Source organism: Dipteris shenzhenensis, chromosome 20, assembly GCF_047967505.1.
Source record: "Dipteris shenzhenensis isolate YYH24624 ecotype China chromosome 20, Dip_SZ_1.0, whole genome shotgun sequence".
Lineage (NCBI taxonomy): Eukaryota > Viridiplantae > Streptophyta > Polypodiopsida > Gleicheniales > Dipteridaceae > Dipteris > Dipteris shenzhenensis.
In genome coordinates, this window is record NC_141615.1 from 20,105,838 (window position 1) to 20,177,926 (window position 72,089).

The following is a 72,089-nucleotide window of genomic DNA, read 5'->3' on the forward strand; positions in this document are numbered from 1 at the left end:
GCCCTAAGTAGAGTAATTGTGTATAAGCATGGCCTTTTCATGAATCTATAAATGAGCTTTTAGCGAGTGAAAGCTCTAGTATACAGCTTGTCTTTGCATAAGAAAGAAAGAACGTGGCTACTTTTGACATGTTTATTAAAGATAGTGGGAGTACCATACAAGAAGATGAAAGAAAAAAGGTCGCTACTTTCGACATGTTTATTGCAGATAGTGGGAGTACTATACAAGAAGACATGGGATGTAGGACAAGAGATTAACTAACTATCCAAAAAGATTTGAATATACACGATCCCACCTAACTATCGTGGGGATGTGGTAGCCAACTGATTGAATTTTTAATTGACACAAAAAACTGTTAGCTGCCTTTATGCTGCCTAGCAATGCCCATGGACATGCTATTTAGGAAACGTTAACCTGCTTACACCCATTTATATTTGTGTGTGTATGCTCAGTAACATAAGCACAAACATCCACACATAGAGACATGCACTTGCACATGAGTAGAGATTCAACATACATGTGCATATGTGTAGACACCCTCTCACATGTGCACATGTAGATGCATGTGCATGCACACGCATACACAAAAAATTGCACTTATGGGTCGTAAAAGAAGATGCAACACAACTCTATGCCCTCCAAGACTGCCCAATACATTATTGTTCTATGTGGAGCTTGATCCTTTTTGTAGAGGTTGATTTTAGTCGTGCTTTGGACCCAAGAGTATTTATACCCACTTTATGAAGGGGGGATGTAGGGGAAGCAACACCCTTCCTACTACTATTACCAAGGGCGGGGGGGGCAAGGGGAGTCAACAATATGGGTTGTGTTGGTGCATGAGTTGCATGGACAAAATTGTAAAATAAGGGTGTAGTCCGTGGCTTACAAAGCAAGAGAGTGCATATGTAATGTGCATTCTCTGGACAAGTTGTAATGATTATAACACATGATGACACACACATAATTTACCCATGAATGATTTAAACGTAATAGAACATGATTTTAGAGCAATTAGTGTAATTAAACATGATTCACCACTTTATTACATGAGTTCAATTTATGCAAAACATGTATGCATGCATGACATATAAGACATGCATGATAGAGAATGCATGCATGCAACATGATAAAGAATACATTTTATATTGAATGCATGCATGCAACATGGTATAGAATGCATTTTATAGAGAATGTTTTCATGGAACGCCATCATACAAATTAATTTTGTATGCATGCAAATGAAAAAATGACAAAAAACCCTCCCTTCAAGAGAGTCCAAGCACCAACACCTAAGGACTATCTAGGCCCCTACCTTGTGTGCAAACCCATCAAGGATGGCTCCTATATAGGCACGCAACTCTCTAGCATTGATAATAGGGCCATTATCGATAGTAATAAGTCCATTACCATTGGTAATATTACCATTACCAACAATACAGACCCTTTACTATTGATAATTTCATTAATACCAATGATCCAATTTCGTGTTGATTTTTCCATCAATACTTATTGCCTTTACTAGAGCTGTAGTGATACTTGTATCAGCAGCAGTAAACTTGCATTAAATTTATCAATGGTAGTTGATCATCTACTTGTGGAATTGTTCTAGCGGTATATTTTTAGTTTCTAGTTTTTAAACACCAAGAACTTTTTCATATGATTGCATCCTTGATTGCATGAAAATGATGTTCATGTACGTAAACCACTCAAAAACTACATGTGTTTACGTGAATATGCAATCCTTGTTTCTTATTTTCATCCTTACAAGTTTATCCCCAAGGGTATTTCAAGGGTATGCTTAATTACTTTAAGATTATGCTAAAGTAATAGTGTTATCTCATATTCCTCGATGAAATTAGAGGCTTTATATTAGTCCTTTAGATCCTCATCTCATCATTTATCCCTTATTTTTTATTAGTTAATGAGTTCTAAAAATGTATCATAGCCTCCAAAATACAAGTTTGGCTATAGAGGATGACAACTTGCAAGTATTGCTTTTTTTCCCTTGATTAAAAGTGATGGGAGTAAGCACAATCAAGTTGGAGCCTTGATACCTCTTGATACATGGGTTAGACTTGGAGGACTAGAGAGTCTTGTGTCCTTTGTATAGTAGGGGCCCCCTTGGTGGTGTGGCAATGTGGCTCATTCAAGGTTGAATCCCACATGGAAACATGTATAAATGCTACATGATAGTGAACCTATAATTGCATTTAGTTGATGGTATGGTGTATCCAAGTGATCTCGGGTGGGGTCACTCACAAATATGTAAGCGTAGCACGAGGCTCAACAAAAGGAAATTTTAAAATCCATCTTTTGCACAATTTTTACATACATAAGGGTATCATTAAAGGGGTTATTCGTAGAGTGAATAGAAAAAGCATGTGTTTTATCAATGGAAAATTTATAGATAAAAGACTTTTAAATTAGGGCTTGATGCACATGGTATAGATAATAGAGGATTTACATATAGTGAACCCCCTATGTAAGTCATTTAATGCATTGGCCTATCTATTTTTCTATCACACCTTTAAACAATGTAAATTTCTTAAAGGCATGAAATATGCAAAGGCCTTGAGTGAATCTCTTGTCAATGTCCCATCTTTTCACACTCATAGCAACTCCTTTGAGAGATCCTTGAGAGAGATCTCTTTCTTGTACCCACTTTCGTTATTATGATCATACTTTAATATTGTTGTTGCATGAAAGAAATAAATGGAGCTAGTCCCCCACACATAGGTAGAATAATTTATGCACAAACAATGAATGGATTACTATAACTAGAAATGCCGATAGAAGAAGTGCACAACTAAAAACACAACAACTAGCTACAAGACACATTATGAACCCATACATAGCACAAGTGAGAGTATTCAAGCTCAATTGGAATCATTGTAAGAAAAGGATAGTGCAAAATATCTCAAGGCATCATTTGGATATATTTTCAAATGTTGGCATTCATAGATCTGTCAGTTTCGGTAGACTCAGGAGGTCATAAAACTTATGTGTTGCTCATCATTTACACTCCGGTGGTGTTTACAAATAGGTGTGTTTGCAAAAACTTTTTTTGGTCCGTGTGTTGGACCCAATGATTGGGACCATGGTTCCCCAAACCGTCTATTCTATTACGTTTTCGAGGCCCAAAAACCCCTATTTGTCAACTCTTGCATAATTTCATGGAGATTTGGAGAATTTTTTTCTCTCTGAGGCCCGAATCGTCTGTTTCTCTGTCAAAAATCCATTCAAAAGTTCAAACCTTCTATTTTTTAATTACAGGTCAAGTGCAAGGGTTGACTCCTTGTTTCCCATTCATTAGCATTGCGCATTCCCTAAATTGTTCTTTGGAATTCCATGAATATACAATCTACCTCAACTAGGAAAGTGTGGGCTTATGCTATAGCTCATAAGAGCAATATATTCCAGCTATTTTAGAAATGGCTGTCTTTGGTTGAAAATCAGCCAGGTAGAATGCTTAAATGCTTACGGACTAATAATGGTGGAGAGTATCTCTCTCGTGACTTTCAACATTTCTGTGATACACGTGGGATCAAGAGGGAGCTTATGTCCCCTCGTACTCCAAAGCAAAGTACAGTTGTAGAAAAGATGAATCACCCCATTTATGCTTTCCAATGCAAGTGTTTTTTGTGGTTTTTACTTCTTGCCACTCCATGCCTCTTCAGGAATGCCACCATCCAAACTATTACTAGGTGATCTATTGATCACATTGGGAATGGTTCTCCACTTATGGCAGTGGAAAGATAGGTTGTGTGCATCTTAGAAATAACTATGCATGTGACATAGTGGGAGCAGGTGACGCGAGCAGGTGACATAAAGTTTTCTTTGGTAAATGGGTCTGCATTTGTTTTGAAAAATGTGACATGTGCCTAAGCTGATAAGAGTTGGGTTAGCTAGATGATGCTAGTTTTCAGACCACCTTTGGTTTTCAGAGTTGGGAAATTCAGAAGGGCTCCATGGTCTTGGCAAGAGGTGCCAAGTGTGGGACATTGTACCCCTTACATGTATCAGGGGTGTCGGATCAGGTTATTACAATAACCGAGTAGCCAAGTACTTCTTTGAGGCATTGCTGGTTGGGGTACATGAGCCAAAATGGAATGAAACTCTTATGCTATTTGGGTTATGTATCGCAGTTGAGTTTTTCAGACCACCTGAGAGATTTGTTCCAAGGGCAGACTATGTGATGCTTACTAATTGCAGGGAGCCTTCTTGCTATAGAGAGGCTATGATGCGTGAGGATCAGTGCAAGTGGGAGTATGCTATGCAATCAGAGATGAATTCACTGATGAAGAATAAGAATTTGGACCTGGTTTCTTTGCCACATGGAAAGAAAGTATTGCCATGTAAATGGGTCTACAAGATGAAGGTCACACGTGATGATGTGCCTAAGTACAAGGACCATTTGTTTGCTAAAGGATTCAAGCAAGAGAAGGGTGTGGACTTTGATGAGATCTTCTCTGTGATTGTGAAGATGACCACACTTAGATGCGTACTTGGACGTGTGGCAGTAGAGGATATGGAGCTTATGCAAATGGATGTCAAGACAACTTTCTTGCATGGGGATATACATGAGGAAATTCACACAGTACAGCCAGAAGGCTTTGAAGAAAGGGAAAAGACAATTTGGTTTGCCAGTTGAAAAAGAGTCTCTATGGCCTTAAGCAAAGGTCTACAGAATGGTATCACTTCCATTCCGCTTCCATTGTTAATGGAAGCGGAATTGTTGAGATCTCTCACATGCCATTGTCGTATGGTTCCCTTCCCACACATAAAACATCTATTACATAGATAATGCAAATTTAGCCTCTACTCCAATTCTTTCTCAAACATATCATTGACCTCTCTCAACATCAGAGACCAAGAGACTCTCTTTGCTAGGGTAACCACCATGTCCTCCCCACTCCCTATGCAAATGGAAATAATAAATGCTCCCTTTTTTGGGAGATAACCCTAATACTAAAATGCACTCTTAAGTGCAACCATATTACTCCTTAAGCCCCCGACTCTATCATAGGTCATGAGTTTGCAAAGAGGGATCCTAGGACACTCATTTAAGCTAAGGATTCTACACTTTGAAATGATGTCTCCCCCACTAACAAAATCCAAGCCAATATCCTCAACTTTCAAATCAATCTCATCTCCTACTGACTCATTGGCATGTTCATCTGTAGTATCCTTTGTGTTCCTAAGCATATCCACTCTCAAATCTCCCTCAGCCTCCCCAGTATTAGTTTGGATAGTCTGCTTCCTTTTTCTCTCTCTCCTCTTGGGAGTTGATACTACTTTCTCTTTACCCTTCCCCCTTGTCTTAGTTGGACTTGTACTCTCTGCAGTATCCACCTGCACAATAGTAAAAACAAACAAGAAGAAGAAATGAAAAAATCTTCACAATGCCATTAGAATAAGAAACTAGAGATGCTCTAAAGTCACTTCCTTTGCATATTTTTTTGCAAAAAAATGAATAAACAAGGCATATAAGAGGCCATGATGTCACAGCCTCATACTCCTCATTTGCCTAATTTTTTGGCACATTGTGAGAATTTAAGCATGCCCTGTATGCACAAAGGATGGCCTATTAGGCCAAGAATATGGCCAAAAATATTTTCAACTAAGGCTATTTGGAGACCGCAATGTCGGGACCTCCTTGGACCCTTCATTTTCTTTTTGTTATGGCTTTCAAATGCTGAATTTTGTTAGGTAATTCCACCTCTTCTAGGCAACCAAAAAACAGCCCAAGGAAGACTTCCAGAGATTAATGATTTGAATGGGCAATCATGGAAAGAAATGTCGCAAAGGTGCACAGTTGTTGGGCTAATTTGGAGGCTGAAGACAACTTTTTCAGGTCAAGCAAATGGCCACCTATCCTTTCATGATACATAAGTATAGCCTTTGAATGGGCAAAGATAATGAGCAAACAAGTCTCCAAGAAGGCCGTGATATCACGACCTCCTTGGAGACCTGTTTGCCCCTTTTGTTTCCCATTTAAAGGCTCTCCTTTTGTCTACACAAAAGACCTTCTTTTCTCATTTTTTTCTATCTAACATGACATTGTCTCAACCAATGACTTGATTTGCTCATGTTTTGGTATCCAAACATCACACTTACGCACCATTTAAGCGTTGGACCCAGCCCTCAAATGGGTAAAAAATGTTGCCAAATAGGTCTCCAAGGAGCCCACGATATCGCAACCTCTTGGGAGACCTATTTGTCAATTTTTGGGTGTTTGTTTGAGAGCACTTTCCATAAAAAAGAAGACCAAAACATTTTGATTCTTATCCCCTAGAAGGGCCAAAAAATAAGGCAAATAGGTCTCCAAGGAGGCCGCGATATCGCGGCCTCCTTGGAGACCCCTCTTTTTGAGGTTTTTATAGACTTCATTTTGTGTAGCTAATGATTCCCTCAGAAGGGGGAAAAAAAAAAGAAGACATGTTTTTACTTAGAGACTTGTTTGCGTAAGCTCTCCCTATCCACCTCAAGTGCCTAGAAATAAAAGCTACTTGCCCTTGGAGACTTGTTTGCCTAAGCATTCTCTTCCATCTCAAGCACATAAAAATAAAGCAAAGTAGGGTCCATGAAGGCCGCGATATTGTGGTCACCTCGAAGGCTATCTTGCTTACCTTTTATGGTGCTTATAAATGGAAATTTTGATCAATTAAACCAAATTCATAGCAAGATTTTGATCAATTAAACCAAATTGATAGCTTGCTATAGGCAAAAAAAAAGAGCAAATAGGCCTGCCAGAAGCATGCGACATCGCAGTCTTCTTAAAGAGGTATTTGCTGAGCTTTTTAGGTGTTCGATCATACATTGAGCATTCTATTAATTTAATTTACCTTTCGCATGTGTGAGGTTTACATCAAAGATACTCTTGACATGTATATTTTGATAATAATAATATGAAAGAGCATTGAAATGGATTAAATAAACCCTCTCTCTCTCTCTCTCTAGACTCAATGATTGAGCCTTTAAAATTCAAGGGAATGATAAGGGAAGACATGCATATAAGTTTTGTATATGTCAATAGCAACCCAATCCTCTCCTTCATGCATCTCTTCATATGTTATTTACTCACAACTACACAAGATAAGCAAGGAATTCGAGATTCATTCCTACAAAATTGCTCTTTGTTGCCTTGAATCGGATCCCATGCCAAGCTTAATATGCTAGTTTCAATGTTGTGGTGAGAGAAGGTGTGTGGTAACAATCACCAACGTGAAGTGCCCTCTATAGTAGATTTAGAGTATTCAGAAGGAGACTTTGAAACACAAGTTGTTGATTTAGCACAATGTTAAATTGTTGATATACAAGTAAAAAGAATCCTTTGGAATTGGGAGAAAATAATTATGAAGGCTCTTCTTCATAATATTACATTTCAAGCCTTTCCTAAGGGAGAAAATTTGGATATTGTGTCTTGGACATTAATATTATAACTCAAACTTAGTGGGTAATTGTGAGTTTGTGGAGTCTGAGAGTTAGAGAGAGTGTGAGAGGGAACGAGACTTACTAAGACTTAATGAGTGATTGTGGGAGTGAGCAAGAGAGTGTGAGACTTTACTGAGAGTTAGAGATAGAGAGACTTACTGAGAGTTAGAGATTGAGTGACTTGTAGATAGCAAAGGTTATATGGCTACAAAGAGATATACAGAGATACTCTACTGAGAGTTGTAAAGTGAGAGATAGCAAGTGCTATAATCATAAGGACAAGGAGATAGCGAGTGGTGGAATAAGGGTGGCTAGTCGCTAGGACGGTGCTTAATTTTTGTAATCAATTCCATTGCACAAATGGATCTCATGCTCAAATTATGTGTAGTAAACTTTCTTCTTGCTAAAACTTTTCCATAGTGCCTTTACTACCCACATTGCTTATGTTGGAACAGAATTGAGAATGCTTGAAAACATAAATGTGCTCCTGCTACATGCATCTTGATTATAAATAAAACCAAACATGAATCTGTCATTACATCCCTATCATGCCACTGTACAATGTTTTGATGAGAAGAGCTCCTCCATCTTCTTTGGATTTCTTGTCTCCCTCTACATTTCTTATTCGAATTTCCATTTTCCTCACAATTTCAACTTTGCTTTGCTCTTCTATTTCTGCATTCTCTCCCTTGATTGTTCAACTCAAAATACAACTCGTGCTAATGGTTTCCTTCTTTGTAATCAAACATGGGGTCCAGGAGTTGGAGATCAGATACGACTTTCTTGTTTGTGAGGTTTCACTGTTGCACGTTAGAGACTTCTTCGGTCTGCAAGGTGGCAACATTGTTCTCCAAGAGGAAATGTAACTAGAGGACATTGGGATCATTCATCAACCAATGGCACTCGAGGGTGAAGATTTTGGGTTCAAGCTGAAGCCAAAGTCTGGTACAGTGTTCTTCATAGTCACCCTTCAAGAACCTGTCATCACCACTCCTAAATCAAAGAACACGATGAGTGTGCTCAGCTTGCTCGAGAGCCTCCCACCCCATAGTGCTTTGCATGTCGCTTTCTTGAGTGCTAAAAGTATAGAAAAGGTGTTGGAGTTGCCAACAAAGTACAATGGTTATGTTGTATTTGAGCTTCCGCCTTCTCCTCATGGATCAGCAATGGTTGGCATGGATTAAAAGTTTGATGGCCATGTTTGGACACTTTACTCCACAAGGTCACAAGACTCTTTCAATGTAATAGTCCGAATAAGTAGATGTGCATGATATTTGAGATGAAATTTGGATTGTCCTTACATGGAGCAAACTAAACTTTGTAATGAGACACATTGGAAGGGAAATTTGGAAAAGGCATGTCCAATAGGTCCAATTGATAGAGAATATGGTACCTTGGGTTTTTTTCATGGTGGTGAGATACCAGTATGTGTTGCACAATGTAATGCTTACATTTACTACTGCATTCCACATGACCAAGAAGACACTACAAGGTGTGCAGTGCACATGGCTGTTCATGAGCATCTAGTGGATGAAGGTTGCACTTGGGGGGGGGGGGGGGCCCTTGAATGATATGATAGTAGAACGTGCAAAAAAGAACCTCTCAGCATCGTGCAAAAGTATTGAGATTAGTGTTGCCAGACATTGTCATGGAAATGTTGATTGGTGGAAAAGAGGACATCAAAAAGGAGCTGGATGAGACTAGTTTTCAAGATGTTCTTTTGTGTACTACACTATTGTCACAAAGAAGACGGATTTAGAGAGTTGTTCAAGCAAGTAGACATGGAATTGAAGGTGTGGACAATGGGCTTGATGCAATACTGGATTTGAAAAGGCGTTGCAGATAACCCTTCCTACAAAATATTCTTTTCTTGGGCAACTATCAAAATGATTAACAACCTCATGTCTTTAAGAAGTCCACTATTGTTCTAAGATTAGGACTCAACTTGGTGAACAGAATGAGACCAAGTGGGAGCTTGGGTGAGCAATGGTTGCATTTTGATCATGTCCACCAAGTTAGAGGATGATCCACCATGGGTGCCCACGTCTACGACCCATTCATCAGAGACCTGACAATTGCTACACGTGAATTCAAGATTGAGGATAATGGTGCACAGATTAAGTTGTGGAAACTACTTAATGAACATTTAATAAAGAATGTGTTCCCTCTACCAGAATTTAGAGGTTTCATGGCCGATGGTGCGTGTGCAAATTGGCTTGTAGTGTATACAATGGAGGACCCTCCACTGTAATGAAAGGTAATGAGAGAACATGTAGTTTCCATTGGGAGATCACCATGACAGAGCACACAAGGAGATGCATTAGGATGCCATCTCAAGAAGAGCACAAGAAGTTGTGCCGAAATTGGAGGAGAGCAGCATCTCATGCTAGTGAGGAGATTAGCAAGGAGGCTCTAAGGAAGTGCACCATTGCATGTGAAAGATGGTAAGTTGCCTGACCTTGAGAGTTGGTTGGCATGGTGGAACATACAGGTTTCCCAGTGGAGGGGGTCATTTCTTGAACAACATAAGAACAGTGGATTTGTCCTTGTAGTGAATTTGTTAGAGACCAAGTACTCCAATATGCGAGCTGCTCATGGGTATGCTAAATATATAAGCTTGTATGAGGCCAGTACTACATACTTGGCACTACAGGACCTAGTTTGGATAAATTGAGGAAGAGGATGATGATAAGTGATTCTAGCAATGTATCTACAAAAAAGGCACTCTAGTATGCAAGTTGCTCATGGGTATGCTAAATATATAAGCTTGTATGAGGCCAAGACCTAGTTTGGATAAATTAAGGAGGATGATGATAGGTGATTCTATCAATGTATCTACAAAAGAACTTGTTGATATGGCTCACAATATCATAGGAGAAGCTGGCCTGCAAACACCTAAGATGTAAAGTCTATCTATGAAGCAAACCCAGATTAGAAGGAGAAGAGGCTCTACCACTCCTGTTGCAACAATGACGGAGCATGATAGTCATAGGCCATAGTATATTATGTTACCAGCAAGCGACCTGTTGGTGAGAGGAGAGCAAGGTCATATAATACGCAAGAACATGACAATCTATGCAAAGAGACTGCTGTGCATGATGCTAATTGGTATGTCAAGAGAACAGACTTGCATAGTATGGTCACATGCTTCAAATTTATTGTTGAAACAAAGACTAGGTGTGGAGTACTAATAAATGTAATGGGTTGAAGTACGACTGAGGATGTCTCTGCATCTTGCTTCAAGGGTAGAAGACAGCATCCTAATGGTATCAAAGAGCATTTTGTGTGGTTTTGCAATACCTCTATAATCCCTACCTAGTGTGTTGATTAGTCTATCTTGGGCATACCTAGTCATTTACTTAGAAGGTTGCAATTGAGACTTCCATTAAAACACATGAAAGGAAGCAATTGCAACAAGCAAGTTTTTTGCTTGAGGAGGATGTCAGTCTGCATGTGCAAAAAGCACCCGTGCCAAGGAGTGTTATAGCAATGAGTCATGTTCGCACGAGCCTAAGGAATAACAAAATAGTAAAGTGTTTCAAGAGAGGATTCATAAGGCTCAGTGTTTGAATACTGAAGTTCTACAAGAGAATATAATTATTCCAAATAAATTACATCTATTTCATGTGTGTACAGAGAGTTCTATCACAAGCCTTACATACACAACGACAATATCAGAGTTTTCACTATGCTCTTGCAAGGACTTCATGCAACAAGTTGCAAAGAAAGAGATATACATTCCGTGCAATCTACTTTGTCTTCATGGGATTTTTGAAATTGAGTGACAAATTGCATGCGTTCATGCACCAGACTGCACTTACAAAGATTGAAGTATCTCAAGCCTTGGCTTCTCATCGAAACCCACCAAGTATTAGCAATGAACTTAGTTAAATTTTGAGACCACAGAGGAGAGATTTTGACTGGTAGAAGATATTTGGAATATGTACACGTGTATTAGCAAATTTTTAGAGACTATTTCAAATAAGCAATACTATAGTTATGATATATCCATTATATGTAATTTTTAAAAGATGTTACCAGTCCTAAAAAAATGTGAGAGAGCTCTTTTTATTTGCTTGTATATGTGCATTCCCTTTGATCGACGTCTTGTTCAAGTATGGTTCTTTTTGTTTGAGAGCAAAGATTTATATACATGTAATTGGTAGAGCAAGAAACTATTGCTGTCAATGCTTTGTATCTCTAGTGTTGAAAATTCATAGACAATTTTCCGAGATGGTCAAGTATTCCAACCAAATAATTGTTATAATGAAGCAAGATAGACATAAAAAATCACAGCTAGTTTGCACCAAACCACTACCAACTAATAGTGTGAATGAGGTCTTTCCTGGATAGCATGTAAACACAACTATGATTTTCACCTAAGAGTAAAGGGTTTGACATTAGGAAAAAACGAAGCTTATTTTGGAGCCCTGTAAGAAATTCATGATTTTCTAAATTTCTCTGCTCAAAATTAATAATTTCTAGAGTGAGAAGCACAAATTTATACGGTTAAGCATTTAATTGGAGATGTAAATCGCAAAATAGATAAACTGACATTTCCCTAACCCCCAAACCCAAACTCGTAAAAACTAACCACTAACCCCTAAACCCTAACTCCCAAACCCTAAACCCCAAACCCTAAACCCTATCACCATTGATTTAAGTAATATCATTCATTAAGTAATAGTTTTCATTAGGATTGATAAGTGGGAGTGAAAGTGGAAGTGGAAGTGGGAATGTGGGAATGGGAGTAGGAGGTGGGAGTGGGAGAAAGGGAGGGTGGAAGTGAGAGTGGGAGTGGGAGAGGGGGAGGTGGGCGTGGGAGTGGGAGAGGGAGTGGGAGTGGGAGTGGAAGTGGGAGTGGGGGAGGTGGGGCTGGTGGTGGGGGTGGGAGGCTGGGAGTGGGAGAGGGAGTGGGAGTGGGTAGGGGAGACCAATGGAAGAGTAGGTCTCGATTCCTCTCCTATCCAAACCAGAGATGCTTGGCAGCCTTCATTCATGAGACAATCAGGCACCGCAAGATGCTTCTTCGATCACAGAGACGAGCAAACTTCTTCCTTGGTAAATCCATCTCAGAGCTCTATCACGGAGTTCTTCCTGTCAGATCACACGGACCTCTACACAAAACCCTAGCTCCAATCTCAACAATTCCCCTCTGCATAATTTTCAATCCCATGAGGTAGTGGCCTTTAGCATGCATACATTCTTGTTGGGATGAGCAATGATACAGAACTTCCCAGCAAGATAATTAACACACAACGATTATGCCATCCTAATAATTCCAAGAAGACGATAAAATCCTGATAAATTGGGCTCTCTGCTCCAGCTGTTTGATAATATGATACAATTGAGCTACAACTAAGATCCCAGACTATGGACTGTTGCAGGAACAAAACACTCATCATAACTTTTTGCAGCAGTTGAATAGAAGCCTATGTCAGCTCTGAAACTGCTGGGGCTACTCATCGACTGGGTTGAGGTGCCATAATGGAATATCAAGGGAATATGTTGAATTCTCCAGGAACCTTTAAAATGAGTTGAAGCCGTATCAATGTTTCAGCATCTTCTTGGATCTTTCTAGATTGTGATGCTCAAGACTTCAAATGAGATTGAAAATAAGAAAATAAAACTCAGTAAGACCTGCCATCCAAAAGAGAGAGAGCCTTTGTCTAGGGAGATGGTTGTTTCCATTCACCCACTTTACTTTTGGTCAGCTTATGTTCTCTACGTGATCATTTCTTACATGCTAAATGGTGTTGATATACACAGTGGACTGCATCAGGACCATCCCTTGTTGTTGGGCATGTAAGTCTTTTGCATGGAAAGTGAACTTCCAACTTGGCACCAATACAGAAACTAATATAAAAAAATCACATGGTAATAGACATGCCACACAATAAAAGGAGGGACAAAGGCAGACACCTGTTTGTTATGGAAGTGGACATCTGTCTTAGATACACCATTTGCTTCTCTGCACACAGCATACTGAAGACTATCCTTCTGATATAAATCAAATCTTCTGATAGCTACCACAATATCACAGTGCCAGTAATCGGCAGGCCTGGTGAGCTCATCCCTAAAAGACTGAGGCCTCCTGATAGCCTGTGAAAATTTCCTAATCCAGCCGACTGAAATGTACTTGTTGACAATGCTGAGAACTGTTCTGTGCCTGAAGCTGCATTTGGTAAAACTGTTGATTTATAGACGCTGATTGGCTTCCATGGTATGGCATCTGCATCTGTCCATTAGCAGCATTGAGCTGCCCAGTTACCAGCTTCCACCTTTGGACTTCCTCTCTCAATGCGTCATTGAGGGCTAACAAACAAATGATTTCTCCACGTCAATGTAAAACCATCACCAAAATCAAACATAACTCTTTCTCTCTCGTGTCACACACACACACGCTTCTTTTTTAAGTGAAATCTATTTGTCTTTATACTACAAAGAGCAATCCCCAGAAACGGAACATGCAAGCACAACATCAAAAGATAGCATTATACGACAAGTATGCAGGGTAATCCAGAAGACAAGCACGCAGACAATCAAAGAATGATTGTCACAGAGATGTCCGGAAGAAATGCTTCTTGGCTAGAGACGGATCATCAAATACTCTATGGTTTCTATCTTTCCAATCCAGAGAGCCCAATAGCGAACCCAAGCGAAAAAAAACCCTGCCTAATAGGGTGAATCCCAAATAGCCAAAAAAGCTTGACAAAACAAGCACTCGGAAACAAAACCCATAGAGAAAATGTAAAGAAAATGTAAAAAGTCATGAGTCTCAGGGCAAAGGCAATGCCAAAAGAGGTAAGCCATGGACCCTCTCAGATCCAGACATCTATGATAAATAGCAGGAGCAATATGTCGACGTGCCAAAATCTGTCCAAATGGAACAACTACAAGCATAACCTGCCATATGAAACTTGCTGTGGCGAAGAGGGAGTTTGCAATTCCAAAGTTGTTGCAATCTCTTTAGCTACCACTTTGCATTGGGAGTCATAGACCGAATATGATTTGCATTATCTGAGATCCAAGGGGGAGGCAGCAAGACCTTATACAACTTGGCGTGATATCAGCCCACAGTAACGGACGATAGCCCAGTGAAAGGCCAATATACCTAGATGAATCCAGGAACATTCCCAAACTCATCCTCTAAAAACACAACATACTGCAGTTTCAATCTCATGATCATCACTCACAAGGTTGAAAACCATAAACTCCATCATGCATAGCAGGGACTAGCTACTATGACATCCCCACTGACGTCATCAGCGCCCAACAGTGGGGTGTAGACCTTAGTATAAAAATATGCTCTCACCCATACAAATCCACACACCCACACATACTTGAGCATCCATTTAAACAAATTCTTCGTACTGAGTTTTTGTCGGCACTCCGGAGGTGAAGGGCAGACTCAGCCATGACAAAGGCTAGCACTAAAGGAGAAGGCTAATCAAAAGGTAGTCCAAGATCTCTTCATTCAAGCTACAATTGCTTGTGAAGTCTAAACCTTTTCATTTTAGTCTCTCCCAACGAGCATCTAAATCTAAATCTAGCTGATAGGGCAACGCACCATTTAAGATAGAAAGAATTATCACAATACCAGTAGGCCGAAACTGGTAGAAAGCCTTGGAGCATCTGAGAAGTGTATACCAAAGAGATTAATAGTGCAGTCCCAATCCACATTTTCTGACTGCTGTCGGGAAAGATAGTAGAGTACCAATATCATCAAGCACATCTCCCACAATGTGGAACCATTTGGACCAAATAAAATATGAGCGTCTGGGCTCCTACAAAGCCAGCGGATGAGCAAGCGCCTTAGACCAATGTGGACTCTCAGCACGCAATGAGTTCCATCAAGAGAGTCCCGACCATGCCATTTGAGATGCAAGAGGATTTCTTTCCACTCCACAAACATAAAGGTCGCAAAAGGATAGCTCTTCACTCTACAATCAATATATCCAAGAAGAAAATCACAGCGGGAAGGCATCCCATGACTGATCGCATTGAGGGTAGACGGAGCTTTTCCCGGGGCAGCCCACTCTCGGGTTGCGGGGCCCGTTTGGAGTCCCAGATGATCCCGAATGGTTGTGGGCCGAACGAAACCGTAGGTTAGTTGCTCTGTTTTACGCCACGGTTCTATCGTGTGGTCAGTGGCCTATTTCGGGACCAACCCCCAATCGACCGTTTTGGGCGGACCGGGTCGGTCACCACATTGGGTCTAACCGACTACAACTAGTGGCTATATAAGAGCAAGCCTGTGAAGCCCATTTCATCACTGGCTACAGCAACCCTGATTCCTTATAGCATCTAGCATCCATCCTCTACTGTTTCCAGCTCGCCGTTGAAGCTTCTTTCATAGGAGCGCACGGTTGGGAGGCAGCGCCATCTATTGTATCAGTTCTACAGTAATCAAATTTTTTATTCTCCATACTATCTGTTTTCTCTCTTGCGTATGAGATCCTGTTATCTGTTGAGCACAGACGTTGTATTGTTTTCTTACAATAAGATCCCCAAAAGAGAAAGGAGAATAACCCGGAATGCCTCCATCAAATCTCCAATCCATGAGAGAATGGTCAGTAAATAAATGGGGGACATGCTGAAATGGAAGTAGCATGCTAGTGAGAGTACACCAACTAGGCCAATGATGCATGCCCAAGCAAAATTGCCTCTTGGCCTGAGGAAAAGAAAAAGTAGCATCCGATCGTCCACCATCCACCGTGGAGATACCCAATCGATGTAGAAAATAAGCCTTTCTAGGCTGAAGATGAAATAACGGCGGATCAAAGACACAGCTCCAATGAATACTTTGTGAACGGAGTGTATTTCTGGGATCCGGAGGACGGCTTAACCAATGCAGATGTGCCAAAAGAAGCTGCCAATCATGGAGCAGACAAGTATAAAATGGAAAACCGGAAATAGAAGCATGTAGATGTCCAAAAATAACATTAGATAGATCAAGCGTGCGTGCATGCACACACACACACTCTTTTTTTGTGAAGCTTTATTACCAAGTGAAACCTCTGAAGAGGTTCAAACCCACAAAAGTTATAAGAATTAAAAAAGCAACCAAAGGATAGGAGCAAACATCCCCAGAAGTCAAAGATAAAATAAGTACAAGTAGCTAAGTGTTAGATATGACCCAACAGAGGGTACACGCAGCGGAAATAATGCCCAGGAGCTCACACAGTGTGCGGTGTGGGTGTGGAATCACAAACTTCTTTACTTATGTGCATTCAATAGGTGTGCAGACTCATCAATAGACAATGAACCAAACTAGATAGAGAAACCACCAAATAATATATTTCCGTCCACAACTATGGACACAATACAAGAGAGACAGATCCAGAGTCCCACCAATGGTGTGGTCCTCTGATCTTATCACAAAGTCCTCCTATCTGCTGGCTATCTCTAGACTAGAGTCCGCGTGCTCCACCTCGAGCGTGAGTAGACTTTCCGTCTAGAATGATCTTCTCCACCTTGCTGTCTGGAAACCAGTCTAGGTGGGCAGCCTCCTGTTAGCTAAGTCTGCAGCACAAGGTACTTCTTTCTCCTCCTGACTGTAGGCCCAAAGATAGCCCTGCTGCTGCTCCTTCTGCTGGTGGAATTGCTGCTGCAAGTGATGATAAAATGAGGCCTGAATGGCCTCTTTATACAGGCCCCAGGGGGGGCTGATAAAAACCGACCAGCCTGGTACAGATTGGCCGACCAGTCTGTGGCTGGTCCAGCCCTATAAGGCACACAACCCAGGGCTTTCTGGCCCAAACTTCCAGGGCCCTTTGGCCCTCCTTTCAAGGCATATATCCAGCCTATAAAAGGCCTGTTTCCTGCCCACTAAAAGCCACTTTTCCTGCTGCAGATCTGGGCCTGCACTCCCTGCACTGTCTGTGCCTCTGCCAGGCCCTCTTCCCAGCCACGTGTCCTGCGCCGTACGGGTTCCTTGTGCTGGCTACTGCTTCGCCTTTTGCTACTGCAGATCCATCCTAGCTCCAGGTACCCACCATCTTCTATGATTCTTGCCCACATGGCATCCAATCAGATGCCCATGTGAGACACTCAAACCCTAGGTTCACCCCCCCCATGCTCTCCTCATTTGGGGGCTTACAGATGGGGAGGTGACCTTTCCAACACTAAGATGCCGGAGGGTGCTGCTCCATCATTGCTTTTCCCATCCAACGTTGTTTCGCCTCCTTTGTAACGATCCTGTACATAGGTCTATTGTCTCCAATCCACACACACACACTATCAACAAGAAAAGAAACCGACACACGCTGTCAGGCGCAGGCCATGGCGACGCTAAAGAGCCACGAGAGAGTGGGATGGAGAGGAAGAGAACAATAGCATGGGAGAGGGAAAGGAAAGAAGAGGGATGGAGATGAAGAAGGTGGCAAGAAGGAAGGGGGAGGATGAGAAGCATGTACATGACAAAGTGGGAAAGAGAATGAGGAGATAGAGACATCAAGGGAAGAGGGTCATGCTTTATTAAAAGGAAGGATGGAAAATCAAAATGCTAGAATGGTGGCTATACAAGAATGAGCATGTCGCATCAAGCAATAGTCCCTCCTTTTTATAACCTAAGGAAGAGGGATCCTCTCATAAATGCCTCCTCCCACATGCATGGTGTGGGTGGAGGCCTCTCCCATGTGGGCTTGGCAGTGCGCATCCACAATAGTATGTGACAATTTCCTCCACTCAAAAATAGTCTAAGAGGCTCCATGGCTCCATCTCAATATTATAATGCGTAGGAGAATAAGTGGAGGATTGGCACAAAGATGCTTGCCACCTCATCCTACTTTTCCCTTATAGAAATATTTTTTGTTGGACTATGCATCACCACCCCACATGGAACTAGCCCACATGGATGAGAAAGTCCAAGATCCCCTGACACCTCCACCAATTTAATACTATCTATCCCATTGACCTTGGCTATATCTCACTTAATGCTTGCATGGGACCGCCTAGGTGGAGGGGTGGTACATGGGATTTCTTGCCATCTCACCATATAATATTATTTATGACATGGACTATGTACAACACACCTATGGGTCCTCTTACATGGAAAGGTGGCACATGGACTTGCCCTGCCACCTCAACCTTGGGCCCTTGCGCACACATTCACACTCACATTTATTTAAACTATTCACATTACGACGTTTTTTTGCCTATAACAACACACACACACACACACACACTAGACAGAGAGCAAAGGGAGGAAAATGCATGGAAAGAAAGCCCATCGAAGCAGCAGTAGACGAGAAAGAAGCAGGGCTGAGCCCTTAAACAGGGGTCGCGCATGTTGGTATCCTCTCACATACAAGAAGGGCTTATGATAGCCAAGGATCCTCTCACACTTAGAGAAAAGCACCTTGCGCTAGGAAATAGTTTCGGGATCGAGATAGGCATCATCATTATTTCTTAGCCGACTTTATCGATGTAAGGTTTATGCCAAATTCCATTTGGAATTTTGATACACTTGTGCATTAATCAAAAGGAACCACTCATATCTTTAAGTCTTTTACTTTTATTTGATTGTATTGCCCTATTAAAGTACACACAACATACTCACATAGCCTGTGTGATATGTCAAGAAAGGCCCGATGGTCAAACCAACGAGTGTCCCCTTCAGAAGGTGCCAAGTTGGATTTTAGTATTTGAAATTTTAATCTTGAAAATATTCTCAAAGCTTGAAAGTCTTGTGATACTATAGATGGGACAACTAATGACCAAGGGATTATGATGAGAGGAGCCAACACAATCACACTCTCATAAACCTGAATAAAAGACAGCTTAGCGAGCTTAGAATACGAGAAGGACAGAATGTTAAACATCATTTGAATCAGCTTATAAACCTACTAGATCAACTGTCAATGCATGATGAGAAGATGCCACATCATTAAGTATTTCATATTCTTCTCAACAGTCTTCTAGACTCCTGGGATGATCCTATCACCACGGTCTCTTTGAAAGAAAATCCTCGCATTAACTCAGCTTCATGGTTACCTAGCTTCTTGCTGCAGCATCAAAAGAACCAGCTCTTCGAAAGTCACTGGTGCCACCCTCTGGCCTACAATTATCGTCACAAAACTACTATAGCTTCAGGGGAGCATTCCCAACAACAATCTTGCCATCCTTATCCTTTAACCAACTGTCGCTAGGTGATCCTGCACCCCTTCATCTTGGTGATGTGTTCCTGTACCGATTCCCCTTCATCCATCCTCATGCCGTACAACTTTGTCTTGAGGTCTAAGATTCTTACCTCTTTGTTATCCCTCAATGTTGTCCAAGCCTCAAAAGAAGAGTTCGCCATCTGAATATGAGGAAGCACCATATCTGTTGTCATACCCACAATGACTGGAAGGCTTTCGCATCCCGGATCTGCAATACTCTGACTAATACAGGGTCCGCTAGCATTGTTACTGCCTCGAAGTTGCTGTGGTTGGGATACTCACGATGGCCTGAGGCAACAGCTCTCTCCCTGTTGTGGGGGTTAAAGGCCACTGTGCCTTAACCCCGGTTATGTACAATACTCAAACACATATATATATGGATAACATAGAAGATTAAGGTGTTCAGCATCCACCAAAACTTGTGTGGCACTCTTCTAGCTCTCCCTCTCTCTCACCCTCTTCCGTTGAGAGCGCTCTCTACTGGTATCAGAGCTCGGGTGTTCTAGCTGAGCCTGGGTGTGGACTTGGAGCCTAAAGTCTGCAGCTACAACTCTGTGGGAGGAAGGAGAAGCTCCATCAGATGACTTTACTTGCATCTTGGTGTGCAGAGACCTTGTAGAAACCTTTGGAAAGTTCTCTGAGAGGTTTTTTGCAAGCTTGTAGGTGGTTGGAGAAAAAAGACGTTTTTTGATAATTCCCCCTGTTCCTTTCAACGATTGAGAGTTCGGAATGACTTGCAAAGGCAACCATTGCTTGCTTTTGGTATCCATTGCACTTTGGGAGTTCGAAAACCTCTTCATTCTTGAATTTCGGGTCCTTTCATTGGATTTTTAACTCATTGTTCCTGCTTAAACGTTTTTCTGCCAGTGTGTTGGAACTCAAGTTTGAAGCAACCGTTCGGAAATCAATCAGTTCCGGTGGACTCAAGAGATCCTAAAACCTTTGTGCTACTCATCATTTGTACTCCGGTGGTTTTTACAAACAGATCTGTTTGCAAAAACGTTTTTTGGTTCGTGTGTTAGACCCGGTGAATGGGACCACGATTTCCAAAACCGTATGTTCCATTGCATTCCAGAGGCCCAAAAACCCCTACCTGCTAGCTCTTGCACGATTCCGTAGAGATTTAGAGAAGTCCCATCTCTCTGAGACGTTGAATCGTCTGTTTCTCTGTCAAAAATCTTCAAAGGTTCAAACCTTTGATTTTTTATTACAGGTCAATTGCAAGGATTGACTCCTCGTTTCCCATTCATCGGTTGGGATTTTGGAGTTCCAACAGAAGAGAGATAGTTGCAAATTGTCTTGCTGCGTCTGATTATGCAGTGACGCCCATGTTTTGAGGCATCTCGCGTTCTATTTTCACTAGCGGTCATTGCCGTGGAGCCGTGGTTTTTTTTATATACCTTATACCAATGTCACAAGAAACGTTTCTAGAAACACGTTTCAAAAAATGTTTCGAGATTTTGACAAATGTTTCGTCTAGAAACGTGTAAAATTAGTGTATTTTATATAAATAATAAAAATAGTTTTTCTTTAATTTAAAAAATTTTCAAAAAAACTTTCACGTTCCGCACATTTCTTAGAAACATTTCTTCACGTTTCTACTGCTCGAAACGCGTTTTTTTGTTACACTACCTTATATAGATCACTCTACTTGCAATCTGAGTCGTGTGCGCTCATTTGGGGTTTACATTGGGTTGCAGTGGATGCTTTATTGACCATTTGGATGTGTTGCGGTCTTTATTAGATGCACTGATAAGCCCAGATTGCCTTGTGGGATGCTTTATTGATGGACGTTTAGCACATAGATGCTATTTTATGCTGAGGGACAGCTTTGACACATTGCAATTGATGCATTGATTGTGCTATGCTTTCTTGGATGAGACATTGATGATGCTTATGCCCATGGACAGTGTTTATGCTTGAGTCATTTGGCTCTTATTGGCATTGGGTTTACCATTGTTTTGTCATTGCAGGTTGCATTTTCTTTTGGGTAAGATTTGCTCATATGAGTGCATAGTATATGCACATGAGTCAGATGCATTTTGATGCTTTGAGCCTTTGAGATTTGGTGATGTTACCTTCCATTTTGGCGTACATATTTGAGTGCACTTGGTATTTGGTGTAATTCTTTCTTGCAAGCACTAGCGTTTGGGATTTTGCTTTATTTTAATCATGGCATCCTCTTCCATGTCTAAAAATGAGTTTTTCAGCATTAAAAAGTTTGATGGGACAAACTTTTCTTTGTGAAAAGAAGAGATCAGGAATGTGCTTATTCAAAAGAACTAGATTAAACCCTTGGCAGGGATTGAAGCTAAGCCTGCAGATATGTCTAAGGATGATTGAAATGAGTTGGATGCATTAGCAAAGCCTACTCTTAGACTCCATCTTGCAGAGTTAGTTTATTTCACAATAGTAAATCAGCAAACTACGAAAGATTTGTGAAAGAAATTATGTGCCACTTATGAGAAGGAAACTGCCTCTAATAAAGTTTACCTCATGAAGAGGTTGTTTGAGCTGCAAATGAAGAAAAGAGTCTCTAATGCTTCTCACTTGAATGAATTCAATATTATTTTCACTTATTATTTTCAGCCAGCTTCAGGCTCAGAAGATGAATTTTGATGCAGAGACTAAGGCAATATTCCTCTTATGTTCATTGCCATCCTCATGGGATACCTTCCGTACAGTTATCGGTAACTCTGCACCTGGTGGAGTACTGAAATTTGATGATGATGTGGGTAGCTTGTTGGCCGAGGAGATTAGACAGAAGTCTATGGATGGCAACAAGCAGGATGCAGCCTTAAATGTGCAAAGGTACAGATCACAGTTCAAGGGGAAGTCTCAAGAAAGAGGAAAGTCTCCTAGCAAATCCAAGGCATGGAACATTGAGTGTTACCATTGTGGCAAGAAGGACCACATAAAAAAGGATTGCTATAAGCTGAAAAAAGAGCTAAATGATAAGAAAAAGAATACAAATTGGGATGCACATAAGCAGGAAGAGAGTCCAAGGGAGAACAAAGAAAAAGTGAAGATCGAGGAGATCAATGCAGTCACGGATAATAGTGACAATGACATTCTCTTCATGTTTAGTCTACTTGCATAGTTGCTTACCACTTCAAATGATGCATATTCCGAGGATTGGATTTTGGATTCCGGTGTTTCATTCCATGTTACTCCCCATAGAAAATAGTTCTCCACTTATAACAATGGAAAGACAGGTCGTGTGCATCTTGGAAATAACTATGCATGTGACATAGTGGGAGCACGTGACATAAAGTTTTCTTTTGCAAATGGATCTGCATTTGTTTTGAAAAATATGAGACATGTATCTAAGCTGACCAGGAGTCTCATTTCATTGGGTCAGCTAGATGATGCTGGTTTTCAAACCACCTTTGGCTTTCAGAGTTGAAAAATTCAGAAAGGCTCTATAGTTTTAGCAAGAGGTGCCAAGTGTGGGACACATGTGGATAGCAGGAGATCCACTTCTGGTTATGTGTTCACCTTTGCAGGTGATGCAATGTCGTGGATGTCTCGCACACAGAAGTGCGTCGCTTTGTCTACGACAGAGGCCGAGTATGTTGCAGCCACAAAGGGTTGCAAGGAGGCTATATGGCTTGATCAACTAGTGGGAGATTTGAGAATTCATACAGGTGTACTGACATTGCATAGTGATTTCAGCCAAGCACAAAATCATGTCTTTTATGCAAAGACCAAACACATTGAGATTAGGTACCATTTCATCAAACACATTGAGGTCAGGTACCATTGCATAGTGATTTCATGAGTGCTATTCAACTAGCACAAAATCCGGTCTTTTATGCAAAGACCAAACACATTGAGATCAGGTACCATTTCATTACATAAGTACTTGAGGACAAGCGCATAGAGCTTGTCAAAGTTCATATTAATGATAACCCTACAGATATGCTAACAAAGAGTCTACCTAGTCTGTCATGTGTTGATGGGCAATTGGATAGTATGCTCATTGGTTGTTCTCCCTTAAAGGCACATTGGCCTTTAAGTGGGAGGTTGTGGGGATTAAAGGCCATTGTGCCTTAACCCTAGTTATGTACAATACTCAAACACATATATATATGGATGACATAGAAGATTAGGGTGTTCTGCACCCACCAAAACTTGTGTGGCACTCTTCTGGCTCTCCCTCTCTCTCACCCTCTTCCGTTCTGCTTCCGTTGAGAGCACTCTCACCCATCTCGCCCGTCTCGCAATCCCATGACTCTCTCAACACTAAGTGGCTCCAAACCTTCATTTTCTACAACAGGTAATTCGTTCCGTTGAGCTTGCCCTTACTAAAATTTGGGATATGATAACTATTGGCTATGATAATGAGCTGAAAGACGTAAAGAGTTTAGGGTCTTGTACACCTGCATGAACCTGAGCCTCCCACCTCGGTACAATCCTTCAAACATCTGCCTAAATCTGAGCCTCATGCCTGCATACAATCTTTCATACACCGAAGCTACTTCCTCTGAATACTGAATCAAGGTCGTACTTCAGCAAACTCCTTGGGTTCAAGCTCCACTTCTCGAGAAATTCTATTAGGGCTCTTATACCATGTTAGAATATCAAAATCCCACTGGAGGATATCCCGCATCGGAAGACTGATAGATGGGCCCACGAATTACATGCGGAAGTATTTCACTATGGAATCAAACTTCATACAGTGTGTGTACTTCAGAACCATTCATGTGTGTGTGCAAGCCAAAATAGACAATGCATCCAAGACAAATATAGAAGCAATGCTTATATATTTATGTCCCTCCACAAACTAGACACAATACATTACCAAAATGTTCACCTACTATATGCCTCGCACCTCTAGATCTATGAGCCTGCATGCTCCACTGAGCTTATGTAGACTCGCTGTCCAAAGATCCCTTCCACCTTGCTGTCCGGAAAGCCAGCCTAGGTGGGAAGCACCTCAAGCTTCGTCTGCAGCCTCTTTCTGACCTCCTGGATAATGCCTAAGGGTGCCCTAACTGCTGCTCCTATCTACTGTCTAACGGATGCTCCAAGTGATGCATATGGAGGCCCATATGGGCCCCTTATATAGGGCACAAGGCCTTGCCCAAAAGCCGACCATCCAGGCTGAAAACAGCCGACTGGATAGCCAACTGGGGTCGGCCCCCTTCCAGGTTCAAAACAGCCTGGTTGGCTGGCTTAGACCAGCCCAACCAGGCCCCGGCCCCCACCTTTTTGCCATGGTCTGGACTATATACAGCCCTATTCTTGGGCCCCAAACCAGGCCCATCTCTTCCCAATCATCTGCCTTTTACCTCTGCTGGTTCCGCCTCCTGCTGCAGCAAGTCCGTGACCATCCAGGTCCTCTACAGGCCCTGGGTCTGCTCCGTACTCATCCGTACAGCCTCATGACATCAGCACCCATCTTATTCCTGCGCAATCAAGTCCCCTTCCATTGTGGTCAACCCCTGAGCATTGCCATGCCAGATCTACCCTCTATGGTGGCCTCCAATTGCCAAGTACATGCTTTCTCTCACTGCTGCCCACATGGCAGCAAATGTGCTGCCTATGTGGCAGCCCCATGATTGATCCTATTATTGTATGGTCCCACCCCCCCGATGCACTCCTCATATGGGCCACAGGTGGGGAGGAGACCAACCCTATGCCAACATAACGGATATCTGGGGGGCTTCATCGATCCACCAAGCTACACACGGATCCACTTCCCCTACTCTTTGAGGATTTCGATCGGGTAGTTTCGTGTTTTCGTGCATCAGCTACGCGTTGAGACTGGATGGGACGGAGGACACACCTAAAGAGAGCTGAATTTGCACCCTATGAGCATTTTGCTTTCAGATGCCCTGAGTATTATGAGATCCGAGGTCATCATCACTGTCTCTTCAGGATGGATTCAGACCCTTGTCTCACCGAACTCAGGCGTTTGGCAACTTTCATTCACGAGGTTGTACAAGATATAGACCAGCTCTTCAAGGAACATGGATGAGATCAAGGTGCTCAACTAGGTTCCACCTAGAGTGTTTTTCCCATCAGATAGCACAAACTAGCAGGTCCCAAGGAGACTGCATAGCTAAGGTCCGGAGCGAGAGATGCAAGAGATGCAACAGACCAGTCAACGTGTCGATACACAAATCATGCTCAAGGATCTTCTCTCCAAGTTTACCAAATGAGAGGCATGGCCAATGCGTGTGACAGCGGCACTGGCTCGACGCAGGGCCACAGCCAAGAGATTATAGTGGACCATGCATACTAACCATCGCCAGCGCTCCATCATGGGTTTTATGCTGCTACTGCAGCCCCATACATCACCAGAGCCTTTTGTGGCCTTTACTCCTCCTCCAGCCAACAAAGGACCACCCACAGTAATGCTACACCACATCTTCCGTTCTCTCCATGGGCTCAAACACTTTTTGCTAGTGTTTTTATGTTTATGTTGTACTTGGGTGCATATGCCCACTTAGAGGCCCCACCCTTTCAGTCTCACAGACTCTTCAGCATTTTGAAGACTTTAATACTCTCTCTCTCTCTCTCTCTCTCTCTCTCTCTCTCTCTCCTAGAGCAACAGCATAGAGCCACCAAGGCTCTCAGCATCACAGTCCAGGGGATCCCTTGCACTTCCACCAATGCCATCAACGATGCGACCAGCTTTGTGGCTTCCACTCTAGGAATCCCAGAGCATGGAATTGAGGACGCCTGGCGCATAGGATAGGACCCCACTCAGGAGCACCCCTTATCATCCGATTTAGGGACACTCACGCCTGCCTTGCAGCACTATGCAAGTGTATAGTTCTACGGGATCACCCCCACATGCATCTGAATAAGGACCTCACACCTCCACAAGTAGAGGAGAGGTGCACCCTCCTATAGCAACTAGACATAGCGCGCAAGGAGGGGACGTGGGCAGTGGTTCGAAATGGATGACTTCTGATATGCCCTCAACGGGCATCTCATGGTCCCCCTACATAGGGGGATGGGATCTATGAGATTCCAATCATAGAGACCCTGAGCTGAGCTATTTGGAACTGTAATGATACCTTATGGTCGAATCCAAGAAATTTCTTGGAGTCTTACACAACTTGAGATATGACCTTGCACAAAGATCCGTTGTTAGTGGATCCAAACACTCAACAGTAGACTATTTGGTCACCGTAAGGGCTGCATCAGAAGGATGCCAAAGCCAAGCATTAAATAGAGGCTGTATTTTGTTAGCCTTTGACATGGTCCCGTGCAAGAAACTATGGGAAAGACTGGAAAAGCTTCAAGTTCATCACGAGCTGAGAGAGGCTGCATACTGTCTATATGAGAAAGTATTAGCTTAGCTAGCGTAACCACTTGTGAATGGATCATGCTCCAAAGGGAAAGCTGTCATAAGCAGTTACATAGGGGTCAAACAGGGCTGTCCCCTCTCGCCAACTCTTTTTTTCTTTTTATTGATGATCTAGAAGATTAGGTGAGAAGAGAAGGTGTCCAAATTGTAGGATATGTACTACTATTGCTTATCTACACAGATGATGTGGTCTTCCTTGCAAAGAGCAAGCAGAAAATGCAAGCACATTTGAATGCACTAAGTGACTTCTGCAAACACTCAAGAATGCAGAACAACATAGCCAAGACAAAAGTCATGGTGATTGGGACTCGCAACTCATAACAATATCTAGGGCTGGAGTATGCATGTGCAGAAAGAAGAATATTAGGGAGTTTGAAAGCTTTGTACAGCTTCCAAAATAAGTGCAGGAAGGCACACCTATGGAATTGGGAAATGAGAAAGTTTCCATACACCATGCTTGTACAGATAGTGATCCTTTACGGGTGTCTAGGATGGGCTCCCGGGCTCTCTAGGACCTACTAGAAAAGAATAGAAACTTTACATAAAAGGTTTCTCATAGGGAAATTGGGGGTCAAGTCTCAGACACCCTATCCCACCTACTGGCTGAGATGGGTATGATACCTCTTGAAGGGGAGGCATTACGCCAATTCATGGCTTACCTCCACAATTTGAGAAGATGGATGCCAGTAGGATACCTCACAAGGCACTGGAAGCTACACAAACTGCTGGATGGCACTGAGATGGGATTGTGGACAGAATTATGTAGTATAACAGCTGCTGGTATACCAGAGGATGCATGCGAGATCAGGGAGTTAGTGACATAGAAGATGCTACAAAAATTATGGCAAGACCCACAGGCGAAAATGCAGTTCTACAAACAGGAAATTAATCCAATAGGCAGCTATGGGATGCAAAATACCATATCAATGTTTAAAAGGCATCTGATATGCAAAATGAGAACCAGCTCACATGATCTAGAGGTGGAGAAGGGAAGGAGGGCAAGAGCTAGGGTCCCAAATGAAAAAAGAATATGTCAAATCTGCCCCACAAGGGAAGTGGAAAATGAGCAGCATGTGCCCCTTAGCTGTTCGGCCTATGCACACATCAAAGAAAGGTATGATGACATCATAGGCAACCTGAAAAATCTATTAGAGCAGCAGGCTACAAAGCTAGGAAGTTATCTGTAGGAAGTTTTGGAGCACCACAACAAGGTACTAGGACTAGTGCACAAGCTATCCCAACAAGTACTAACCACACTATTTGTTGATTGTGATCACCAGTCCCATAGATCCTAGCGGGTCTCAAGAGGAATTCAATACAATCATATCATACCATCTCCTCTCTTCCCCCCCCCCCCTTAATGCCCTGACTTTCCACAAATACCAGAGTAGGCTCAACCCCCATGAGTAGATTTGCCTCTTGCAGTGAGAACTTAGAGAAGCAAAGCTCCGAATTGCAAGAACTCACAGCCACTGTGAGTTCCAAGATTTATAAGTGTAATGTCTATGAGGAGGTAAAAGAGCAAGAAACCAGGGCTGCCAATGATCGGATTGTACGCATAGGAGGGTTACCAGAGGGTTGGAGTGTGGGTGAGAGCAACACAGAAACAAAGCTTGACAATCTCAAGAAGGCAATCTGCTAGATTGAGTGGGACTCCAAAGAAATAGATTGTGTCCTCCAAAAAGGGATGCAAGGGTAATCTTCCAGGACAAGCTAGCAAGGGGCAAAGTTCTCAAACAAACCAACAACATGAGAGGTACCAAGACATAGGTTTTAGAGGAGCTCACTCTTACCAAGACCAAAGTAAGGAACCCAGAATTAGCCAAATTGAAAGAAGCTCGGAAGGAGGGAAGGTGGGCTGTTTATCAAGATGGAATAGCGCTAATCAGAGACTTCAAATCTAGACCCAAAGACTCTCAATCTAAAACTGATGTAATGAAGGCCACTTCACAATATTATTAGAATTTAGTAGTGTGCTAAATATTCGATCTGAGATACCTTGTGCACTCATCAACCCTCTTTGACACTCAGAGATGTAAGGGCCTCACCTTTTTTTGGATGTGTACTTTGTCTCATAACCCCGTCAGGGCTTCTGCAGACATCAATCTCTCTCTCTCTCTCTCTCTCTCTCTCTCTCCCCCCCCCCCCACCGAAGTCACCCTCTCCCCTTTCATTCTCTCTCCAAGAAATGCAGGCAGAATATAGCAAATGATAATACCATCGCGAAGTTGAGCCTGTTGCTCCATAGATTCAAGCCGGAGTTTCAATTCACTATTCTCTGCTGTTAATCCTGAGGTGTCTCTCTGCAGATACAAGACCATAAATCAATCCAAAGTCCCTCTTCAAACTGCCAGCTAATGTATTCAAGAATGACTAGGTTTATAGAGCACATGAGCTTAAATTTCAAAATCCTTGTTTATCTTTTCCACAATAATAAAAGCCGCAGGAGGGATGAGAGATAATATATAAGCAAACATCACGTCAGGCAAGACACAAGCCATGCATCTGAGTAGAATAATATTTCAACAAAATATTCACCTGCAACATAGCCACTTGGGCAGAAAGAGTTGTAGCTTCAGTCTGAAGGCTCTGAACTTTTCGCTCCAACTCTGCTATGTAAAGTGTTCTGCGTTCTTTTGAGCGAGCTGCCGACAGTCGATTCGCCAAAATCCTGTTCAAACTTTCCTGTGAATTACATGTTTGAAGAAGTATGCAAACATATATGTTCTCTGAAACCTAATACAACCCAGTAGTAAAATATCAGAATGCATTCCTTGTCATATGATTCAATTTAAACTGGATTAATACATCTACATAGATCACAGCGAGCTAAAACCTTGTAACAAAAGTTTATCAATCAAACAATGACAATAAAAACCAAGGGGATTCATATGAAAAGACACCCTCAATGCTCTAAAGAGGATCCCCGTGACACAGGCCACTTAAAATACCATCCAGAAACTTCAACAGAGACAAAAGCCCAAAGGTTAGCATACCTGTCCAGAAACTTCAACAGAGACAAAAGCCCAAAGGTTAGCATACCTTACTTTCAAAATACAGGCATTTTACAAAAGTCAACCAAAAATACAAAGATACATCCATTATCAAATTGAAATATTGATAAGACTTGTACATGCCGGAAACGGAGTTTCCGGCCCAATCCGAAATGACAGAACGAGAAACAGCAATATGATACAGTTTATGTGTAAAAGTAAATTTATGAAGGGGGAGAGGGAGAGTATGAGGAGGAGGAGGAGGAGGAGGAGGAGAGGATGGAGAGGAGCAGGAGGAGGAGGAGGAAGAATACGAGGAGGCACGGAGAGTATAGGAACTCAGGAGGATGAGGGAGAGTATGGGGAGAAAGAGGAGGGAGAGCAAGAGAATGAGGAGAGGAGTACGAGGATGGAGAGGCTAGGGTAGGAGAGTGGAGAGGCTAGAGTAGGAGAGTGGAGAGGTTAGAATAGGAGGATGGAGAGGGTAGGGGAGTGGAGAGGCTAGCATAGGAGAGTGGAGATTGGTAGAGAAGACAGAGAGGCTGGAGTGGATCTGGGATGATGCAGGTGGCAAAAAAGGGCATGAGGTGGCAAAAAACCCTGATCAGGGTGTTTTAGAAAAGCAGGCGACCGAGGAAGCCGCGGCAGCCCGGTGGTAGGGCTGCCTGCCTACGTGGGTGGCGGCCCTCATTCGATCCTCAAGGTGCCCCTAGATAGCCTCAAATCGGGGGGGTGAATGGGTGGGTGGGTGTTTTATTTTGTTTGTTTTTTTTTTAACAGGCAACCAAAAACGCCGTTTCTGAAACGGCTGGCATTTCCGTTTCCGTTTCAGCCGCACGCAATGGCATTTCGCGCAACTATGGTAGTGAATGAGAACATCCTCATTTCAACTTCCAAAAATGCCCTATTGGCAATAGGTCTGCATACTTAGAGCGCCTTTTTGACCTACTAGAACCATTTCACAGTTGTTGGAGAAGAGTTGGATAGAGGTAAAAACCATTTCACAGCTGTTGGAGAAGATTTGGATAGAGAAAAGGCACCCTCTACCGGCTTCCCCAAAAAGCTTGGGCTTATAGAAGACCTTATGGCGTTCATGCCCAATGTCAACACTCACTAAGTACGAAACAACAACCAAGTTAAGAATAAAGATGTAATGAAGGTGTTAGAAATTACCCAACAGAGGGTACACACAGCGGAAGACTGATAGAATTGCCCAAGAGCTCACACAATGTGGTGTGGGGTGTGGAATCACAAACTTCTTAAACTTATGTGCAAAGATGTGCAAGCTAGTAAGTAGACAATGCTCAAAGACAAATATAGAAGCAACACTTTATATTTCCATCCGTCCACAAAGTAGGACAGGATACAATACCAAAAGGTTCTCCTACTAGATGTCAAGCACTTCTAGATCTTTGCTCCACCTCGAGCAAATGTAGACGCTCTGTCTAGAGTGTTCTTCTCCACGTTACTGCCTGTGAAACAGCCTAGGTGGGCAGCACCTTGCTGAGCTAGGTCTGCAACTCTCCAGCCTCTATGTCTAGGGGGATAAACCGACCCCCTCTGGCCAACTCGGTTGGCTGGCCCAACCCTAACCAGCCAACCTGCTGGTCGGCCTGGTTGGCTGGCTCAACCAGCTCCATATAAGGGCCCTAGCCAGCCCCTTTTGGGCTGCTGCTAGGCTGCCCTTTTCTGCTGCTGGAGACTCTATTGCAGACTGTACACCTGCCCATACACCCCCAACATGCTGCACCATGCTGCAGCCCTTTGTGGCACCACGTCCTGCCCGTACCCTTCCGTACATTGCCCTGCAGCAGCCCGTACAGATCCGTACAGTGGCTGACATCATCGCGCCTTCGTTCCTTGATGGAGATGCTGCGCAGATCTGCTCTGCTCTGTCCTTGACAGTCACTTGGTCATTCTGCCCTCAAGGCAAGCTTCCTTTTGTCAGGTACTTCCTTTCTTTGTGTGAGGTGCTGCCCATGTGGCAGCCCCCTCCCTCTCTCTTTTCCTAGGTCCACCCCCCCCATGCTCTCCTCATATGGGGGGCTTACAAATGGGGAGGTAGCCATTCCAACAGAAGGGGAAAAGGGGTTAATTTAGGGGTACCTTAGTGAGGCTTAGAGGGGATAATGGAGGGGACTATACAAGTCCAAGCCCTCTACTCTTGTACCACTTTTGATGTGACATCTAATCCTATCTACTTTCCCTCCTCCTCCCTCCTACTTGCTTGCACACTCTATTGAGGTCTGGCCTATCACAGCTTTCCTCGGGGGAGACTACCCGAGACGAGGGGTCACTCTGAACATAGCCCAACGCGTTCAGAGATCAAGGATACCACACGCTCCCCTGCCACCACAGCATGAGACAACCCGACAGACGCAGATCCGAGATATTTTTGCCACTCACAGACGAGCCACCACGCTGCCGGGCTTCAGTTTTCGAGTCCCAGCTCTTAGCCTACTTCAGTTAGTATTTGATTTATTCTTGACTTTGCTTGAGCTATTGAGCTCTTTAGATCAGTTTAGCACTCAGCAAGGGCCCTAGCGTGCCCTTTGCCCCAGCCCATTGAGACTTGTATGATAAATACTGATATTCTGACAGTGTTGATATATCTTAACACTAATAAGTATCAGTATATACCAATACTAGTATCGACATAAAACCCGCCCATGCATTGTATCGATGGTTTTGGCACCCATGCATGCTAAACATCAGCAAGACAAGGTCCAAAAGGATGAAGGTCTAGTACTGTCAAGGCATTGCTAGATGGTTATTAGAATCCCAATTACGTTAATTATCGATGCAAACCTATTGTTTTGATGCACAAGAATATTAAAAAAATTTATGTTCATAAGTGTTGTTTGACACTTTTATAAGGAGGAATTGGAAGAAGCCCTCTTGTGTCCGAGTGTTAAAGGAACTACATGTCCCTCAAGAGATCACACTTTCTACAACCAAAACTTTCTATAAGATTTTACACTAGCCAACTTGTATTTTTTAGAAAATTGGAAATTTATATCAATGTTTAGGTTCTACAATTGCAAATTATTTCATGAGGATGAAGTGGAACTCTCTCTCTCTCTCTCTCTCTCTCTCTCTCTCTCTCTCTCTCCACCTCTTCCTATCTCTCTCCTACCCCATCTCCCTCCTTCTCCCCCTTCCGCTCTTCTACAGAAAAAGGATCCTTCTATTAATGCTTAGAGAAATCAACCATACAAGTCGAATGTCCCTGAGACGCTGACCTAACAACAACAGAGAAGTCTGGCTGAAAGAAAACCAACTTGTTCTAGAGAACCCCGCTCACTGCCTAGGGAATCTCTGGAGTAGGGGCTAACAGCCAGGGAGGAGGACTATATAGCCAGCAAATCCCTCGAGGCATGAAGACATAGAAAATGCCTGCAAGCGAAGCCTTGCTTTCAGCAGTCGCTCTAGAATCCAATGTCCAGCGCTCCAAAGTGCCACACCGCAAGGTGTAGATGATTGCCCTTGCTTCTCACCAGTACTGGCCCGTGTACCAAATGGAAGTCAAGTCAGCATTCTCGAATGGGGACTTGTAGGGGAGGTGTATGTGGAGCAGCTAGATTAAAGAAGACTTTGTATGGTCTCAAGCAGGCTCCGCTGGCTTGGAATCAACAGATAGATGCCTTGTTTCTCCAAAGGATTTCAGGAGATCTGTTGCAAACGATCCCAACTTGTATCTCTATCAAGAGAGAGGCATGATAACCTTCATCATACTTTATGTTGAGGATCTCATCTTGACAGCCAGCAATGTGGAAAACATCGCCAAGACTCAAGAGGGTTTTTTGTGTGTCACAACAGCAGTATGTTCATGAGCTGTTGGAAGCATTTGGCATGGAGAACTGCAAGCCGATCTCATCTCCCATGGACCCGAATACAAAGCTTTCCAAAGATGATCCTTGTGAGTGGGTTGATGCCTTGCTCTATCGTAAGCTGGATCTGGCTGCTGAACACCAGACTGGAGCTGAGTTTTCCAGTCGGGCTGTTGAGCTCCTTCATGCAGACACCTCTAAAGGATCATGGACTGTTTTATGATGCAGGATTGCGGATCCTGCTGTATCTTCAAGGTACAAAGGATCATGGACTGTTTTATGCTGCAGGATCGAAAGTGAAGCCTAGAGTCTGGCTTCAAGGCTGGAACAACTCTGATTGGGGCAGAGATCCAAACACGAGGTCTACAATCTATTTCGTGGAGCAGCAAGAAGCAGCCCACCATGGCCTCGTCATCAACTGAGGCTGAGTATCGGGCTGTCTATGGAGCTGCCTGCGAGATGGTATGGCTACAAAGGTCACTAGGCAAGATCGGGTTCCAGCAGAGGGAATCTACTGTCATCCAGTAAGACAATCAAAACTGGATAGCTATTGTGAGGAATTCGGAGTTCCCATACCTGGACCAAGCACATAGAGATCCAGTACCATTTTGTTCATTAAAAGATCTTGGATGGTGACATCTGTTCACCTTCTATTCAATGAAGAACAACGCAGCAGACCTTTTCACCAAGCCTCTACCACGACAAATGCTTGGGCAACATTCAACTCCCTCCAATAGCACTTCTGCTGTCTCTCAGTTCGCATATCATCTCTCCAATTTCGCATATTATCATCTCTCTTCCATCACAATTCTGTTGTCTCTCAGTTCGCATATATGCTGTCTGTTTCTGTTTGCATATTCCGCAGCCCGCTGCACTCTGACAGGAACATGCTACACCAACAGCTGGTTCCCTAGATTTTATAAGTCTGACGACTGCTGTAGAAGCAACAGATCAATTGTTTCAGGAGACAAGTCTACTACAGAGATGTTGACTGCTGATCTACTTGCACTCTCTAAAATCAGTTTCATCTGAGCTTTCAAAGGATGCCTAATGTGTCAGAAAACATTAATGTTCCAAGTTCTTTGAATTTTAATATCCCCTCTACCTCCAAAACGAAGAGTGGAAAGAGTGCAATCTCGTATTTCTGTGTATCTAGCCACGATGGTAAGGACCTTTCATGCTCGGCCTGAACATCTATTAAATCAATGGAACCCTCCAAGAAATTCTGCTTGCAAGTTCCCTGCACGACATAACTCTGCAAACTCAATTCTTTAGTGGACCGGGCATAGACAGAACAGCTGACAAGTACAGGTACCTCCACTATCTTTCACAGGCATATCAAGCAAATCCACAATTGGCGATCTGATCCAATCAAACTTGAAAGGGTGGTACAAACAACAGATGATCTTCAACGCTGGAAAATCTGAACAAAGGAACCCACTGTAAGAATCTGACCTCTTTGCTCGTTTAGGATCCAGGAATGCAAGTTCTGCCAATTTACTGGCAGGCGTTGCCTTTTTTGCCTCCAATGATTCAGAGCCGATTTCCTGTTTGATTGGTACAGATTCATCCGGGGATTTGCTATGTTGGTGCAGCGACCTTCCATGCGGGCGGTCGCCAGCAAAGTTGGTTATCCCGTTACTGCTTTTAATACCTGCAAGCCCTCCATCACCAGAAACACTTCGCATATGATGTGGCTTGGGGACAGGTAAAGATTGCGCATCTGAGGGAAATTTCGTGCGAGGCAATGCTGCAGAAGTGGCAGAGTAAGAGTTAAATTTATCAACGTCAATATACTTCGAGAACAAGTCTTCGCCCACTTCATCAGAAATTGTTGGTGTTTCCAGTACGGTAGGTTCATGTTCAGAAGAGATATCATCGGGCAAACGAAATGAGATTTCTGACTGGGCTCTGCGGTGACCCCGATTACGAGGTGGCATGATGGGCATAAGGTTAACATCTGAACTAAAATTCTGTCCGGAGCTTGCCATCTGAGCTGGCGCTACTGCCAAAGGAGGAGCCGGAGATGTGGCACTTTCCTGCATAGCAATATCTACGGAAACGGAGCCACTTCTCATGGATGAATCTGAAAGGGAAGGAGACGGCTCCCTTGTGATGGTGAGAGCATTTGTGGGAGAGGGGTACTTTGAGTGATGGAGCTGCGACTGAGAAGGGCGAGGAGGATAACCATTGTGGCAAGAATTCGGAGTGTTGTTGGAAGCATTGACAGCATTGAGGCCTGAGGCCTTAGCAGCAGTTGCAGAAGCAGAATTTGACTGCAATCCGAAATCTTCCATTCGCCTTCTCCCACGAGACAATATCAAGCTCCTATCAACCCAACTGCTCCTGCTCTCCAATTTGATCTAATGCTCCTGCTTCCTCTCCTGCTTCCAATTTGATCTAATACTCCTGCTTCCAATATGATCTACACGCTTCCAATTATCTACACACCTTCTCCTGCTTCCAATCATCTACACTTCAGCTGTCAAATTGCAGGAAAATATCCAAAATCTGGCAACCCCCATCCCACAGATCTGGATTGGGTAACGAATCTTGACGCAGGAACCAGAGAAAGATGATGATGAATTCGTCTTTAAATCTTCTTGATTTACCTGAATTAAATGATTAGAACAAGGATGGCAGTGAGGTGATGACAAAAAAATGAGTGTTTGATTATTGATACGAATAGCATGACCCCTCCAGGATGGTTTAGAGACACGCTCGGCCGAGGCACCCTTTTTGTTTTGTAAGGAATAAACCTTGATCCTAGGCACCCTTTTGTTTTGAAAGGAATACAATTTGAGACTTTATTTATAAATATCAATACGAGCTTAAGAAGGTTGCCCTTGATCCTTAAAAGAGTCGCCCGAGGAGGAGTCCCACATGGCATTGCCCTTTCACTCCAACCTCACAAATAAGGAATATCATGATAGAGATTTAGAGAAGATAATTATATTCTCATAGGTGGTGTTGTTTAGTCTTTCTAGCCTTAAGGTATAGACTGTTACACTAAAGGGTAGACACACATTCTAGTCGCAGGTTTGGGATTAGCCTCCTCAATATATAGTAAGAAGTTTAAGTAGGATTGAATTTGGGTACTCCCCAGTAGGGAGTAGGGTTGTAGCAAGTTTAAGTCTAGGGAGCATATTGTGAGGTAACGGAAGAAATCCAAAATGGAACTTTAGGTTCTATACTTTGGACATGGGTGCAATTGAGCTAATGATTGTATGTTTCATTGAAGAAGGGATGATTATTGTTTCTTTTCTTATAGCGCGCTCTGCCATCCATTATAAACTTGATGTCCCCCCCCCCAGTCCTTGTGATTGATAGGCCTCTACTTCCTTCATGATTTACGATGCTTGATAGTCACTTCGGCACCTCTCCACTCTTGCACCAATTGGTTACATTCACGGTGAGACCTATATATTTATTTATACTTTTATATAATCATATATAAAGATAGATAAATATTTATAATAAATATAAATATATATAATATTTCTATAGTATATTATATCTATTTATTTATTTATATTTATAAAGATTCTATGTCATATATATATATACTCTCTCTCTCTCCCCCATTTTTGATATGTTTCTCTTCACCCCCCCTCTTATGACTATATACTTATTATCTTCTCTATTAATCTTATTGTAATTAAATGCTCACATAGGTTACTTTATTTCGTTTTTATAAAATCCCCTCTTCTTAATTCCCCTTAGAATTACACTTGTAATTCATTATTCTTTACCATTGTTGCTTTCCTTTAAAATTTCCCTCCACACCTAAATTTATTTGCATTAAATCACATTAATTTCCCCCTTTCCCCCTTTTTGTTTTTTAAAAATTTTGTGTAAATCTCCCGCTATTTAAAACCCAATTTGTCTTGTATTTTAACAAATAACCCCCCTCTCTCTTCTTAATCATTATAGCATTATAAGTGTGTAGTTAAGTGGTAATTTTTATTGTGACCCCGATAACAAGGGAGGGGTGTTTATGACACCTGTCTTCCCAACAAAGCTTAAGTTAGTTCTCACCATGTTTTTCTAGTTGGATGGTGGCAGGTATGTAGACTGCCCTCCAATAAAAGTGATGCTTTCTACGACTTATCAAATCAAAATATGCTTGTATAATCATGCATTCTGCAAACCTTTTGCAATTTTGTGCACCTCTTATATTTTTATGATTCACAACAATTTCCTCTTTTGTGTCCATTACCAAAATTGTTGTCATTTTACTATGAAATGGCGTTTTGTTGAGTCTTCACACACACACACACTTCTCAATAAAAGTTTATCACAAATGCACTTCCCCCCCCCCTTCTTTTTTTCGTCTCTTGTCCTTGATAAACCCCCCCAAACTTTGTTCCTCCCCCAGTTATTCTTCACCCTACATATCACTACAAATTTGTTTTTCTCCACTCTATATTTACTTATTAAGTACTATTTAACCCCTAGTTAATAAAAACCCCCAACCCCCTTTAATACTCTCATTTTTATTAGATAATTAAAACACCTTTTTCATTTGTTATTCTAATTCATTTGTATTTATTATTATTAACTAACCATTTCCCCCTCCCTTTTCTTGTATAGCTTTCCCTCCCCTCCTACATAATTTTTACGCTATAAATTAGTATTAAATATATTAATAACCTCATTTTTATAGTTTTTTCTTAAATAGTCACATGCTTCACCTCAATTTTAGTTATTTTCTTTGTTTAATCCCCCCCCTCCTCTTTTTATCTATATAAACTTAAATAAAACAAACATTTTTTATAATACTTATAGAACCCCCTACTAATGAGTTACCCCTTTTATGATTCTTTCTTAATTCGGACGCACGAAACTTCCCCTAATTACTTTGTGTAATGAATTATTATTATTTAATTAATTCTAATATCTTTCTATTTTTATTTCTGTCTTTATTCTTCTCTTTCTTTTTTCTTTGCTTATATTTAATTGATTGGCCCATAAAGTTTTACCCACACTCCTTTCTAAATAAGTACTTTAATTTAATCCATTATGGCTCTATAAAAACCTATGACCCATAACCCCCCTTGCCGCACTACTACTAATGGACCACCTAATTATCCTAACCTAACATTGCTCTAACCACCCTTCCTTACTATTGGCCACCACCACACCATCCCTTGCTTTCTTGATTTTGTGCCTTCTTGGTATTACATGCATGGGTTGGCCGTTTTATCATCTTTATCCTTATAACAATCATCAAGCTCTATGCTCAACCACTTGTCCTTGTCCATTTTGTTGTCTTGTAATTACCTCGCTACATTTGCTCTTGCTCCACTTGCCTTCTTGCTTCTCTATGGCATCGGTTTACTTGCTTGCCTAAGTCAATTGTCGCCCTCTTTCATGCTAACACCTCACTCCTTCACCTCCCGAACACAAATCCATGGCTCTGTCTCTCCTTCCTTGCTCGTGAGCTTACCTCTTATTGCAATCCTTTCATCACACTTTGGCTGTTAGACTCGAGCTTGGGAATCTTCTTCACTTCTATAACTTTTGGCTTGAGATTTCCGCCTTGGCTTTGCTTCATGCTTTTCTGTGAGTTTAACACACCTGTTGTTTGCTGTCTTACTTGGTTCTTTCCTTGAGGATTGACTGCGGTCCGTTTAACTTCCTTAAGGCTTCGTGGGCTTCTCCCTACCAGCCTACTCTTGACTCGCTTAACTAGCTTGCTCATTGCGACCCTTTGAGCTCAGCCTACTTGTTTTGTAAGGCTTGCTCTCGACTACAGCTTACCGAGGCATGTTAGCCCACCTTGGAGCCTCTCTTGTTCCTTGTTCCTTTTTTGTCCGTCACTTTTTGCTCGTCCATCGCCTCGCCCTTATGTATGTTACGTGCTCACACAACTGCCAATTACTTATCTTCGTTCTTGTTGCTCCCTTGATTTCTTCTTTCGCTTAGGATCAGCTCGGAGCTCCGTTGGTAATGCAAAACTCAAAGTCTAGAAACCAACGACAATTTTGCAACGCTAGAACGTAGCAATGCAGCATTTGTGTGGGCCAAAGCAAGTTGGATTCCATCCCCAAATTTGTAAAAATATGTTGTCTTCCGTGCATTATCACTAGCTTGTGTGTTGCTTGTTTCCCCCTGCTAGCGATGTCTATTGCCTTCCTGAATGTTGCTACTCGCTTCTTCACTTTCGTCTCTATTCTCACTTCTTTTGATTCACCATCTTCGTGGGAATTTTTGTTCTGCACTTTTTTCTCGGTGGTTATTTCATTGTTCCTTAATTATCTAGCTTTTATATAGTTATACTTCATTGTTTCTTTTTATATTTTATTGTTCCTTAGTTTTTATTTATCTAGCTTTTCAAATAATGTTTTCATTTATGTTTTTTACAATTTTATATGCGTCTTTTCCTACTTTACTTTTATAAAAATAAATCTATAGTGGTTTGGTGTGCTTACCTTTTTAACCTATGTTCACACTTTCATTTATATACGTTGTTTGTTATATATTTATTCCTTCTTGTTGAAAAATTAATTCACCTTTTTAGTCATTTTATATTTACCTTTTCTTTGTTTATTTATCATTAAATGTCTCTAACTTCTTTTATTTCATAAGCTATTTCTTTCTTTATTTTCAAGTTGGTTATAAGCATACGTTCATTCATTTTTTTAGATTTGTAATTGGGTATATGTTTAATTCCAAAATTTAAACATTTCATGTTTACATTGTTCAAACCCCTTTTTTTTTCGAATTGGTGTTCCCTACCCTTATACCCCCTTGGAGCTTTATTCATTGTAATCATTCATTTGCTTTATGTAGAATATTCATTTGCCTTATATTTTTCCTTAATAAATAAATAAATTCTTGCAAGCAAATTTATTTCTTAAATGTCCCTTTATTTAGGGTGTGGATTACCCCCTTGAATGTTTTTCCTTTATTAAAGGTGTGGATAACCCCCCTTGCTTCCCTTTTCCTTTATTATCATTGTGGATACCCCCCCCATTTGAATGATTTTTTTAGAAAGATGATGGGTGTGGTCTACCCCCATGTTTAGTGCCTTGATTATATATAATTATTTAATTAATTGGCTACTCAAGTTTGAGCACATTTTCAAAAGGTTTGGAAGTACATACCCTTGTATAAAGTTTTTACACATTTGTAATTATGATATTTTTAACTCTAGAATCTAGATGGTTGTGCTTATTCCTAGGTAAAGCAATAACATGCCAGGGAACATAGGCATTACCTGTCTACCCAAATCAAGCTATATTGTTCTAACATATATGGTTTATTTGGATGGTGGCATGTAAATGGACCGTGATCTCGGAGCCTTGACTACCTAACAGATTCAACATTTTTATACTAATGCTTCGATTAAATTTTGCAAACTCAATATAAAGAAAAATTCTTTTGCCAATCCTCCTATTTTCTTTAAAAAAGAGTTTTGGATTGCAATATTATCAAAGGTTGCTTCAATTTTATTTTATTTATTTATTTATATATATTTCTCCAACCAGTGCTTTTTATAATTATCCAAACGATTGAATTAATTGTATGGTTCATATTATTGAATCTAAACACACACACACACTCAATGCCTTTTTGTTAACCCCTAGTTAACCTTGTAAGTATTATCAGGTTAGCCAAGGTCGAGATCACACAAATGCACATGACTGGGATCCGGCCACCAGTAGTAGCTAGGTAGTGTGCCTCAAACTACTAGGAAAGGGAAAAGGTCAGGGGCATCAGTGAGCCAAGTAGAATCAATGGTTTAGAGGATTGGATGGAATGAATTAAGAAGGCAGCATAGCGAGCCCGAGTCTAAGGTCTTAGTATATAAGAGTTACTAGTGGATCGTAAGAGGCTCTTTCCCATGCTAGTTCTAGTCTTGTTTTGCCATGCATAGGCTAGACGTATTGAGTTGAGTTGTTGTCTCTCATAGAGTCTTATGCCTCAAGCTGAGATGAGCGATATAGAGTGCTGATTCTACGGCTACATCCATTTTTAAATCGACATATCTTATCAAGTAATACAATTGTGCTTGCATTGTTGAGCTATTACTTCTTAGGTTTTTGAGCATTACTTGTATTTTTTATTGAATTCTTAACCATGTGTCTCCATATGGTTTCACCCATGTAACACAAACACTGATTGTTAGTGTTTTTTGTTGGTATCCATTTTTGCATCTCGAGCAATGTAGGAAAAGCTTGCCAAAGCAACCCCAAGATTGCAAGAGAGGGCATTTTCCTATACAATTATGCACTCACACCGAGTTGGGCATTTCAAATTGAGGGGTGAGAAAAAGTTCATCAACGTTTGGCAAACCTGCTGGGGATGGACGTGCTAGAATTTTGAGTGGAAAATTGAGTGGATCGAGCATAGTGCTCTATAGAACCAAGTGCAATCTTTTTTAAACAACAGTATATACTAACCTAAGCAGAGCTATAGCAATTGGTTGGATTGGTGAAATATTTCAAAAGATATTATAAGTACCATCCCCAACGATTTCAAAATCTTGCAAAGCTATTTGATGACAAAGATATCGTGGCCAAGAGAGGAGAATTTGCACCAAGGTAGAATAGGTTGGGAGAATTTGGATTACTAGGAGGACCAATGAATTTCAAGCCAATTATGAATTATCATTGAATCAAGAGGAGCTAGCAGAGAGCCACCTACAACAAAGAGATTGAGGTAGAAGACCTAACCATGTTCAAAGAGAGATGGCTTCTAACTATTATGCCAACACCAAAAGTGAGCTGGTTCTAAGTTTTTGACTAAGATGACTTGAGGTCTTTTGTAGAGAAGTGAACTTGTCATGTTCTTGCAGGAGGATTCCAAGTAGCTACCATCAACAAAGAGTCTAGCTTTTGAGGAGTTCAATGAGCCTACCCATGGATTGAGCCACGAGCACGAATTTCCAAGCTAAAGACAAGAATCTAGCACAAAGGCAGGACATGCCTCAAAGTGAGAACAATAAAGAAGATCTGTCCATGGGTCAGAGGTGGAGCAAGAAAGAAGCCACGGACATAGTCGTGGTCTCGTTGGGATTTAGATCAAGAATCAAGCGATGATCGTAGTTGAGTTAGAAAAGGCTCACAACATAGAGTAGCATTGAGTTAGAGGACACCTAGCCCTGCTACACCACTGCCAAGTGATAGAACAATGAGTCTTACACCGACACTAGTATGTGGCCATATTCAACATCGGAGACCAAGCTTGGTGACACATAGGGTATTGATGATTGGAGGATGAGTACCTCAATCACCACCTATTGGAAGATGTCATCATGAGCATGTCCATACTAATGAATGTGGCCATGAATACATACATCACCAAGAATTTCAGGATGCTAAGAAGGAACATCCAAAGGGTCCCATGCTAGCAACTGTCAAAGTTAATGCAGCTATATCTATCAAAGTCAAGTACCAAAATTTTGAAGGAATTGAGGAAGAAGATCCATACAATCATTTGCAGAGCTCTCTATGAGTCTATCATAAAAATGGTGTTGTGACCCAATAAAAACACATAAATTACTTCCCTTAACAAAGACAACACAACACTGGTAGCAAATGTCTGAGGCTTTTCTCAAACAATTTAGAAATGAAATAAATGAAGAACATGTTTGTGCAAAGTTCACTGATTAATGACACTTGAACATTCCATGATAATCCACACATGTGAATTTCATGGACTTATGGACCATGATGCACCCAACTGGAGAAATTTGCATGCTTTGAAAGGACATGAAACCTGTTCTAATTATCACCCATGCAAAGTTTCATGGCCACCTTTCACTTGACCTTTCCATGACTGTCCACACATGTGAATTTTATGCACTTATGCACCATGCATATGCCGAAATGGGCAATTTTGTTAACCCACCCACCCATATGTTTCTTGATTGATATGAAATTTTACAAGGACATGGATCCTATTCTAATTAATAGATGTGAGACTTGTCTATGATGGTCCATACATGCAAATTTCATGCACCTATGCACTATGCATGTGCACAAATGGGGAATTTTGTGTGCCCATCGACCCAAATGTTTCTCGATCAACATAAACATTTGAAATGAGATAAAGATTACTATAATTATTAGTCTTGCAAGGTTTCATGGCCATCTGACACTTGACCATTCCATGATGGTCCACACGTGCGAATTTCATGCACCTATGCACCATGCATGTGCTGAAATGGGGAATTCCACATGTGCACCCACATAAATGTTCCAATATTGATAAAAAACTTTGTAGCAACATGAAAATTACTCTAATTTTAACACCCATTCAAAGTTTCATGGACATTTGACACTTGACCTTCCATGGTTATGTGATTTTCATGCACCTATTCACCACACGTGCACAAATGGGAAATTGTGTATGCCATTCACCCAGATGTTTCCCGATCGACAAAAAAATGTGCGAGGAGATGAAGCTTAATATATTTTACAATGGATTAAGGTTTCATGGCTATCTGACATTTGACCATTCCATGATGGTCCACATATGCGAATTTCATGCACTATGCAGCATGCATGTGCACAAATTCAGAATCTCACATGCCCACCCACCCAGATCTTCTCCCATTGATATGAAAATTTGTGAGGAAATGAAACCGACTCTAATTACAACCCATTTAAAGTTCATGGCCATTGGACACTTGAGAATTCCATGATGGTCCACAAATGGGAATTTCATGTACTTATGCACCATGCATGTGCACAAATGGGGAATTTCGCATGAGCATCCATCCATATGTTCCTCTGAGGTTCCTCTACCAACAAAAAACTTTGCAAGGACATGAAACTTAACCTAATTAACACCCATCCAAGATTGAATGGCCATATAACACTTTGGACATTCTATGATGGTCCACAAATGCAATTTTCATGCACCTACACTCCATGCATGTTTACAAATGGGGAATTTTGCATGCCCATCGATTGAGATGTTCCCCTATCCATACAAAACTTTGCAAAAAAATTAAACCTACTCTAATTAACACCCATGAAAACTTTCATGGCCATCTACCACTTGAGAAATCCATGATGGTCCACACATGCAAATTCCATGCACCTATGCAACATGCCTTTGCAAAAATAGGGAACCTTGCATGCTCACTCACCTAGATGTTTCTGACCAATATAAAACTTTGTGAGGACATGAAACCTACTCTACTTAGCACACATACAAATTTGCATGGCCATCTAGCACCTGAACATTTCATGATGGTCCACATATGCGAATTTTATGCACATATTTAGTGTGCACCATGCATGTGCACAAATATGGAGAAATTTACATGCCCATCGACTCAGGTGCTTCCCAATGAACATGAAACTTTGAAAGGACACAAAACCTACTCTACTTAGCACCTATGCAAAGTTTCATGGCCATCTACCACTTGAACATTCCATGATGGTCCACACACATGGATTTTGTGCACTTATGGACCATGCACTTATGCACCATGCACGTGCACAAATATGGAGAATTTTGCATGCCCATCGAATTGTGTTAGCAAACTACGATCAACCCTATAGTCAAGTTGGATTATTTTCTATTTTAAAGATTCACGCATTCTCTATAGAAATACGATATGGATAGCATGCTTGTGTTGAGGGCATTCACAAATCACCTATGCTTCTATCTGCATTTAGGTGTTGTATTTGAAGCATTAACATAGAGTGCTTTTATAGTAATATATGATTTTGTACGGCCTTGTTGTTGGTGTTGCCTTTGCAAAAATCTTTTGTTTTTTTGCATCCTCAGATGTGTCTAATCTCCATCCATAGATGTAGATGGCTTGTGACTGATGAATGGCCTAGTTTGGGGGATGTGGAAGATGCCCCAAGTGTGTAGACTATGTGGATAGAAACTACAAACATGCATAAAAGAGGTATTCTTACATCTCTTTTAGCTACTTACATATGTTCACAACCAAAGCATACAAGCTACATACACCATCATTCCATTCATATTATCCTCATCATACAAGCAAACCCTCTAGTTTTCAAATTTTAAGAAGCCCATTGAAACAATGAGATAGCTTATGAAAAGCCATCTCATGGTATGAAATTCATCATTCACTTGGCTCATCTTCAATAGGTCAAACACTTTTGACTGTTGGTCGAATTGTATTAAACCCCCTTACTACAACTAATTGGTCAACAACCAATTCCTCTACACAAGGCCAACTATTAAAACAAGCCTCTTCATTAAGTTGCTATGATGCACACCATAGCCTTCAAGCTATTACGTATAGACAATAACAACTACAAATGAGCCTTCAAGCTCCACCTAGCATTAACATGTTAGTAGAGCCTACACTAGTTGATAGATTGCTTATGTCAATGGGTTTGTCTCTAGAGATTTAGGCTAATATGGATAAAATCTCCAACAATCAAGGAAGATTTGTCAATGAAAAATTTGAGACACCTCCAAAAATAAAATTTCTCATCCAAAATCAAGTCTATGAGTAAAGAATCATTGATGGAAACAAAGAAATGTTTGATAATCGACTCTAACTATTGTTTCTACAACACTTACCTTCTTATGAGCAAAGGCAACTGCTACTTTCCTATGCTTTCACACAAATTTAGAGTACATCCTTCACCTTCTTCATTCAAAATAATTCTAAATGTTATATCTGTGAACAAAAGACTAAGTGGAAACCTTCCATTTGCATTTTCAATTACCGTAGTGCTTGAACTTAGCTCATCCCCATGAAAATTGCCTCATGAAATGTGTTCGTGTTGTCTCTATGCCAACATGGACTTAGGTAGAACAGAATGTGTGTGTAGAGTAGCGGCAAAGCTTTGCTTGTACTTGCATAAGGCTAGAAATAATCCCTCTTAGAAATCCAACTTGCATGTTCTACATGCAAGTTCTACATATGATTCCTACATGCAACTCCCACATGCAACTCCTACATGTGAGTTCTACATGCAAGTTCTACATGCAACTTCTACATGCAACTCCTACATGCAAGTTCTACATGCAACTTCTACATGCAACTTCTACATGCAACTCCTACATGCGAGTTCTACATGCAACTCCTACATACAAGTTCTACATGCAACTTCTACATGTAACTCCTGCATGCGAGTTCTACATGCAACTCCTACATACAACTTCTACATGTGAGTTCTACATGTGAGTTCTACATGCAACTTCTACATGCAATTCCTACATGCAACTCCTACACGCAACTTCTATATGAAAGTCCTACATGTAGAGAGAGAATGTCTTACAATTCCTACATGCAGAGAGAGAAGCTTTCCAACTTGTATAAATACCCCATAATGGAATGAAGCCCACACTCTTTGGGGCATTGTGTTGAGTTCTACTTTGGTATTCCAAGCAATTGTCTCAAGTGTCCATGCTTCCTTGCACTCCACATCCAAAAGCATGTCCTAACCTTGCAACTCCTCCTCCCCTCTCCTCCAACCTTGCAACCCATCCTCTCCCTCTCCTCCTCCCTCCTCCTCGTCCCTTCTCCTCCTCCCTCTTCCTCCTCCTCCTCCCTCCTCCTCCTCCTCCTCCCTCTTCCTCCTCCTCCTCCCTCCTCCTCCCTTCTCCTCCTCCCTCCTCTCTCTTCTTTCCCCCGTGCTCTTACACCTTCTTCCTCTCCTACTCCTATGCTCCCCCAAAACCCTTAGTTCCTCCACCCTTAACCTCCATGATCTACAAGGGAGATGAGTTCTCCACCATGTACTCTACACTAAACCTTGGAACCTCTGCTAAACCTTGGAACCTCTTCTAATCCTTGGAACCTCTTCTAAACTTTGGAACCTCCTTCTAAACTCTAGAACTTCTCTCTAAACCTTGGAACCTCCTTCTAGACCTTGGACCTCCTTCTAAACCCTGGAACTCCTTCTAACCTTGGAACCTCTTCTAAACCCTGGAACCTCCTCCTAAACCTTAAACTCCTCCTAAACCCTACAACCCCCAATGAAGACGAAAGCCTTCATTACCTCAATCATGATGATACATGTTCCTTTTACACATGCATACACTATTTTTGCTTACCACACTCAAGCCTATGTCTCTCACTGGAACACGACTCGAGGTCCTAAGCTACATGTATATTACAAACGATAACCCTGATATATCTGGGTGACAAAAATCCTAAGAACCCTACATACTGAGAATACCCTGCTCTTCTCACAGAAGTCGTGGGAAAGAGCCGCCGGTGGCAGTGCCCGCTCACCTCGCGCTCGCTCCCCTTCACCCCTCCACTCACCCGCCCGTCCGCCCGCTCCCCTCTACCCCTCCACTCACTCGCCCCTCACCCGCCCCTCCACCCTCTCCTCCCCTCCACCCTCCACCTCCCTCCCCTCCTCTCTGTTCGAAATCCAGCCCCCCTGTCGCCGTTGCTCGAAAACCCCCGCCCCCAACCACTACCGCACGAAACACCCCCCCCCCCACGATGTTTAAAAAAAAAAATTATTGTCAAAAAAAAACCCTAACCTTACGCTCATTCTACCCTAGGTTAGTTAGGCTAGGTTAGTTTAACTTAGGTTAGGTTAGTTACTAACAACTAGGTTAGTCTACCTTCAGTTAGTAACTAACTGTAGTTAGTAAGAGTAGTTAGATTAACCTCCCAGTTCCAGTAACTGAGGAGGATATAGGTTAGTCAATCTAACTGGAATTAACTTGGTTCAAACCCCTCAGCTGGACTTAAAGTCCATTCACACCACCCTTAAACCCGCCCCCAAAAAGCCAAATTTACCTCTACTTTAACCCCTCGTAACTCATCCGTTTGGGACCCAAACTGGACCCCATTTAAACCAAAATTTCACACACAAAAACACCACGCTATGGGGTATTTTTCTAGCCCATTGCACAACATTTTGGCATCCCTAGCACTCGCTCATTCGTGCCCCCGTATGGGCTTTGTTTCACATAAATTCACTCGTATCCTCATGCCGTGACCTCCGATTAATGATCCGTCTGCACCGACACATTTCCCTACACATGTAGGACAATCTTAGGCACATTATTAACACGACAATCTCTACACAAACTAACCCCACTCTAACCCTCCCAACAAAACTACATCCACACCCGCATTTGCAGTAGAGACACCCTTTGCAAATCTTGCCCAATCTGCATGTAGCTACGTTTTGACCAATGCCTCTAACTCTAATGCTTGCCAAATCTGCATACAACTTTGCTGCAACCACTGCAACCATTGCCCCTGACAATCCTCTATCTCAAATCCCCCCCTGTGATTCAATTACTCCCTTTAACTCCTCCATGCCACAACGTGGCTAGACGCCGTCGTGATAATGATGGGGATATCAACCTCGATGCAGAGGCTGACAATTTCTTTAATCGAAACACTTAAGACAGGAACCCCTTGGGAAAGCTGGAACTTTCCAAATATAATGGTAGGGGACATCCAGCTTGATTCCTCCAGCATTTTGATGCCGCATGCCGAGTAGGTGGAGATCAATCCCATGAAACCAAGGTGGCTTGGTTTCCCATGGCCTTAACTGATGAAGCATCTGAATGGTACCTAGACCTTCTAGTGGAAGAGCGCACCACATGGGACCTACTTCAAACAGAATTCAAACGACACTTTCAAATGGAGAGGCTACAAGATGATCCCGCTCTCCAACTAAGCAAGATCGAACAAGGCTGCTGAGAAGATGTACGCACGTACCTGGGTAAGATGAAAAGATTAATCGCCAAATGTGACCCATGCCCCGATGCAAAGTACCTCACAGCCTGGTTCATTACAGGACTAAGAAAGAAAATCCAAAAGGATATGAAAAAGATAAGCAGCTATGAAATGTTCAATGCTGCTCATGCGGCAGCCATTGACATTGAATATGGCATGACCGACTCAGACACTAGCAGTGATGACGATAGATCTAGTACTCGAGATAAGCACTCGAAAAAGGGAAAATCAAAGTCCATTGCTGAAACATCAAATGAAGATCACCTAGAGGCCATGACCATGAAGCTGAAAGAAGACAGGATGCAGGCCATGGAACAAAACCTTCACTTGTCTCAGCTGCCAACTTAGACATATCCACGGTGAGAAAATGTCTAGTGTCCACATTGCGTGGCCAATCATATAGCAAATGAGTGCCCGGTCCTAAGAGCCAGGATCACTACACATGCAAATCCACTGCCAAGGTTGTGGTGCCATATTTGCGTCGTCGGCGGCCATGATGAAAACAGTTGCATCTTCAACATGCGCAACAACCTGCCTCAACAATACCAAGCGGCACCCATGCCAGTGTACAGGCAACCGACATTGCACAAGTGCCCCCAGATTTGAGGCTAAATCCTATTCCCATTCGGACATAAGTTCCACAACTATTCAAGAATCCGAATCCACGACCATATCCAAGAGCACCAAAAATCCAGCTCCTCAGGTAGTTCCAATACATTAATTACAAGCCGAGGAAGTAGACTCATCATTTGAGCATGAAACAGAGTACCCAGTGTACCATGTAGAAGGTGTAGAGGGTCTAATACTAGTTTATGTAAATCAAGTATGTCCCAACACATATCGAGCACCAATCAAGTGCTACGTTGTGGCAAAAATCACCGGATCACACAGTGCCCTCATCGTGGTAGCCTAGCTACTTTCCAACCACTTTGCAGAGATTGTGGCATAGGACATGCCTGTATGGATTGTCCCGTGAAAAATAAAGTCCCACTACAAATAGAGGTTAAGCCTGACATCCCAATCGGCATCATTGGGATGGACCATCAAAGTCTAGGTGCGGCAAGTGTAATATCACAACCTATAAATGTAATTACATGCGAATAGAAAGAGGCCACCCAGGACCCTAACATTCCAATCCAACCAAAGCAACTTCTTAGAAAGAAAGCACAAGTGCCTCCACCTCCGCCAAGCAATGAGCAGCCAAGCTCATCCACATCAACTCCGGAGCCTCAAATAAAAGATGCTCCATACCCAAATGCAGAGGTGGAGAAGGCTCATTTTCAGGCACTTCAACAATGGGTACAAAAGGAACAAGCTCAATTTGAGGCTAAGAAACAAGCTCAATTTGAGGCTAAGAAATAAGCTCAAGACCCAATCCATGGCTTAGCCCCACAAAGTATTGATACTGTACTCGAGCCTCTATTCCAACAACAGACTCAACAACATAATGTACCACCATGTCAACTTGAACGAGAAACACTCTCTAGCATCCTGAGTTGCCCTATGTCAATTCCCATTGGAATCCTCTTACAGAATTGTCCCAATCTCTGGGAGAGTTTCAAAGGATGGATTGAACTCGCAAATCCCCCTCCACCTATGAATGACATCGAAGATATCCCTGTGCGAATGGGTGAGAGAGATGACATATGCAACATTACTGTACCTTTGATCCACAAGGCATATAATGAAGTCCAAGCCATAGTGGATGGTGGAGCAAGTGTAAATGTCCTATCAAAGGAGCTCTACGAAGAATGGGGTCTCCCACCGATGCAAAAGGCTAATTTTAACATATGCCTTGCTGATGATTCACGGGTTAAACCCTTGGGAATAGTAAATGGCATGTCCATAAAGATTGTAGGAGTCCACTTTTCCCTTCAATTCACAATCTTGGATCTCCCCAAAAAATCTATCAAATCTTACTGGGACGTCCTTGGTTACAGGAAGCATTAGTCGCAAGGGGTGCACCACTAAGAATTCCTAGGTATCACATATGTTCAAGGGGTATTAAAAAAACCCCTCAATTAAAAATTTTCTCCCTATAAAACCAAGCCTCTTTACTTATGAACTAACATACTTTTTTTAAAAGTTGAATTGAAAACCCCCTCCTATAATTGACAAACCTGTTAAATTTTTTTTAAAAGTGGAATTAAAATACCCCTCCTTTTGAATGCACGTGGTACACTAAAATTTTGGGAGGTGAACCCCCCGAGGGCATACTGGTTCAAGGATTCAATGATTTGCATTGAGTTGGAGCTTCAACTCGATACAAAACATCAAACTGAAGCTTAAACTTGATATAAAACATCAATTTGAAGGTCTAATGAGGGTCTAATTTAATGTTTGGCATCAAGTTGAAGCCTTTAGAAACTTGATGTAAAAACATCAATGTTTTGCATCATGCAAAATATTCAACTTGATGCAAAACATCAAACTAAAGCTTAAACTTGATGTAAACATCAAGTTGAAGTTTCAATTTTGTGTTTGCATCAAGTTGAAGTTCTAATTTGGTATTTACATCAAGTTGAAGCCTAACTTGATGTAAAACAAAAACTTTGATGTTTGACATCAAGTAAGAGCTTTAACTTGATGTCCAAAACCATGTTCAAGCATGAACTTAATATTCAATTGCAATTTATGTTTCATAAGTTGATTTGCAAAGAAATATTACTAGTTTTCCATGGTTATATTGTAAATCAAACTAGTGGTGCAACTAGGGGAAAAAGGGCACAACGACAGGGCAAGAAGAGTGCAAGCATAGGACACAAGGGGCATGGGCAGGGGCATAGGGGGAGCATTAGCACAAGGGTGTAGAGCGAATAGGGGCGTAAGGGCATAGGGTGCGGAGGCAAACAAGTAGAGTTAGAAGGGGATGGCATAGGGGTGAGGGGGGGATGTCACAACCAACAAGAAGAAAGTGATGGGATGGGACAGCTAAGGTGAGGGGGACGGCACAGCCAATAGTGCAACTAGATGGAGGAGGGGCAGGCAAAACACATGCAAAAAGCTATTCTTAAGTTTTCAGACTTTGTGGGTAGATGCTATGAAGAAAGGGAGTTCCACAAAGGCTCATAGGAACTTCACACAAGAGGAAAAGGGAAAATAGATTGTGGATGAGATTTGAAAAGCAATCAAACTTCTTCATAAGAAGTGCACATGAAAGGAAAAGGGAATACAAATTGTGGATGAGATCATATCTTTGAGCCTTGAGATTATTGACCAAGAATAAGGAGTAATGTTACTCGATTAAAGTGACTACGAGGGCTCTAATCAAGCCATCTTAGACTAGCTATGTGTATCTCTTGAATTCCAAGTCAATATGGTGGAGATTAGATGGGGATATACTATAATATCCAAGGGGGAGGAAAAAGGATGAAGGCCTGACAATACCGTAGCTTCCAAATTTCCTGCAATTAGATTTCCTACTCAAGTTAGACAAGAGCTAGAACATGTCAATATGTATAGAGTAATATAATTTTTTAGCGCATAGAGGCTTGCCTGATGTCTATGTACAATTACAAAGATGGACTACTTTGGAAGAGGCCATTTCACTAGTCGAGCAAAATGGATGTTTTACTGCTCAACTTATTGGGCATCTCTTTGGGCATGAATTCCCAAGTCCTATCCTATATATGTACCAAATCTTTAGAAGGAGAATATATCACCATAATCGCTTCTCCTCACTTTTCAGTTAATTAATTACTCATGCCTCCCCCTTTTAATCTTAATACACTCAATTAACCTAAGCCTGTTAACCTAAGATTGCAACTCAATTACGCACCACCTTTTCCCCTTTGCCTGCCTTCGCTCACCTCTCCCCTTCACCTCAATTCACTTTGCCCTCTGCCTTGCTGCTCCATACCTACACTCCCTATGCCCTCCGCGTTGCCTCTCCAACCTCCCTCCACCCTCTCTATCTCAGCATGTTCCCTCCACCCTCGATCCAACTCCCTCCACCCTTGACCCTCCACATGGCTTCCCTCTCCAACTCCCTCCACCCTTTTTGCCAGAAGCATCACTTACTGCCTCGGCCAACCCTCCTCCAACTCCCTCCACCCTATACCTTCTGCTTCCCTCCACCCTTTGCATGGCTTCACCCTTTGCATGGCTTCACCCTCCGCATGCCTTCCTTCCCACCCTCTACTCTCTGCCTACCACGATGCCTCCTTCGTCGTCCACCTACCACGATGCCTCTTCTTCCTCCTCCTTTGATTCTTGGCTGCTCCCCCTCTCCGTGGTGGCTGAATTCCCTACACTCAGCTTTCGGCAACTGCTCTCCACCTCTTCCCCTGGCTCTTTGCTCTGCCTCTACCCTATGCCTCTCTTTGCTCAGCCACCTCCCCTCTATTTAGTGGATCGCAGGACAATTCTCGATTTTGCGACCGCCACAATTAATTTGTTTGTCTTGATTTTGGCACAATCGCCCCTAGCGCTTGCGTTAATCACTCATGTGCCCATGCCCCCAAACAAATTAATTAGTATGCTCCAAATTCAATCTGGGGGTACCTATTGGGCTAATATGTAGACACAAATAAAGTTATTGGCCTAGCCCCAATGGGTAGACCTTAGTAATCGTTTGGCCTCCAAAGAGAAAAATCCACTATTTAGTTATTTTTATGTTCATTTTTCAAAGAGAAAAATCCACTATTTAGTTATTTTTATGTTCATTTTTTTTGGCATGCATTGATTGGAGGAGCACAAGAGAATCCCATGAAATTCTCCACCCCTCTCTCTCTCTCTCTCTCTCGTTCTTCTTCATCCCTTCAAATCCTCCACTTTTTTTTTTTTCCTCTCTCTCTCTCTCAACTTGCAATTCGCCCGCTTTTCGCTCACCATCTAGGGCAGGGCAAGTGAATGGAATTCATCTTGTTATTAACTTTAATTTGCTTATTCAGTAATAGTAGATATGTAGTTCTTGCGCCACTCAAAGCATCACGCAGGCGGCCCGCAAAGCACACAACCAGACTGGTGATCGCAACAATATGGATGGCTACAAAGAACGCAGGCTGCTTTGACTTCATCTGCACAAAACCACAGAAGTGTGAGCTTTGCCGTCGCCGCAATACAATACAGCAATACCTCGGATAGAGGTGCTGTTTGGGACGTTCCATGCAAAAAGTAAAATAAGTTGACAACGAAGGCATTACCCGCGTCGAGGTTGCGGTGCAAGTCCAGCAAGGCGCGAGGGAGGGAAGCTGGTTCGTCTTGGGAGGTTACGAGGATGGTTATAAAGAAGAGAAGCAATACGGCACTGGTGATCTTAGTTGTTGCGGCCATGGAGCTGGTAGAGAGGGAGCTGGGTGAGGGAATTGTGTTGTTGGATAGACCAGGAAAGCAAGCAGACTGCTGAATCTGTAGAGCACAGCCTTGCATCTTCTTATAGCGATTCTGATGCACATCCCAGGAGGTCGATCAAGTTGTGGGCATCGCCTCAAGCAGGGCTGACATTCCAATGCAGAGGAAGAAGGTGGAGGCCTTCCACCGGTGATATCCAGGGACTACAAGACATGACTTAAGTCTTCCACCGGTGATATCCAGGGACTACAAGACATGACTTAAGTCTTTCCATGGACCTGCATACCTTTCAATGGAGGTGGAGGCCAGCCATCAGTGATATCTAGGCCTGTGGTCACCGCTACAAGATGTCCTTAGATTATGCCAAGCCTTGAGGCAATTCACAAAAACAAAGAACAGGCCTTTTCTTCTTCTTCTTCTCAACCCTCCAAGGGTGCCAAGGGATGTCTTGGTTAGTGAGAGGACCATAGTTTTGAAGCTAGTTCCTTTTGTCAATTTGACCATGCAGATTGTGGTTAGTATCACCTTTAGGTGTGGGTTAGTAGTAGCTTAAGGGCTTCTAATGTGTTTAAGGTTTAAGGTTTTTGTTTGCTTGTGGAGGTCCTAAATGTTCTTGTCTTTTATCCTAGATGCTTTTGTCTTTTGTTAGGTATTTTTCCCTAAACATGGAGGCCCTCTTTGTTTCTTGTATGACACCACCTTTAATAATAATCTTGCCAACATAGGCACATCCCCACTTTTATTTAATGGTCCACACACCTCTTTCACCTCCCTCTTTTCTCTCTTCTCTTTCATTCATCTACATTTCCCCATATTCCTTCACTTGTTTTTTCTATTTTCCTTTCCTTCAAATTTACACCTATCGTTTCAATTTTACAAGTTATTGGAAATATTTATTCGGTTACTTTACAATTAGACTTATAATGACACTCCAAAAGGCAGGGCCTTAGTGGGATCCCCACCTTGTTTTTTTTGTGTGCCGAATTGCTTCCTCTCACGAGTTTCACAATGTCGAGCGCCCTTGCGAGACTCCTGTCAACTCGACAGTCCATCTACCTTCTAGGTTTGATGAGGGCATGCGATGGGTTCGGTTTCTTTTTTTGGTCTCAAGTGGCCACTCCACATGCATCTCTCTAAATCCATGTTATGTTTTCATCCTTTTTGTGGACCCATGGCTTGCTAATTTTATGCCATCTTAAGTGCTAATAACATGGTGGGAAAAGTGATTTCATGGGGAAAAAATTGATTGCCCATGTTACATATCATAATATTCTAGATTTTATGTCATTTTAAATTTTTTCTCACAAAACCATTGTCCTCAAGAGCTCAGTGGGAATAAAGGGGTCCAAAAGGGTTGGGGACCACATGCCACATTGGCATAGAGTTTTCCATTTCCTACAAAACTACCACCACGTTGTAGAGAACAAATAAGGAGATCTTCAAGGTGTGAATTGAGAAGCTTCAATGGTTGCATGATAATGTGGCTTAGTTTTTCTAGTTGATAGAATATATTTTGCTAAAGGCTAGGTAGCCTTAAAGCCTTTACAAAGAACATAGATCCCATGTTGAACACTTTAATAATTTGCAAACATATTCTTTTGATGGACTCTTTAAGTAGATAATAAGGTATTCAAAAACATGGTCTCATTGAGAAGTCTAAACATGCTAGTCCCCAATAAGATCTACAAGAGCATCCATATTACTTTGTGTTTTAAATAGGTGGCACAAGGAAAGATGAGGAATATGTCTCACCTTTAAAATTGGTGGCATACTTTGGGACTATGGTTTATTTTTAATCGATGCCTTTCTTTGGGATTGTGGTATGCTTGTTTGCTTGCTTGAGTTCTACTTAGTGGCTTTTCTTTCAACTTCTTTGCCACCAAATGACCATGGATGCAACTTCAATTCTCTCCCTCCACTTAATGTCTCAATCATTTGGTGATGCCTTCTCCTAGCTAAGACATTGGTCCCTTTGATTGGGTTGTTGCACTCACCTCGTCCAATTCAGTTACTTCCATGAGGATCGCTTGGCATTCTTGATCTACATCTCCTTTCTCTCTGAATTACTTTCAAAGACTTGGATGTGTTCTTGCCGTAACTTGTACTTCGTTTTCACATGGCCATCTGCTTCATAAAAGTAGCACCTCACTTGGGTTTGTTCTCTTTCCTAGTCTCGGCACAGACTTTGGTTGCCTTGGGCTCTAGGTCTAGAGCCTCTTATTCTTCCCTACTTTGGAGATGGCAGTCTCTCATCTTTGACTTTTCTCCTTGAGTGACTTGGTTGATGCTGGTTGCTAATTTTTTAGTGATGTAGTAGCATTTGGAGTAGTCATGACCATACTTGGCACAAGCATCATAGTACTTAGTGTGCCATTTTTTTGGGTGTGTCTATGGTGTGAACATTTGTTGTACCATTTCTCACTAGCTTGAGGCCTTCCTCAAATCCTCATTCTTGAATTCCTTCTCGAGTTGCATTGTGAGTGTGTCCTTCTTGTTAGGGTCGAGTTGCCCCCTTCTTGCTCTCCTTCTAAATCCTTCTTCTTCTACTTGGTTTTGATTGTCCCACTTCTCTCAAGAGCAATAGCTCAATTGAAGAATTCTTCATAAGCCTTGGTGGGGTTCACTATCTAAATTGAACAAAGATTGATATGTGTGCCATTGAATACTTAGTGTATTTGTCCAATAGGGTGCTCAATGATTGAGGAGAGCTCTCATACAAAACAAAAAGTCATAGATTGCCTCTCCCTTCCTTTGTTTCAAGTTGTTGAGCTTGGTGTCTATGTCCTCCTCATTGATCACTTGTTGAAAATAAAGGCTTCTAACATATGGTTCTAGTTCAAGGAGTATCCAATCATTAATATGCTAAACCAATATGGTGCCATCTTTGCCGAGCCTGTGCACACGAAATAGTTCAATGCATAATCTTCTTTGGTTGAAGGTCTATTGATGGCACACATCAAGACCTAAAAACTTTGCAAGTGACTATAGGGGTGTTCATGTCCATCCCTTGGATGTATTGAGTAACTCTTGAACCTTTACCTGGATGGGTTGGGAAGATTTTGATGGTTGTTTCACCACCTTGGAGATTTTGGGGCACAATCAGTTGAGATCCTTGTCTTATGGTCTCTACAGCATTTCCACTGATTGCCAAGCAGATTCTTAGATCGGGGTCTCTCTTGACCCTATGCTTTGCTTGCCCACTTCCAGTAGCTTCCAATCTGATGTGTCACTCTCGATTTGAGGCACATGGTGATTTGAGACTCTTTGTTTTCTTTGGTTTGATGTTTCTCACACCATCAAATTCACATTTGGAGTAGTGATTTCATTCCTATAGTGTAGAGCATTGCTTATTGTTAGAGCCATGTCTAGATGTAGGGCTTATAACCTTGTACACTTCTGCCTTGCTTGTAGCTAGCTCAAATAGTTCATCCTTGAAGTGTTCATGTCTTGATCCTTGTCTTCTTTCTTTTGTTGTTGCACATCACTCATGGTCGGTAATTGCTCTTTGCCCATCTTCATTACCACACCCTTCTCAGTGCTTCTCATCTCAAGGCTTGAGTCCTTGAGGCCTCTTGATGGCATTTCTCATATCTTAGATTATACATGACTCATGGAAATAGTCAAAATCCTTGCCTTCCAAGGAGGAGTGCTTAGGACATTTACCCTGTAATAGTCTTGAGGGCCACTTTCAATTAGAGCTCCTCCACCCATCTTGGGTTGAAGAATGGCGACTGGCTCACTTTGAGTCTTGATATAGTAGCTAGATGACACCTCTCTTTTTACAAAGCCAAGGCTTCTTACTTCTTGAGCTCATTTTGGGGGCCATGCACTACTCTCATTCTTTGCCATTTTTATCCATCCTGGCTCTACATTCATGCGACAGGAAATGCTCACGGAACCTATAAGTCCTTGAAAAACACAGCAACACTCTTCAAAAATATGCACAAGCTCTCAAAACTCACAAACGAAAGAGACAGAACAAGCGTGCTGGGTACAATCTCCCCCCATAGGTGTGGTGCTCTCGTTCCACCTCCTATGTATTTATGTATATTTCTCCAAAAAGCTTCCGAGCAAAAATCATACAAAAGCCTTTGTGCTTTCCTCCATGCACCCTTTTACAAAAAGCCCATCCACCTTCTAGAATAGCTGGCTTTTTCGAAAAATAAATCTTTTTTAAACTTTAATTTATACACTTAGCCAAGCCACTAATATTTCAAATTTCAAATATGTACTTAAGCTTTTGTAATATAAAAAATTAGGCATAAGCCTTATTCATCCCCGCATCACTGGAGTTGCACCTCCGTGCCCAAAATATGGCGGATCATGCTTGCCAGATGCCATCGCCCGATCAATTACTCTTCCCCTAGATTCACACAATCAATAGTAATGAAATATTTTAAGCATAAGATAACCTTGGAATTAATCACCACAATCAATCAACCTTTCAGTATTATAGCAACACGAAATCAATAAATCACAGATGAATGGTGCACACATGCGACACATACCATCTCATGGTGCACCTGATGCTACACATGAATAAAATCATACGAATGGTGCACACATGCTACACATACCATCATCGTGTAAGTGGTGCACACAATGCTACACACTCATACAACCCACAGCCGTATATCCAACCATGTAGGAGCACACATGCATCACTACAAAACAACAAGCACACATGCATCAACTGCATGGCAAAAATGCTGGATCTCACTAAACTAAATACTGAAGGATTAATTTAATGGAATAATTCCAATTCTCATAACATCCCTCTTGCTTGAAATCGCAATTGCCCTCAATTGCGCGATAAAAAGTTAGTCAGTAAATTAGGGTACTGGTGAAAATATCGCTCAGGCATCCACTTAACATCCTCAATGGGGTGGTTCTTAAATGTAAGAAGATAAATAGGATACGAGTTTCCATGTCTCGTTTTAGTGATTTGTTGATCAATGATCTGGTGTGGCTCTAAGAGCTGGATCTCTCCTTGAAGCAATGGTGCATCATCTAAGAATTATGAATTTTCCAATTGGGTGATAATTTGAGGCGATAGGCATTGTCATTAATGCGTTCCAAAACTTTAAAGGGACCATAGGATTTAGGGGCAAACTTAACTATAGGGTGTGTCTCAATACTCTTAAGTCTGCACTTCTCAATACGTAACATAACTAGGTCACCTTCAGCAAATACAACTTTCTTTCTACCCTTGTTTGCATGTGTAGTATACACAGCTTGAGCATGCTCGATATTCTTTTTGATAGTAGCCAAAATGCTAGAGAAATCTTCAGTAAATTGATCAACAGCCTCTACTTGGTGCTTAAGGCGGGTCAATGGAGTAGGAATGGTCTTTCCATAGACAATTTGGAATGGAGATTTGCCTGTAACAGAGTGCTTAGTGTTATTGTAGGAAAATTGTAATATGTGTATAAATTTGTCCCATTTGCCTAGCTGACCAGACATGTAAGCATGTAACATGTCACAAATACTATTTTGTGTGACCTTGGTTGGCCATTAGACTCGGGATGAAAAGCAGTGGAAAAATCTAACTTCATACCAAGATTGTCAAAGAGTGTGGTCCAGAAGTTACTACAAAATTTACTATCCCGGTCTAACACGATTACTTTTGGAAGGCCATGGTGTATAAAGATGTGCTTGATGAACAAATGAGCAGCTTGAACTGTGGTCAATGTCTTCTTACAAGGAATAAAGTAAGCCTGCTTGGTAAATCTATCAATGATAGTCCAATTCATATCAAAACTTGAGCTAGTCGTAGGAAATCCAGTAATAAAGTCCATAGAAATATTCTCCCATGGGCCATCAGGAATTGGTAAAGGCATAAGTAAATCTTGATATTTGCCCTTGTAGCTCTTGACTTTTTGACAAATAAGACATTGTGCAGCAAAAGTTGCAACATCAACTTTAAGCTTAGGCCAAAAAAATCTTGAATTACAGTCTGATACATAGTAGCAATGCCTCTATGTCCCATGTAGGGTGGCTGATGTACCTCTTCTAGTACCAAGCGTCAAAATGGTGTAGTGACACACAAGCACTTTTCGTAGAATAGATAGTCATTATGAATGGAATACGAGGCCATAGGCATGCTATTAGCTTGCTTAATCTTATGCCAAATTTTTGAAAAGTCTCAATCAGTAGGATAGTCCCCCTTCATAGGCTCGAAAGGGTCTCCCTTGATGAGTAAGATATTATTTATGCTAGGTTGACGGCTCAGTGCATCAGCAACTACATTGTCTTTGCTTGGTTGATATTGGATCATCGGTTTAAAGCTGCTAATAAAGGTAGCCCATTTAATGTGCCGATCTGAGATCACCGGCTGAGTAAGGAGATGTCTAAGACTCTGGTGATCAGTCTTAATGAGTAACTCAGAACCCATAAGATAGTGTTTCCAAAGTTTAAGGGCATGCACCACAGCGGCTAATTCTTTATCATATGTGGAATAGTTTAGCTCTGCTGGTTTTAATTTACATATTAACTCGAATGCAATTGGATGGTTATCTTGCATGAGCATAGCCCTAAAACCCTGTCCACTAGCATCAGTAACCATGACAAAGAAGGGTCTTGTAAAGTCCGACATGGTCAAAACTAGTGTGTGTGTCATTGCACCCTTAAGTTGTTGAAAAGCTAAAGTGTGCTGCTCACCCCAAGAGAAAGCATGAGTCTTACGCAGTAGTTCGGTCAATGGATGTCCTTGTGTGCAAAATTTCTAACAAATCTGCGATAGAAACTACACAAACCTAGAAAAGATCGTAACTCATGAATATCTTTAGGTTGTGGCCAATTTACTATCACTTCTACCTTCTTGGGATCTACTCGAATGCCTTCAGTTGATACGATATGTCCAAGATATTCAATTTCAGGTTGGAAAAAAAAAGCTTTTCTCCAGGTTGGCATACAGTTGGTTCTCATGTAAGAAAGAGAAAACAAGATCCAAGTGTTTCTCATGTTCCTCCCAACTCTTGCAATAAATCATGATATCATCAAAGAAAACTACCACAAAGTCTTGATAGGGTAGGAAGATATGATTCATCATTCAACTAAATATGGCAGGTGTATTGGTCAATCCAAAAGGCATAACAAGAAATTCATAGTGACTAGTTTGGGTTCTAAAAGCAGTCTTGAAAATATCGGGCTCGATCACTCACTTGATGATATCCTGACTTAAGATCGATCTTGCTAAAGATTATGGATCCTTTCAACTTGTTGAGTAGATCATCAACTCTCGGAATGGGGTATCGATTTTTCACTGTGATTTTATTTAAGGCACGATAATTGATGCACATTCGAAAAGTTTCATTTTTCTTCTTGACAAGAAGAACGGGTGCCCCAAATGGTGAGCTACTAGGTTGAATTAGGCCTCTAGCCAAAAGATCTTCTATTTGGGATTGAATCTCTTGCTGCTCAATAGGATTGTGTCTATATGGTGATTTAGACGGTGGCGCGCTACCTAGAATAAGGTCAATCTTATGATCCTCAGGTCTAGATTGAGGTAGGCTAGGGGGTAAGTCTTCCATAAAGAAGTCATCATAAGTAGCTAGAAAAGGATCCAAAGGCTCTTGCTTATTTTTCTTAGTCTCAGGACTAGCCTCAATCTTATTGACCATAACCAGATATGTCTTTTCACATTTGCGCAAAGCTCTTTTAGCTTGGGTATGTGACAATATAGGCCAAGAGGGAAGATTCTTGTTGCATTCTAGAGTCATAGTCTCAGTGCCTTGAGTCAGAGTAATGGTGCGTTCAAGATAATCAGGTTTGGCATTATGATCAATGCGCCAGGGCATCCCTAGAATGAGATCATGCTCACACAAAGGAGCGACTAACTTCACGGCTCTCAACTAATGGCCCTAGAGTCACCTTAAGATCCTTAACCATTTGCAAACAATTATAATTTGATCCTTGAAAAGCTGATTTGACTTTATATTTTGTTTTAAGGATATCTTTATGACTAGAAACTTCAAAGAATAGAGCAACAAAGTGACTTGACCTAGTGGATAGTCACCAATTGTTAAGCAGACTTAAGCTAGAACAGTACCGGATGCCTTAATTGCGGCCTTGGTCGTACGGTTGGAGGAGCTAAGGCACGGGTGTTTCTTCGCTGCATGTTTTCTTGCCTGCAAGCCGTTTTGCGCTGTTCACTTCTGTTGCTTGGAACTTTGTTGTGCTCTTGTACGTAGTGTCCGCAATCTCATGCATGCTATGGTTGCTTGTTCGAGGACATGGGGTGCGTGTGCTTCCCGTGCTATGGACGATGAAACCTTGGCTTTGATACAATTATGATGGGAAATGCTCGTAGAACCTATAAGTCCTTGAAAAACACAGCAACACTCTTCGAAAATACACACAAGCTCTCAAAACTCATAAACAGAAGAGACAGAACAAGCGTGCTAGGTATAATCTCCCCCCATAGATGTTTTTTTCTTCGTCTGCAATCTGATGCGTGTTGTGGTTTCTTATTCGAGGACACGGGGTGCGTGTGCTTCCCATGCTATGGATGATGAAACCTTGGCTCTGATACCACTGCGACGGGAAATGCTCGCGGAACCTATAAGTCCTTGAAAAGCACAGCAACACTCTTCGAAAATACGCACAATCTCTCAAAACTCACAAACGGAAGAGATACAACAAGTGTTCTGGGTACAATCTCCCCCCATAGATGTTTTTTTCTTCACCGCACATTTTTCTACCTGCGAGCCGTTCTACGTTGTTCGCTTCTACTGCTTCGAACTTCATTGTGCTCTTGTATGCAGTGTCTGCAATCTGATGCATGCTGCGGTTTCTTGTTCGAGGACATGGGGTGCATGTGCTTCCCATGCTATGGACGATGAAAGCTTGGATCTGATACCACTGCGACGGGAAATGCTCATAGAACCTATCAGTCCTTGAAAAATAGAGCAACACTCTTCGAAAATACGCACAAGCTCCCAAAACTCACAAATGGAAGAGACAAAACAAGCGTGCTGGGTACAATCTCCCCCCATAGGTGTGGTGCTCTCCTTCTACCTCCTATGTATTTATGTATATTCCTTCGACCTATCTACGTACGACCGACTTCTTATACTGGGTACAATCTCCCCCCATAGGTGTGGTGCTCTCCTTCTACCTCCTATGTATTTATATATATTCCTTCGACCTGTCTATGTATGACTGACTTCTTTTGTTGTGGGTTTTTTTTTCTTTGGTGCATGTTTTCTTGCCTACGAGCCATTCTGCACTGTGCGCTTCTATTACTTCGAACTTCATTGTGCTCTTGTACGCAATGTTCGCAATTTGATGCGTGCTGCGATTTGATGCAGGGTGCATGTGCTTCCCATGCTATGGATGATGAAACCTTGGCTCTGATACCACTGCCAAGGGAAACGCTCGTGAAACCTATAAGTCCTTGAAAAACACAGCAACACTCTTTGAAAATATGCACAAGCTCTCAAAACTCACAAACGAAAGAGACAGAACAAGCGTGCTAGGTACAATCTCCCCCCATAGGTGTGGTGCTCCATGCACCCTTTTACAAAAAGCCCATCCACCTGCTAGAATAGGTGGCTTTTTCTAAAAACAAAGCTTTTTCTAGCTTTGGTTTATACACTTAGCCAAGCCACTAATATTCCAAATTTCAAATATGTACATAAGCTTTTGTAATATAAAAAATTAGGCATAAGCCTTATTCATCCCTGCATCACTCAAGTTGCGCCTACGTGCCTAAAATATGGCGGATCATGCTTGCCAGATGTCATCACCCGATCAATTACTCTTTCCCTGGATTCACACAATCAATAGTAATGAAATATTTCAAGCATAAGATAACCTTGGAATTAATCACCACAATCAATCAACCTTTCAGTATTATAGCAACGCGAAATCAATAAATCACAGATGAATGGTGCACACATGTGACACATACCATCTCATGGTACACTTGATGCTACACATGAATAAAATTGTATGGATGGTGCACACATGCGACACATATCGTCATTGTGTAAGTGGCGCACACAATGCTATACACTCATTCTGCTGCTTCGAACTTCATTGTGCTGTTGTACGCATTGTTTGCAATCTGATGCGTGCTGCGGTTTCTTGTTTGAGGACGCGGGGTGTGTATGCTTCATGTGTTATGGACGATGAAACCTTGGCTCTGATACCACTGCGATGGGAAACGCTTACGAAACCTATAAGTCCTTGAAAAACAAAGCAACACTCTTTGAAAATATGCACACGCTCTCAAAACTCACAAACGAAAGAGACAGAACAAGCGTGCTGGGAACAATCTTCCCCCATAGGTGTGGTGCTCTCCTTCCACCTCCTATGTATTTATGTATATTTCTCCAAAAAGCTTCCGAGCCAAAATCAGACAAAAGCCTCTGTGCTTTCCTCCATGCGCCCTTTTACAAAAAGCCCATCCACCTTCTAGAATAGCTGGCTTTCTAAAAACAAAGCTTTTTCGAACTTTAGTTTATAAACTTAGCCAAGCCACTAATATTCCAAAATTCAAATATGTACATAAGCTTTTGTAATATCAAAAATTAGGCATAAACCTTATTCATCCCTGCATTGCTCGAGTTGTGGCTACGTGCCCAAAATATGATAGATCATGCTTGCTAGATGCCATTGCCCGATCAATTACTCTTCCCCTGGATTCACACAATCAATAGTAATGAAATATTTCAAGCATAAGATAACCTTGGAATTAATCACCACAATCAATCAACCTTTTAGTATTATAGCAATGCGAAATCAATAAATCACAGATGAATGGTGCACACATGCGACACATACCATTGAATGGTGCACACATGTGACTCATGTGTTATGCTTACGTGTTTATGAGTGAAATCCCCAAGCAAAGGGGGCATGGGGCTAGAACTTGTGGGACCCTAGGGGGATTCATAGTGTGTTGCATGGCTAACAAGACAGTTGTCTCCTCATCAAGGGTTAGCATAGTCTCATCAAGAGGAAATGAATCCACTACATGATCTGAGTCAATCAAACCAAATTCACAAAACACAACATTTTGAGAGTAATAAATTGCTTGAAATGCATGTTCAAATAGCCTATATGCCTTGATGCCATGTGGATAGTCTCATCAAGAGAAAATGAATCCATTGCATGATCCGAATCAATTAGACCAAATTCACAAAACACAACATTTTGAGCATAATGAATTGTCTGAAATGCATGTTGAAATAGCCTATATGCCTTGATGCCATGTGGATGGCCATATCCAATCAACATATACTCCCTTGCCTTTGCATCAAGCTTACATTGACTTTATTTAGCACATGTGCATACACCAATGAATCAAAGGCGTGAAGGTCAAAAACTAGTCTAGAGTTCATGAGGGTTTTCGTTGGGCGGCCAGTAGGGTGCTGCCACATTTTGCAAATGCATGGTAGTCTTGATGGCTTCTCCCTAAAATGTATGAGTTAAACTAGCTATAGTCATCACATGGTATGAGCAGACTCCATTATGAATCTTCTGTTCTACTAAAGGATGCCATGTTCAATGCGATACCAATGGAGAATTTTGAGCTTGTGCCTAGTCTGGACCCCTACCATGGCATGAAACTTCTTGAAATGAATAAATACCTTGCTTTTGAGTTGAAGGAGGTATGTGCAAATGTAGCAATTGAAGTCATTAGCAAAATGGAGAAAGTACAGATCTCCTTTGAGTGACCATGTTTGAGATTGGGCCACAAAGATGGGATTGAACAATAGGTGAACAATGTGCAGCACAAAAGGAGATTGCATGCCAACTTGATCCAAAAAGGTGGCCTTGTGATATTCCCCAAAATACAAGGTTCACAAAAGTAATCGCTCTCTCCAAGAGCCTTGATAGCCCATTAACATTGTTGTTTTGATGCATACACACCCATGATGTGTCCATAGGGTGCCTAAAATATCTATGCCACAACACTACTCGTGAGTTGGGTGCCACAACTATGGTAGCTTGGATCACTGGCTTGCTTTAGCCAGAGGTGAACGTAGAGCCAGGGATGGATAACCAATGGCAAAGAATGAGAGTAGTGCATGCCCCACAAAATGAGTAGTCCAATGAATAAAATATATCTTTATGTTCTATTACTGTTCCCATGTTATTATACATGTTACGTGATGCTTTCCATTAGTTTATGCAAGTTCAGTGTGAATTTGAGTGGTCAAATGATGTTTTTTCATCGTGTGATAGACGGAAAATGTGTTCGGTATCACACGGGGAGCCCAAAAATGGTAAAACTCACTATGGCATGTATGGGGCTAGCCATAGCGAGTTTTACCATTTTTGGGCTCCCCGTGTGATGCTGAACACATTTGCCTTCTGTCGCACGGTGAGATTCTTACTAGATTGCTTAGAAATGACCATTATAGTGCAAATATTTATCTGATTGCATGCTTTTGAATAGAATAGTGAATGAAAATATTAAGGCCAACAACAATTAAAGTTACAAAATACAATAATAGTATAAAATAAATTTTGTAAAAGAACACAAAATGGTGGTACTTCAAATGTGAATCCGATGGTGTGAGGAACATCAAACCGGAGAAAACAAAGAGTCTCAAATCACCATGTGCGTCCAATCAAGAGTGACACATCAGACTGGAAGTGGGCAAGCAAAGCATAGGGTCAATAGAGAGCTCAATCTAAGAATTTGCTTGGCAATTGGTGGAAATACCATAGAGAACATAAGACAAGGAGCTCAATTGATTGTGCCCCAAAATCTCCAAGGTGGCAAAACCACCATCAAAAGCTTCGCAACCCATCAAGGTAAAGCTTCAAGAGTTACTCAAGACTTCCAAGGGGTGAACATGAACACCCCTATAGTCACTTGCAAAGTTTTTGGGTCTTGATGTGTGCCATCGACGATAGACCTTTAACCAAAGAAGATTATACAATGAACTATTTCATGTGCACATGCTTGTTGGCAAAGATGGCACCATGCTGGTTTAGTATATTATCAATTGGATACTTCTTGGACTAGAACCATATGTTAGAAGCCTTTATAATGCAATTTCAACAAGCGATCAATGAGGAGGACGTAGCCACCAGGCTCAACAACTTGAAACAAAAGAAGGGAGAGACAATCTATGACTTTTTGCTTTGTATGACAGCTCTGCTCAATCATTGAGCACCCTATCGGACAAATACACTTGGTATTCACTGGCACACATATAAATCTTTGTTCACTTTAGATAGTGAACCCCACTAAGTCTTATGAAGAACTCCTCAATTGAGCTATTGCTCTTGAGTGGAGTGGGACAATCAAGACCAAGTAGAAGAAGAAGGCTAAAGAGAGCAAGAAGAGGACAACTCGACCCTAATAAGAAGGACACACTCACAATGGGAACTCGAGAAGGAATTCAAGAATGAGGATTTGAGGAAGGCCTCAAGCTAGCTAGAAATGGTACAACAAATGTTCACACTGCAGACACACAAAAAAAAATGGCACACTAAGTACTGTGATGCTTGTGCCAGGTATGGGCATGACTACTCCAAATGCTACTACACTAAACAAATTCTTCAAAAGTAACTCGGAGAGAAAGGAGACGTAGATCAAGAATGCCAAGCGATCCTCATGGAGGTAATTGAATTGGACAAGGTGAATGCAACAACCCAATCAAAGGGACCAATGTCTAGCTAGGAGAAGGCATCACCAAACAATTGAGACATTAAAGTGGAGGGAGCAAATGGAATTTTTATCGATGGTCATTTGGTGGCAAAGAAGTTGAAAGAAAAGACACTATGCAGAACTCAAGCAAACAAACAAACCACTATGTAGAACTCAAGCAAGCAAACAAGCATACCATAATCCCAAAGAAAGGCATGGCTTAGAAATAGACCACAGTCCCAAAGTATGCCACCAATTTTAAAGGTGAAACACATTCCTCATCTTTCCTTGTGCCACCTAATTAAAACACAAAGTAATATGGATGCTCTTGTAAATCTTATTGGGGACTAGCATGTTTAGATTTCTCAATGAGACCATGTTTTTGAATACCTTATTATCCACTTAAAGAGTCTATCAAAAGAGTATGTTTGCAAATTATTAATGTTTTCAACATGGGGTCTATGTTTTTTGTAAAGGCTTTAAGGCTCCCTAGCCTTTAGCAAATGATATTCTATCAACTAGAAAAACTAAGCCACATTACCATGCAACCATTGAAGCTTCTCAATTCACACCTTGAAGATCTCCTTATTTGTTCTCTATCATGTGGTGGTAGTTTTGTAGGAAATGGAAAATTCTATGCCAATGTGGCATGTGATCCCCAACCCTTTTTGGACCCCTTTGTTCCCATTGAGCTCTTAAGGTCAATGGTTTTGTGAGAAAAAAATTAAAATGACATAAAATCTAGAATATTATGATATGTAACATGGGCAATCAATTTTTTCCCCATGAAATCACTTTTCCCACCATGTTATTAGCACTTAAGATGGCATAAAATTAGCAAGCCATGGGTCCACAAAAAGGATGAAAACATAACATGGATTTAGAGAGATGCATGTGGAGTGGCCACTTGAGACCAAAAAAAGAAACCGAACCCATCGCATGCCCTCATCAAACCTAGAAGGTAGATGGACTGTCGAGTTGACAGGAGTCTCGCAAGGGCGCTCGACATTGTGAAACTCGTGAGAGGAAGCAATTCGGCACACAAAAAAAACAAGGTGGGGATCCCACTAAGGCCCTGCCTTTTGGAGTGTCATTATAAGTCTAATTGTAAAGTAACCGAATAAATATTTCCAATAACTTGTAAAATTGAAACGATAGGTGTAAATTTGAAGGAAAGGAAAATAGAAAAAACAAGTGAAGGAATATGGGGAAATGTAGATGAATGAAAGAGAAGAGAGAAAAGAGGGAGGTGAAAGAGGTGTGTGGACCATTAAATAAAAGTGGGGATGTGCCTATGTTGGCAAGATTATTATTAAAGGTGGTGTCATACAAGAGACAAAGAGGGCCTCCATGTTTAGGGAAAAATACCTAACAAAAGACAAAAGCATCTAGGATAAAAGACAAGAACGTTTAGGACCTCCACAAGCAAACAAAAACCTTAAACCTTAAACACATTAGAAGCCCTTAAGCTACTACTAACCCACACCTAAAGGTGATACTAACCACAATCTGCATGGTCAAATTGACAAAAGGAACTAGCTTCAAAACTATGGTCCTCTCACTAACCAAGACATCCCTTGGCACCCTTGGAGGGTTGAGAAGAAGAAGAAGAAAAGGCCTGTTCTTTGTTTTTGTGAATTGCCTCAAGGCTTGGCATAATCTAAGGACATCTTGTAGCGGTGACCACAGGCCTAGATATCACTGATGGCTGGCCTCCACCTCCATTGAAAGGTATGCAGGTCCATGGAAAGACTTAAGTCATGTCTTGTAGTCCCTGGATATCACCGGTGGAAGACTTAAGTCATGTCTTGTAGTCCCTGGATATCACCGGTGGAAGGCCTCCACCTTCTTCCTCTGCATTGGAATGTCAGCCCTGCTTGAGGCGATGCCCACAACTTGATCGACCTCCTGGGATGTGCATCAGAATCGCTATAAGAAGATGCAAGGCTGTGCTCTACAGATTCAGCAGTCTGCTTGCTTTCCTGGTCTATCCAACAACACAATTCCCTCACCCAGCTCCCTCTCTACCAGCTCCATGGCCGCAACAACTAAGATCACCAGTGCCGTATTGCTTCTCTTCTTTATAACCATCCTCGTAACCTCCCAAGACGAACCAGCTTCCCTCCCTCGCGCCTTGCTGGACTTGCACCGCAACCTCGACGCGGGTAATGCCTTCGTTGTCAACTTATTTTACTTTTTGCATGGAACGCCCGAAACAGCACCTCTATCCGAGGTATTGCTGTATTGTATTGCGGCGACGGCAAAGCTTACACTTCTGTGGTTTTGTGCAGATGAAGTCGAAGCAACCTGCGTTCTTTGTAGTCATCCATTTTGTTGCGATCGCGAGTCCGGTTGTGTGCTTTGCGGGCCGCCTGCATGATGCTTTGAGTGGCGCAAGAACTACATATCTACTATTAGTGTGATGCGATACCACTTGGGAATCGCAAGACCTTTATTGCTCTAAAAATCTAAGTAGATAACTCTAAAGTTGTCACTTATGAAGAGTAACCTTACTAATAAGCAAATTAAAGTTAATAACAAGATGAACTCCATTCATGTGCCTGCCCTAGATGGTGAGTGCAAAGGGGGCGAATTGCAAGTTGAGAGAGAGAGAGAGAAGGAGAAGAAGAAGAGAGAGAGATAGAAAGGCGGGGAAGAAAAAAGTCGAGGATTTGAAGAAATGAAGAAGTAGAAGAGGAGAGAGAGAGAGAGAGAGAGAGGTGGAGAATTTCATGGGATTCTCATGTGCTCCTCCAATCAATGGATGCCAAAAAAAAAGAACATAAAAATAACTAAATACTTGATTTTTCTCTTTGGAGGCCAAACGATTACTAAGGCTTGCCCATTTGGGGGTGCAGGCCAATAACTTTATTTGTGTCTACATATAAGCCCAATAGGTACCATCAGATTGAATTTGGAGCATACTAATTAATGGAGGCGGAGGGCAAAGCGAATTGAGGCGAAGGGGAGAGGTGAGCGAAGGCAGGCGAAGGGAAAAAGGTGGTGCGTAATTGAGTTGCAAGCTTAGGTTAATTGAGTGTATTAAGGGGGAGGCATGAGTAATTAGTTAATTGAAAAGTGAGGAGAAGCGAATAGGAGATGCAATTATGGTGATATATATTGTTTTCTCCGTCTAAAGGTTTGGTACATATATAGGATAGGATCCGGGAATTCATGCCCAAAGCCTATGCCCAATAAGTTGAGCGGTAAAACATCCATTTTGCTTGGCCAATGAAATGGCCTCTTCCAAAGTAGTCCGTCTTTGTAATTTTATATAGTCATTAGGCAAGCCTCTATACATCTTGACATGTTCTAGCTCTTCTATAACTTAAGTAGGATTCCTAATTGGAGGAAAGTTGGAAGTTATGGTATTGTTGAGCCTTCATAGGCTTTTTCCTCCCCCTTGGATATTATAGTATATCCCCATCCAATCTCCACCATATTGACTTGGAATTCAGGACATACACATAGCTAGTCTAAGATTGGCTTGATTAGAGTCCTCGCAGTCACTTTAATTGAGTCACATTACTCCTTCTTCTTGGTCAATAATCTCAAGGCTCAAAGATATGATCTCATCCACAATTTGTATTCCCTTTTCCTTTCATGTGAACTTCCTATGAAGAAGTTTGATTGCTTTTCAAATCTTATCCAAAGTTTGTTTTCCTTTTTCCTCTTGTGTGAAGTTCCTATGAGCCTTTGTGGCATTCTCTTTCTTCATAGCAACTTCCCACAAAATATGAAAACTTAAGGATAACTTTTTGCATGTGTTTTTC

At 41.7% G+C, this 72,089-nt stretch overlaps 1 pseudogene across 1 annotated transcript; it reads right to left on the minus strand.

Annotated features, from left to right (window-relative positions):
- Positions 1–12,738: 12,738 nt before the first annotated feature.
- On the minus strand, positions 12,739–36,406 carry LOC147889394 (transcription factor RF2b-like; annotated as a pseudogene). Its single transcript, XR_015542879.1, has 4 exons — positions 35,201–36,406; positions 29,461–29,593; positions 29,141–29,225; positions 12,739–13,749 (listed from the first exon to the last, which is right to left on the minus strand). The product of XR_015542879.1 is annotated as a transcription factor RF2b-like (transcript).
- Between the last annotated feature and the right edge of the window lie 35,683 nt (positions 36,407–72,089).